At 42.3% G+C, this 60,948-nt stretch overlaps 1 protein-coding gene and 1 long non-coding RNA gene across 2 annotated transcripts; both read left to right on the top strand.

The window, feature by feature from the left end:
- Positions 1-1,220: 1,220 nt before the first annotated feature.
- Positions 1,221-32,260, top strand: RAP2A (RAP2A, member of RAS oncogene family). The gene is made up of 2 exons (XM_042043489.1): positions 1,221-1,565; positions 28,218-32,260. The coding sequence occupies exons 1-2, from the start codon at positions 1,252-1,254 to the stop codon at positions 28,453-28,455; spliced, it is 552 nt and encodes a 183-aa protein (XP_041899423.1). The 5' UTR covers positions 1,221-1,251; the 3' UTR covers positions 28,456-32,260.
- Positions 2,902-27,387, top strand: LOC121671566. The gene is made up of 4 exons (XR_006018543.1): positions 2,902-4,384; positions 5,105-6,667; positions 7,600-7,630; positions 8,583-27,387. It is a non-coding gene; the product is annotated as an uncharacterized LOC121671566 (long non-coding RNA).
- Positions 32,261-60,948: the final 28,688 nt, after the last annotated feature.

The following is a 60,948-nucleotide window of genomic DNA, read 5'->3' as shown; positions in this document are numbered from 1 at the left end:
GACAATACAGTGGGAAGAACAGCACAAGAAATGCAGCACCAGGAGTGGGCTCCTTTTCCGACAGCTTTCGGAAAGCATCTGAACAGCAGACGAAGGGCTCTGGCTGACCTTTAACCCTCTAATGGAAACAAAGTCTTTACTCCCTGTATCAAATAATTCCAACCAATTATGTTTGAGAAAAAAAAGAAAAAAGAAGTGTTAAGGAGTCTGTCTCATAGCACAAAGAGAAGCATACAGGTGTGAGCATCTTTCCGGAGTGATACCGATTCCTATGAGGAACTGTGAATTCCATCTCATCAATCATCTTCATTTTCCTTACTGTTTTGATGGACCACTTTTTCCAAACTGTACCACCACCTTTTCTGGCCCTCTCTCTGTCCGAAGGGGCCGAGAAGGCAGGCACCCACTGGCAACAAACACCTCCGGCCGCCCCCTTGCAGGCACAGCCCAGACCGCAGTGCGTCCACAAGCATCCAACGCGCGCCGAATCACTGCCATGGATGTGACGGATCGCACTGACTTGTACACCCAGGAGCGCGACTCACTCGGGGCCGCGGGCAGCTCCGGCCTGCGGAAAGCCAGCGGGTTCGCAGCGGCACGAACTTACCGCGCCGGAGCCGCCGCCCCGCAGCCCGGGAAGCGGAACCGCGGGAGCCCCGGGCCCCGCTCCCATTGGCTCGTCCCGCCCCCGCGCGTGACCGCCGGCTGGCCCTTCCCGCTTGGAGCGGCGCGCGCGGCGGCGGAGCCGGCCCGGGGAGCGGGGCTGGGGAACGCTGTGTCTCCCGGGCGACGGCGCCGGGAGAGCGACGGCACGGGAGGGGACACGGGCGACAGCAGCAGCAGCAGCGCCGCCACCGCCCGCCGGCATCACGTGCGGCCGCCGCGCCCGGGGGCAGGAAGGGGGGGTGCACCACGTGACGGGGCTGTGCCCGCCCTCCTCCTCCTCCTCCTCCTCCTCCTCCTCCCGCTCTTTCTTCCCCCGTCCCGCCCCGTTGGCTGTTGCCGTGGCGACACGGGAAGGAGGAGGCGGGGCCGCTGCCCCACCCCGGCCGCGCCGCAGCCCGTGAGCGCGGCCCCGCCGCCGGCAGCGCCGCCCAGGAGCCGCCGCGGCGGCCGGGAGTATCCGCCGGGCGGGGAGCGGAGCGGAGGCGGCTGCGGCGGCGGGCTCAGGGCGGGGCGGCCGATGGCGGGGGGGTGAGGAGGGGCCGTCGGCAGGTGCGGGTCGGGCGGGCGGTCCGCGCTGGCGGGAGGATGCGCGAGTACAAGGTGGTGGTGCTGGGCTCGGGCGGGGTGGGGAAGTCGGCGCTCACGGTGCAGTTCGTGACCGGCACCTTCATCGAGAAGTACGACCCCACCATCGAGGACTTCTACCGCAAGGAGATCGAGGTGGACGCCTCCCCTTCCGTCCTGGAGATCCTGGACACGGCGGGCACTGAGCAGTTCGCCTCCATGCGGGACCTCTACATCAAGAACGGGCAGGGCTTCATCCTCGTCTACAGTCTGGTCAACCAGCAGAGCTTCCAGGACATCCGACCCATGCGCGACCAGATCATCCGCGTCAAGAGGTGACTTGCCCGGCGGCCGCTCCTCCGGCGGCCGCGCCCGACGCCCACCTGCGGCCCGGCCCGCCCCGCCGGGGCCTGCGGGCCTCCCGCCCCCCCCCCTCCGTGCCCTCCTCCCCCGCCCCGGTGCCCGGATCTCCGGCCTGGGGGCTGCCCCCGCCCGCTCAGGTGCCTGCCCCGCGGCTCCCTTCCCTCGCCCGCCTCCCTCCCCCGGGCGGCAGGACATTCCCCCCCCCCTCCCCATCCCGCCGCCCCCTCCGGTGCCGCGCCCGCAGCCCCGGGCTCCCTGTGGGCGGGCGCCGGCCGGGGGTGGAGGAGCGGGGATAGAGGCCCGGGGCTCCGGTGGTTTCCGCCGCTCGCCCTCCCCCCAGTCGCGTGTGCGGGGACTTTGGGGTGCTCCCTTATGGAATACGGTGGAGAATCGGGCCAGAGGCTGGAACCGTGGGGGCAGAAAAGCAGTTCCCCCAGTGTTGCATCGGGTCAGCCAGCCCTCGAGTGCACTTTCTTGGTGGACGTGCTGTGGCCGATGTGCAGGGGAAGCACCTGGATGCTTTCGTGCGGCAGACGAGAGATCTGCCTGTTCAGATACCTGCATAGGTATTTCCATTAACTTCCCACTCTTAGAAGTGCAGGACGCCACACTCTTTCTCGGTGGAAGTGACGGCTGTGAGTGTTAGGCCTCATGTATGCTGGTGTTTCTCTTAAATTTCCCACGGTCTCGTTGCCAGCCACTCTATTAGGAACTAGCCCACGGTGGTGAAGCACCGGTGCCTACTGCCAGTTTGTTTTTATAATCGCTGCGTTGTTTAGATGTGCATCAATCAGTCAGATGTCGGCGGCTGAAATGCAGCCAGTCGCGCTAAAATAAGGGTAGATGCACCATTTGAAATCATAGCAACCGTTTGAACCAGAGCGTAGATGAGAAAATGCCGCTGGCCAGATCATCACAGACAGAGGTCTGTTACTGCCCGTGGAGAGAGGCTGTAATTATATGGCAGAACTGGTTGTAGCTTTGGCTTGGACATCTGAAAGGGAAGCCCTTGTAAATAACTTAGTTGGACCACATCTGTTGGATTTGCATCTTAATGTAGAGTAGAGCATAAAAGGTGATGATAATAATAATGGCTAATCATATGGTCGGGTATGGTCTGTTCACAGAAACTGCCATTCCAGACCAAGGCCTGGGGAAGATGTATTTTGAAATTGGGGAGGAGGGTGAGTAGGGGAAAGGGGAGGGAGGAGGCAAAGCGCTGCTATTTTTAAAGACTTGCAAGTTTTTCGTAGTGGGTGTTTCTTAATGTGTGTCCTGACTTTTTCAGGGGAGATTTCTAGAGACCAGTGTAATGGAGTTATTTTGAACTTATTATGAAAAACGCATTTTCGGTATCCTTCCATCCTTATCATTCACACATACCTTACAGAAAAACATTTTTTTCTTTAAGTAATTTGGGTAGACTTTATTCATTAATAAATGCTTTTGGTTTTCTCGTATTTAATCATCACTATAAATTAATTTAGCCTCTGAATTTATATCTGTGGCTTTTGCAGCTTGCTTTGTACCTTGCGCTGGAGCATCTGCATTCAAACGCCAGCTGACGAGCTGTAGATAGGTGAAGCAGAATAGAAAGCAAGTTGTACTTCCATAGTTACATTGACTCAGCATTGCTGAGAGTGGGTCTAAATGCTGCTCTTACTTTTCATCTGCCAGCTCTTTTACTGCAAGACTTCAGCTTTGGGCTTTTGGTCAGATAGTTTGTGCATACATTTATGCAAAGTAATCTAAATGCAGCTGAAATCCTGAAAATTTTAATAAGCCCAGATATTTTTAATTGAGTTGAAAGGAATATGGTGCATTAAAAGGATGTAGCTTCAGCAAGGGTACCAGATTTTTATTTGTTAACTTCCCTGATCTTATGTTTGTGGGTTGTGGTGGGGGTGTTATGTTTTGGAACTTAAGTTCACAGGCAGTGTAAGACCTAATGTGCTGTAGACTTAAGCTTGCATCCTTTTTACCAGTTGAACCTGAAAAATGCATATTTACAGATACAATATGCATCTGTACAAGGACTTCTCAATTATAATTTACAGTTGCAGAAAGGCAAGTCGATTAATCATAGTACTATTTACTCAGGGGTTTTGGATAACATGTACCTGAAAATGACAACACCATGTTTATATTGATACAAAACCATGTTATAAAAACCCCTGAACTTTAGTTGCACCTGAAAACCTATTGGCCGAGTCTCTAACTGGTAGTTATCTCTGCATTTTACATATTGTCCTTGCTATTTTATTTTATTTTTGGATTAATGAATCCCTGTGTTATACCATAATTAGAGAGTAGTTTTAATTACTCTCCCAAGAAGCAGAAAAGCCAGTTGAAATTCCCTCTTTGGGTTAAGAGATGCACACTTGAGTCTTCTGCTTCCCTGATCTAAGCACCACATACCAGGCCAGTGAAGCTGAGCGACTCTTTCGCACCACCTGATGAAGCTGAGTGACCTTAGAGGAATGAATGACATATTCATGAATGAAGGAGAGGAAACAAGTGGACCCTCACTTTACTCTGAAGCTTAGTGGTTAAGAAGAGATTGCGATCACTCTTGCCATTCTAGTTTCTGTTCTCATTAAATGGCTATTTAATATTAGTGCATAAATAGGCTTAGTCTTAAATCCAGCTCTGCCAGCTTGCAGAGAACTCCCCTAATGGCAAAACGATGAAGTTTAGCTTCCTTGACGAGTGTGTGTAGGCCTTGCATCCCTTTCAGTCGTGGTGCACAGCTTTGTCAAGAATGGGGGACGTCTCCACGGCTTTTAAACAGGTAATTAAAATTCTTTCCTGGGAAATGTTGTAAATGTAAACAGTACTCCTCTTTTCAAAGTTAAAAAAAAAAAAAATTGTTTAGATCTTTCTAAGAGAGAGTCCAGGTGCTTTACCTCCAGAAGGGAGCCTGCCAGTTCTGAGTGGATAGGTGCACCCCCAGCAGCTCTGCCTAGACAGAGGAGGAGGAGGAAAAGCTTTCAGAAATGCTCGCTGTACTCTGGGCTGGAGTTGTCTGCAGCACAGAGTGCTGCCAGAATTAGATGAAGGATCATGGTGGTACAAAATCACAGCTGCCATTCTTCTTTCTCCACATGCTTCATCTGAAATGCTTTGATCCAACCCCTGTTTGGGCACCTAGTACTAGTTTCTGGACCTTGCTTGTGCCAAGTATATCCATTAAGCCTTGTTTCTTGATTCTTGCATACGCTGAGGGTTTGTACTGTTGGGAAGATGGAGTGTACATAAGGTAGCTTTGAAGACTGCTTACTTGCTGTCTTCAAGAAGGATAAAGAGAATCAACTGCTGCTTTACTGCCTCCTGGTGAGGTCATACACAAAGGATGTTACCTGTGCATTGGTAGGTGCTGCAGCTCTGGGGCCTTCTTACTTGGATTTACAGGCTTGGCAGCAAATAACTTTCTTGTTTATGCTGCAGACAGAACTCACCATAGTTTCAGAATGAGCTGTTTTCTGGAGAAACCTTTTATTTGTGAGAGCAGGGCTAAATTGGATGAGTGGGCCCATGCCAGCGAAGGTCTGCACTGAAGGCAGAAGAGAAGCAGTCAAAAGAACAGATTGGAAGTGGTACCCCCCCAGCTGGATGTCGAGGTGTAGAAGTAATTAGTGAGTATGCAGATTAAGTAGTGTAAATTTTATTTTTGTGGAAAAAGGAGTTGGGTGACTTCTAACGTTTTTGTGTTTATTTGTTGTGTGATTAGACAGCTCTCTAAAGAGAATCTGCTGGTATTTGTCAAATACTGAATTTTAATTTTTAATATGACTGCCAGTGTTTTTCTATTATGAAGGTATGTTTAAAACTCACTGGATATCAGTTCTAGGTGCTTGCTTAGCCCTTCAGTAATTTAATTTCTCAATCTGTACTACAGGCATTTTTATAGGGTTTTTTTTCAGTTGGACCCCATGAAATAGGAAAGTATCATTATTTCTATTCAAGCAGAAAACTAGAGCCTAGAAATAAGAACAAACTCAGAGTTAATCCAGAGTTCTTCACTTGCAGTAATTTCTCTTGATGTCTGACCTATACTTTAAGTACAGGAGTGTTGTGTTCATGTTTTAGAGACTAAAAGAGCCTACTTAAAGTATTTTTCAAAAGTGCTATTTTATTCCAAGTAGTGAAAAAAACACTTTTTCATTAATATAATGCTTTTTCTCTGGAAGAAAAAGACCAGAAAATTTATTTTATTTAGATTGGCTGAAAATGCAGACTAAATTATATATTTCTATGAAATATCACGGAAATATGTCTTTGAGTTGAGAATGTTCTTTGTGGCTGTGGTTTATGATCAGGATGAAAATCTGCCTCCCAGTCTAGGGATTCTGTGTAGTAATTTAAAACATACAAGAGATGTAATTATTGAAATTTATTAATTGTGAAATCAGCATCTTCAGTCAATAATAATTGATGTATTTAGCGACTTAATGGTTATTAGGTCTGGAAAACTATATTTGAAATTACAAATTGCTCAAAAGTCTAGTTGAAAATATTGCTTTCCAAGTACTATGAAATCAAAGTATGGGTTTTATTTACTCTTTAAACAAGGTTGAATTTTTCAGTTGTCTGAAATTCCATGTATGTTGCATTCTTATTTTAAGAAAGTATTTTTTCTACTTTTGAAAGGTAATTAGAGAATTCTTCATGAACACTGGTGTAACACCTTCAATGAAAAACACGGCTTCAGCCTTTCAGGAAGAAACACTGAAGTGTTTAGTAGAAGTGAAATATGGAAAATCCTGTTTCTTCTGACGTGTACTGTATGCAAAGCTTGACAAATATCTAGGGATTTTCATAGGTGCTAGCTGTGTAGAGATGGCAGAAATAAGCACAGACTGAAATCCTTATGTCTTTTTTAGCAAGAGTTCTTTTTCTTGCAATAATCTTAATGTAGTGGATTGTTTTGAGTTCTCATTTTTAGGTAAAAAAAGGCAGAGTAAGGTAAAAAGCTGCTAGCCATTCTTGTGCACTCATCAGGTGGAATTTAGGACTTCATTGGAAGAACAGATTAACAGACTCTGAATCTCAACAAACATTTCTGCATGTTTAGGTACAATAGAAGAACTCTACTGGTCTCCCTTTTTCTTTTCTTTTTTTCTTGGTTAAGGGACACCTGTGGATAGCTGTTTATCAGGGGGCAACCTCATCAATTTATAAGAACAAAATGCAAATACTTTAACATCTGTAGAGATATAAAGGAGTGGTAGACACAAGTAGTCAGTCATACCTAATTCTCTGTATATAATATCAGAACCTTCAGCTGTCTGGCCATCTCTTGTGTTTTATTGGGGAACTGATACATAGACTGTCCTATGGAAAGTGTCTGTAATAGAGTAAAACTCAGATTTGTGCTCTCATGTTTTTAAAGTAACTTTAGAGACCAAAAGAAGCATTTTATAGAGTTGAATTTTGTGTGTGTGTGTGTGTGTGTGTGAATCTACCTTCGTTTTAATTTGAAATTAATGAACTAATTATAGGTCCCTACAAGTCATACACAGACAATCCTCTAAAAAATGTCTCTGTCAGTGTGCAATCTTAAGCTATAGAAGATTATTTTAAAGTTGTTTGGCTTAAACTCAGATATTTCAAGGTGCTCATGCATCTTCAGAACATATAACCTTTAATGTTTTCCTGTAGTAACTTTTGAATTTAATTACATACTTGCAGATTTCTCTTGACTCTTCCCCCCTACACTCTCCCACTCTCACATTCTTGATAATCTGATATACTCATATTACTTTGAATTTCTTTGAGTGGAAAATGTGAAAGCTGGAGACAATGCTTATAACCAGAATGTTCCAATGTGTTGGGGGTTTTTTTGGCTGTTTCCCTGCTCCCTACCACCCCCACAGCTCAGTCCAGATATACAATAGGTATTCCTTCCCAAGTCTTACTTGTTTTTTCTCTGTGAGGTAAACTGACATGATAGTTTTCATATGCAAACACTGAATATAAATATTTTTATCCCCTCCTGCTTTTTAGGTGTTCTTTGGAGTTTTATTGAAAAAGCCAGGTAGGCAAGCTCCTTTTGTATGCGTGTTTAGTTTAGATTGTGCTAGTCTAGAGTATGGTGCTTTTTTTTTTTTTTTTTTTAGATGCCTGTATCCCTTAGCATCATCTTCTGGGTTTGGGTCTTAATTGCTGCTGTAGCTTATGTTGTTGTAGAGATGTGTGGATAATTTTTGGATAGCTGCAAGTGTCAAATAGTAGAACAGTATGTGGCAAGACTTCTTAAATTTGTTTTTGGTTGTGCAATATTGCTTGATTGTGTCTGTGTTGTAAAAATGCTATTTAATGTGTTAAAGACCAAATATAACAGTGACTTTAATTGCTTTCATAACTTAGTTCAGTAATATAGCATTAATGCTTGGGGTTGAATGTTTTCTATCTTACTCTTCATTAGGCTGTTTCGACACAGAATTGTGAATATTTGGAAAATTTTATTTTAAAAAGTCATTGCTCGTTAGAATTTCTTTTGAAATTTTTGCCTTTGAATTTCTGTTTTGCTGAGAGGACAGTAATTCTTTAAATACTGTTTTTTATAGCCAGCACAGTTGGCAGTAACTTTAATATTTTCTTTCAAAATAATTCTTCAGTTGGATAGTGTGTGGATAGAAACAAGTCTTGTTCTTTGGTCAAACATGAAACATTCTGGGTAACATTATGTTTAGTTAAAGCTCTTATGTTATCAGGCATGCTTTTTAGACTGAAATTTCAAAAATAGGCATTCTTTGGCTACTGAAAGTTTTTAGATGAAAATGTGAAATGTCTGAGTGGATAGATCTCTCAAAAAAAATCATTAAATCCTTCCATTAAATTTCTTTTCTAGTTTTCTTCTTACTAATTGAATGTCAGATTTTTATTTCTTGTACCTAAGAAAAAACCTGGGGTTACTGGTTATTTAATTTCTGGAGCATTGCAAGTGTTGCTCAAACAATTTTTTTTCCTCCTTGTAAATTGTGTAGGTGGTATGTGATGATAACATTTTGAGAGAGAATAGGGAAGCAATTGGGACTGCAGTGCTAAATTATCCTGGCACGTAGTGACTTGTATAAAGATTTTAAGGTAACAAGAACTGTAGCAATCTGCTTCTATGGGCTCTCTTATTCATTAGCTTGCTTCTGCTCTTTTTTTTGGGTTTGGGTTTGTTTTGTTCTGTTCTGGTTTTGTTTTCCAGAGGTTTCCAATACAGGACTAGTATTCAGTTTTTGCTACACTAAGGCAAACACTATAGTCTAGGTACAGTTTACAGTGATGAGTGCAACTTGAACACTTTCTTTGTCAATGGGTTGGATGCATTTTGGCAGCTGTGTTGTCTTAAATCCTAGTCTAGACAAGAGAATTAAAGGTGTGTTATGAGCACGTTATCCTTTCTCAACATTAATGTCATGGGACTCGGTCAGTTAGTTGGGTGCTGTACTCTTCAAAAATGCAATGGTGACAATATTTTAATTCTTGTCTTGATTAGCCCTAGACTAGGTGAAAGATCAGGTGAAGGACAAAAAAAAGGAGTGTTTTTAGAGTTGATTAGCTTGTTTTCAAATATCCCTTTTGTCTTGTAGGTAGAGCTTTAAAAACATTAAAAATACTATCTTCTGCAAAAGTCAGGGTAATGAGGAAGACATTAAAGCGTTTTTGAAATATTAGGATGTAATAGTGTAGGGTAGTGGTCTGTGGTAAAATAAAGTACAGTTCTTACTTTATAGAAAGTAAGTTTGGAGACTTCCCATTATTGTTCTGGTTAACAGGTAGCCTTAACTAAAAGATTAATAGTGTTTGAGATTCCCACGTGAGTTTCAACTCAACTACAATTTAATTTTAACTGGAAATAAATTGGATAAGGCACTGAACTTAAGTGCTCTGAATGTTGTGAAGAAGAGCTTTGGTCCTGGATTTCTGATTAATCGCAAGAAAGGATGCTTTCAAGAAATAGCCAAATAGGTCACCCCTAGCCTATATTCATGTTTGCTGAATTCTTAGCAAGTTTTCGTAGCAGAATGTTTGAATTGTTTGCCCTCTTACTCCTAATACAGTACTAATACTCCTAATTTTACAGTAAAGGGTATAAGCCAGGACTGATCAACCTACTTTATCTGATTAGATCTGGTTGCAGTTTCCAGCACTGCTATAACATCTTTTTAACTGCTGTACGAAATCTTACTTGAAACATTTTATAAAATAATTGGAATAATAAAATAATTTGTCTTATGTAAAAGCTGTGAACTGTATAAGACCTATCTAGAAATGCATAAATTCTCTCCTCAAGAATTCCTTTTCTTTTGAAATGTCTTTACCATGTTTTTAATTTCATTTATAAGTTTCAGAAACTCCTTGGTTTTGTTAGAACTAAACAGTGAATACAAAATGTCTGGGGTTTATACCATTTTCCCCAGAATTTATAAATGAGTGGGGAAAAGAATCTGGTGGGGGTTTTTTTCACCCACCTCTGTATTTAATGATGCAGAATGCTGAACAAGTGTATATTTTTGAACTGTGACACCAGTCGTAATCTGTATACTGCTTCTTGTAAATACATGTTTTTAGGAATGTATGTTTTCAGTCTGTGGATTACTTTCTACTGCCAAAAGAGCTTGATGTATTAATAGGTTTTCCTAGTAGCAGTCTTAAATCTCCAGGTTCAGAATTTGCCCCTCTTCTGCTGAAATAATTCTACTGAAGACCAGTCACACAGTGGTGTTTTGTGGTTTAGTTGTGGGGGTTTTCTTAGCTTTAGGAGTTCAGGTTTTTTGGTTTTGTTTTTTGGTTTTGGATTTTTTTTCCATAATTTGGAGGGCAGAAGAGGATCATGTTGGACTATTTCTTCTGGAGGATTTTATCAGATGCCTTTCATACCCCTCTACCCCCACAAAGCAAAAAATCTAACTAGTGTGAGTGTTTTTCATTCTCCAGTTGAAGCCAGGCCTTCCATCTCACTGCTTAAGGAAGGCATCTGCTCTGTTAGTCTCAGATGCAGTTAGATTCTTGGTAGCTGACATGCAGGTTACTCCCTTCAGTGCCTGGAAGAGAGAAGAATGAGTCAACCTTCTGCTGGGTTAAGGCTGCTGCAGTCCACTGTCAAAGTCCAAGTGATAATGCGGAATGAATTCTCCCATTGCTTTCTTCCGTTTGGGTGTGGTGTTAGGTTTGGGGGGAGGGGAGTGGGGGGTTGTCAGTGTGGTACCACTTAAATCTGTTTGATCTGCTTGGATTCTTTAACAGATGAGCTCCTCAGGATGCATTGAGGCTTTGAAGGTAGAAAAGATTGGTTTTGTTACTGTACCAAATGTGCAGGATGCAGGCAGGCAATCCTGGCATCAATCTTCTGAACATGCAGTGCTCTGGAACAGATGCCTTTTTAAAATACGTTTTTCCCCAATGCCAACCTTCTCTTTTTTTGCGTTTTGTTTAGAAATAAATGAGAACTGGGCCTTACAGAAAAAAAAACCACTAAGCTATTTTAGGTCATTACTTTAGGAATCTGCTTTGCTCCAAGGTGTGTAGTACTGTTGCAACAAACCACTCAAACTATCAAGTCATGTATGCAGAATCTTTTCTCATGAGAAACAGGCTTGGACATGGGTCAAAACACATAGAATGGGAGAGAAATGGAAGTCAGTATGTTAACATGATGCAACAGCTGACCTTTCTTGAAAGACTATGATCACCCGGACCAGGGGAGTCTTCTGGTCATCATTAACTATATGGGGTATCAATTTTGCATTTTTGCAGTGGCTTCCTAATCTAAAGAGAATAAGCAGTCCTGAGAAATCACTGGATTTCAGTCCTGGTACTTTTCTTTATCTTGTACATCTGTTCTTTTTGTGTTGTTTCCTTGGGATTTGTGAATCTGCCTTAATGTGTTTGTGCTTATCTTCATAGTGGTACATCTTCAACAAAAAGATTGAAGAGTATTTTCTAAACCTCTCTTGCAGTTTAGTGGTTAGAACAGCCTTCTGGGAAAAGCAGATGTGAAACTCCTGTGACTAAAGGAGGTGTATGGTGCAGGTCTGTCACCCCATTGATCAGGGTTGTAACCGCTGTACTATGTTAAATGTGAGAAACGGCATTGACACCACTTACTTTTATTCCCAGGGCTTTCTGTGGAAGTGATGTCTCTTGCAGATTTGTTGAATACCTTACTATTGTTGTGTTAGTAGACTCAGTAAGCGATGTTGAGTGAATTAGGCTTCTCCAGGGACTTGGCTGCTTGCATGCCTCCTCCATAAATCTGCAGAGAGGTTAGGTGTATGACCCTGGTTTGGTTCCAGTATATGGCTTAGATGGGCTTGCACAGCTGTAGGCCTTCCGACAGATACCTTGTTTTCATAAAATCTTTGGGTGGGTGAAGCTTTTCAAGAAATTAAGTGGTAGGGAGAAATTTTCTGGAGCAGTCTCTTAGTCATGGGTCTCTAAATGCTTCTGGAGTCCCAGTATATTTGCCTCCCTCAGTTTTGCTTTCAGACTCAGAAATATTTGCCATCAGAATGAGTTCATCTCTCTACCTTCTCCTTTTTCACATCAGTTTCATTCTGTATGTTTTGAGCAGTGAGTTTCTAAATGCCTTTGTATGACTTTTTTAGTGTAGAATAAGGAGTAGGCCACAGACTTGATGATCAAATCATCCACAGCATAAGCTTAACAAGTCTTGTACTTCAGATGTCTTCCTTCTCTAAAAGGAGTTCTATGCATAGGTTATATTATATAGCTGATTGTAACATTTTATTTGGAGTAGAATCTGCTTAGGTGTCTATCCTTACATAAATAGTTGTCTGAGGGATGATAGACTCTTTCCTAGAAAGAAACTGGAGAAGAAGATGGTATCAGGATCACTTGTCAAGAGTCCATAGAGTTTAATGTTAAGTATCAAATGGGAAGATATGTGATTAGTTTGCCTTCATAGGCATCTCTTCTGTCTATCCCTTAGTTTGTTTGTCTGCAGCCTCACTTAACATTAGAAGCTGCAGATGCTCAGCAATCTATTTTCATGCCATCTGTTTCTCCAGTAGTTGGTATAGGATGGCCGTGTGAGAGAATCAATAGCTTTGTGCTCCTTGGTCCTCGATGTTCCAGAAAATTTAGGCATGATGGCAAATTCCAGAAGTTCATTCAATCCAAATATTCCCAAAATTCATTCAAACTGTGGAGAAGTCAGCTGCCTACTGATGTGGTGCATGTGTGGCTATGTTTAGATGGGCGTAGGGGTGAAGAGTTCTCTGCTGCCTTAGAAGATAACATAATGGATCAGCTCATAATTTTGCCTGGACTGTATGAATGGATATCTAATAGTCTTGCCTTTAGTCTGGCACCATACACAATGTACTTGTTCCATCTGGGATTTTATAACCTCTGCTTCTTACCAAAGTATCACTGTCTTATTATGTCGTTGCTGCAAATTTCTGATGAGCCTGTTTAGTATCTAGCAGTTCTTAGTCAAACTTCTTGTAACTCTTTTATTTCTAATGCTCTCTGTAGCCAGATTTCATAGCAACCAAAGTCAGATGCTTGCTACCCATCAGTTGAGTCTGTTAACAACTGTTGGCAAGAAATGTTGTTCCTATTATCACTCTGAGTACCAGTTTTTACATTGTGGGAGTGGTCCTGCTGCCACCAGGCCTTTTGTCCCAGATTCTGCACTTACCGTGTAATTGGAGGATTCCTGGACTCCTCATCTCTGCAAAGGTGATTTTTCAGGAACTATGATGAGCAAATGCAGTCCTTGGACAGCCTTCTGGTGGATTGGAGCTACTATTCTTTTCATCTTTTTGATTTACAGTGTTGGTTACACCTGTAATTGCCAGGAGCTCAACTACTGGGCTGCAGTGATGGTTTGTAGACAGGACATGTGAACTTTAACTGAAAGCAGGGCCCTTTCTCAAGGGAAGGAAGTGACGGGCAAGATGAACCCTTAGTCACAAGACTAAACTGTAGCAGACATATTCAAAGGGCCATTATCTCTAAAAATTATATCACAAGAAGCTGAAGATAAACATCATGATAGCTTGATGATGGAAAGGTGGTTTATCCGGACTGCTTTGTCTTAGGTACTTTAGTATCTCTTTGAAAAAATCCGTGCAATTCAGGTTTTACCGACCGAAGTTTACAGTGTAACTCTGTTATGAAGAGTAAAACAAAATACATAGAAAGCTACCATGAGTATTTGAACTTAAAAGGTCCGAATTGCTCTGGAATGAAGGAAGAGGGAAGGAAGGTGCTATGTATTGCAGGGTTTACTAATGTGTCCCTAGGCTTGATAGGGACACATTGAGGAAAAAGAAACAACCCCGTGTTTACAAAGTTTTCACCTCTGGAAAGAATTGCTGCATTGTAGACTTTACAGAGGAAAGAAGTATGATTTTTGGAAAAAGAAAAGGTTTTCTTTCCGTGGCTTCTCAAGAACTTGGTCATTCAATGTAATTGCTGCAATTTATTGCAGGATATTGCCTTCTCTATTTTTTTCTCACTAACTATATTTGGTAAAAAATACACAAAAAAAAGGAGAAAAGCATCCTTGTTTTTAAATGAGATGAGTATATTCAAGAAAGAAAACAAATAACCTAAAGGTGTGAAATCACATAACTTGGTGAATGTTGAGTTCTCCTCCAGATGGTTTTTAGTTAGAAAAAGTGACTGCCATTGTGGTAGTTTCATGTGTCAGAGATGGACAATGGTAAACTCAGCCTTGGATGAAAGCCTAGAAGGCACACCTTGAATGTCCATCATTACTCTAAAATTAAGCAATTGTATTGCCTTCCTAGCTGGGATAATTAGACTGGTAATTGAAGTCTACATTCTTCTCCAGGAGATGATCAAAATGCTTGCTTTGAAAGACTTTCTGTCTGTCAGCAAGAAATGCGGTTAGATTAAAAGGACTGGGAACAGTCTGGGCTTCACACCTCCACACACACCTTCAGATTAATTGGAATGGCCTTTCTGAATAGGACAACTTAATGTGGAAAAAATAATTAGTGAACTATTTTCAGGAAATTCTAGTTACCAATTAGTGATTCCATGAAGAAGGTGTAATGGACACGGGGGGGTGTGTACAGTACCTTTAAACATAATCTCTTTCTTAAAAGAAAACTGACTTTTTCACATATTTCGGTATTTTTCAAATATTTTATACTGTTACTTTTGAGGGTTAAGTATACAAATTATCATCCTTTCTGTACCTAAAATGTGACAAATAGACATGTAAACATTGGGGTAATACTTTCTTTCTTCGAGTAAAATAAAGTACATGTTTTTTAAAAATTAAGTTTGCACAGAAAGAGAGACAGTTAAAATGTATGTGTATATACACAAATTACGCACATATGTACACAAGGGTTTTTCAGTTTTTTAGCCATCTGGGGTCAGGACTCAGGATAAAAGGAAAAGAAATGGATTCTATCAGGATCTGCAGTCATCTTCTATTTAAAATAATTTAAAATAGGCTTTGTCTACATGTGAAAATTTTTTCACCAAATTACTTCTAAACAAGTTTGTTTAAACCAATGTAAAGCCACATTGTTTGTCTCATACCTAATTTGAGCAATATTAAAATTAGTATCCATGTGGGAATTTGCAGCATTTTAAAGAAGTTTCTTGGATTAGCCTGGCTTGTTTGTGTTTTCTTCCTCTGAAAAAAAAATTATGTCAGTAAGAAACATAGACTCTTTTTTTGTTCTGTTTGCCTCTCTCACACACTCATGCATGGGTTGCTTTCTCTGTCAGCAAGCAGGGCCTGTCGTCCCTGTGAGCTGGGCTGAGGAGCCATCTCACTGGGTGACACCAGCCATCAGCCGGCACACAGCCACTGGCAAAACGCCAGCGTGGAGCTGCTCCGGTGCCCCGGGGATGCTGACAGCCAGAGCCTTGGGCTCTGACCCTGGGCTGCTGACACAGCTTTGGCACAGCCAACGCAGCCAGGTGCCCAAACCCCCAGAGATGCAGCGGTCTGGTGGTGGTAGAGGAGTCCCAGGGGCCAACCTTGCTGATAGGGTTAACAGGTACAAGATAAAACAGTCTGCAGGGTTGACTGGCTGCCACAGAGTGTCTTTCGTGGACAATAAAATGGCTGTCAGGCAGGTTAGTAAAACTCTTCTGGGAAAAAGGAGCTTTTTATAGCCTAGACTAGACCCAAGGAAATTAACATTTATACAGTAGTTAAAATATAAATAGCTCGACATCTGAGATGATGAGTATATCTGAGCTCCTCGTTATAGCTGGCTTCATTTTGATAGTTAATCAAATATTAGATTTGAGATTGTACGTACACACATGTATGTATGTGAGGAAAAGTAAAATGTTTAGATTTCACTGTTTTACTAGATACCCTGTATTTCATGTCATCTTATAAACAAGTTCTTACTAAGAAATTTTGGGATATTAGAATGGATTATATTCGCAACACTGATTCAGAATGAAGTAGTCTGTTGTTTTTCTTTAATTGGTACCTGTCTTATGGTAGAAAGAGTGAAAAAATCTCCTAAGAAAATTATTTCTGAAGTTTATGCTCAAGATAGAAAGGAGGTTATCAGTAAATTGTTCTCTAATACCACATAGAGGTAGTATGCTGGGAGGCAGTATTTTGTATTTGAAGATGAACCAAAATTTATTTTAATAAGAACAAACAAGTAACAAACAATCAAAAAATCCTGACAATTCTGAAGCTTATTTTGGTCTGTTCACCTTTAGATATGGAAACAGTTTCACTTAGCAACATGATAGACACTTTTTGAATAAAATTTATGGAGTTAGAAATTGAGTTGTTGAAGATGGAGGTGACTTCTTAAACCTGTGGAGAATAAAACCATCTTAGTGTTCTGTTTATTCTAACATTGCAATTATTTATATCAGGCATATGCTAATTAGATAAATCGTTCTGTAAGATAAGGGCCACTGACTTTCTAAAGTCATGGCAGAATGCTTTTTCTTACCAAGTTGAAAACCAAATGTTCTGGTAGAAACTTGGCAGGAGTGAAGAGGCTTTCAGAGCATCTGCTCATGATACTAGTCAAGGCCTTGGATTTGTTCTTTGTTGGTAGAGGAGGGTCTGACTATGGTCAAAAGGATATTAAATCAGAATCCTACTTCTGCAGTAAAAGAGAAAATGATAGCATTTATCCTGTTTTGTCCTGAATTGGTTCACTGTATCAGCGTGATGGTCACTTGCTTAGAGTTTCTGTAAAATAGTCCATCTTCTGAAAAATATCCAGAGTTGTACCCTAATTATACCATTGCAAGGAATATCTGTCTCAACAGGGCATTTTTGCAAAGTTTTTTTATATGCACTGTAGGATGTTTTTATTAGCTTGAAGGACATTAAGCTGTGTTCTTCTTTAGTTTCTAGGGCAACGAAAGTCTATTCTTTGAACTAGACGCACAAAGTCTTTTCAGGCTATGCAGTATCATAAAAACTCTGGTATCTACCTGCCTTAGCTTCTACATGGAGACTGATGAGAGAGCAGAAATTCAGGCCAGGTTGTTTGCCAATTAGCCCTATTATTTTTGTTTTACTTTTTCTTAAGTTTTAGTGACGTGCAGCTAGGTTCATTGCAAAAGGTCAAATTCTTTAAAAAGCAAGTAAATAAAAGCCTCTGTGGAACTGCAGTTTGTATCAGTATGTAATGCTCGATTCTGCATACTAGATCATGGCAGTCAGATTATCAGAGGTGAATTCTGTGACCTAGGCTTGCATTTGTTTTCAGAGGCCATACGTGGGTAGTGCTGAAAGTCAGGAGCACAGATTTTTTTGGAGTAAAAGTATCTTACCTCAGCATGGAAGAACAACTGTTTCGTTCCCTGGGTTTCTGACTGGACAGGACAACACAGTCATTCCTGGACTCTAATCCTTTGGAAGCAAGTGATGCTACTAAGAAGGTTTTGAATTAATTGTTAGGCCTATTCTTGAAGACTGTAAAAGTGTAATTTTAATGAGCTAGAGAAAATCCTATTAGCATAGTTTAAACAAGTTTTGCAGTGGAATTTTTATCAGTGATTATAATTTGGTTAAAGTAATATAAGAGTGTGTTGGCTTTGAAGAGTGAACTAATACTTAGAGGACTATAGTCTTCTGGCCCTTTTAAAATGCATATGCATTTGACTATTTTTGCTATTTTTACTTTATGTATCCACTAAAAAGTTTTGCTTTTTATAGTTTAAATAAACAAGGATAAAGTGTTTGAAGTTGTCATTAACTTATGCTTGAGCTTTAGGTAATTCTGCAAAATCTGGTTAGTTCATTTTGCTTTCAGAATTCTAAGATATATGTCTATCTTGAGACCTGTAAGTATGATTATCACTTCCTCTACATAAATTAATAGCTATAAGTATTTATATAACTTTGTCATTTGTTTCTCAGCCCATTTTCCATGTAAGAAAGCCTTATGCAACTCAGTTGTCTGTGTGTCTCATCTTCCTCCATTACCTGTCAGTAAGTTTTGAATTCTGCAGCGAAGTTAAACTAAATTAAACATTATTAGGACAAATTCCCAAAGAGATTGTGCAAGGCCTGTCCTTGGAAGTGTTCAAGACTGAGCTGTGCATGGCCCTGAGCAAGCTGGTTCAGATTTCCTGGCTAACCTTGCTCTGAGCAGGGGGTTGGACTGGAGACTTCCCAAGGTCCCTTCCTGCCCAGATCAACATCTGGAACAAATGAGAAATCTAAATAATGATTAAGTTCTGTCAGAATTGTTGGTGGGAAAGACACACTGTCACTGCTGTAGTTATGGAGGAAACGGGCACATGCTTAATCCTAATTGTGGACTGGAGAACGGTGAGTGGAAAAGTTGTAGGCAGAAGGAAGAACTAGAGCTTTAGACAGCAGCATTGATACTCTATAAGAAACTAGACCTACCACTGTACTCATAAATTACTTTACAGACTCTGTGCTTTATGCAAAGTCTGGATGCTGTCTCAGCTTTTCCAAAAGGATTATTAAGAGTATTTTATTGCAAGGATTTTTCTTTAGGCCAGCTACAGGCGTAAACTTTGATCTATCTGAGTTGGTACAAATCTGTTTAGTCACTTTCTTCTTCCTCCCTCACCTTTGTCAGTGCTTGCTTGTACAGGAAGTTGTACAGTATATTTTAAAATATTACAGTGGCTTAGATAAACATTTGCATATCAAGATATGCTTCTGACAAATTTCTGGTGACAAAGCATGTATTGATGGGTAACTGGTAATGCATTTTAGGGTCACTGTTGAGTTCTTTTGAACACAGCAATGTAATAACTTTAAGCTATAAAACAATTATAATCCATAGATTGTATGATGTGCAAGAGGCTCGCATTGCTTTTAATAGGTATCTGCATTTTTTATTGCCTTTGCAAAGGGACCTGTTTCAGTCCCACATCATCAGAATAGGCAGGCTTTATGACCTTGTAGAGTTTTGTACAGAGGTGCAAGGAGGAGGAGAAATCCCTCAATGTCAGCATATGTTTTAAGATATTGTGGGCCTTTGCAGTTTCTGCTCAGGCCGGTGGTGTTGAAGCGAGGTAACAGCCTTGACTTTGTCCCGAAAGCTGGTGTTCTTGCTTCAAGACACACCTAATCCACTAGCTTTATTCTTTCTGCTGACAGATTTGATGTTGTCACGGAATCTGCCCTAACGTTCTAAATAATTGTAAAGAAATCCCAAAATGTTGTGGTGTTACATAACCTACTGCTGAGAATAGCTGGGATGCAGGGTGCTTTTTCGCTTGAAGAGCAGGCAAAACTGCTACTGCATCCTTCAAGATGTTCAGATTGCCTCCATCACTAAGGATGGAAGGCCTCAGAAGTGTTTATGTGCCATAGGTAATAGAGATTAAAGCTGACAACTCTTTTCTTCAGATGGAGAGCAGAGGTACAGAGTTCATGAGACTTGCTAGAAATTGCACCGGAGGTCTGTAACAGGGTGTGAAACTGAACCCACATCTCTTAAATCATGTGTCAGCATTCCTCTTGCTTGATGCTTCATGTCTTTGCTGTAAGATATCAGTGGATAAAGTTCAATTATAAGTGGCCATGTCTGAAAAAAATTGGTCATTTAGAAGCAATGGGGTTTTTTTGAGACTTCAGAATATAAAAAAAAGATAGGTGGTAGTCTCTTTAATTTTAGAATCTTCTATATGTTGCACATTTGGTAGGTACTGAAAGCCTTGACATATCCAGTCATGCTCATTGTATTGGAATAAACGTTAGTATATTAGCATGGATATGGCTTAAAAATACTCAAGGTAAGAAAACTAATGTGGTTATTAAGAATAATTTTCAATTATGGATGCAAAGCTTAAATATTGAAATGTGAGGCCTAATTTTCAAAATGTTGAGCCATTCCTACAGCTAGTAGCAGTAAATTAAAAAAAATTAGATGATCAGCTTTAATGTCTGGAAATTTTTTGAGCAAGAACTTTTTTGTATTTAAGGAACCATAACATGCCTCATAATCTGTTAGTATCTTGACAAGTAGACTTCTTTCAGTGTGAACTGAGTAGAGAGACAGGAGCTAGATGAAATTGGTGAGGCTGTGGGAATCTCAGATTTGTAGGACAAATCTGTAGAAACAAGAAAATTAGTCACAATGGAAAAAGTCAGGTAAAACATTTGCGTTGTATTTACTTGTGGTTATTGCTTCTTTTTTTTATTAAGCTATACCAAGGAACAGAAAATTCCCATTCGAAAATTCCAGTGTTTCTGAGTTGCTAAGTGTGGCAAGCATTTTAGGATTTCAACAAGATGATGTTGATGCTCGTTTGTGTAAAATGAGAATTTTGATTGGCATAGAGAGGGAACTCAAGGATTAAAATCTTGTTTGGATATGCTCCCAGCAAACCTGCTGCTAAGCAGGTAGATTTTATATATCCTTAGAGTCTTTCCAGTCTTGATAATAGACTTCAGTGTTAGCTATGAATTTTAATGATAGATACTAGGGAGAAGTGTCCTTTTTAAGGTGAAAAATAACCTCTTGTCTGTGAAGGCTTTTGAGCATCTGAAACGGCAGTAGATGAGAACTGAAGCTACTTGTGTCTTTGGCTCCTTGTTATCATCCCCAGCGGTCAGAGTGCTGTTTTCCTTCACCTGTGCCAGAGCCTTACTTCGAGGGGAACAGACAGTGTCATGGGATGTAGTTTAAACATTCATGGAGTTCTGCAAGCTTAATGAGAAAATGTCTCCCTAACATCTTAATGATCAGGGACCTTTTTTTTCAGGACTTACTTTAGTGACTAGCAAACCCTTAAGACATGTTGATAAGACATTTGAATTTTCAGATGTTCTTGACATTTCACCTTAAAAGCTGAAGGCAGAGCTGATGGAAGCTGTATCTGCAGTGACTTGCAGAAGCAGGCTGAAAACATGGAAGGAGTTTATTGTTATTCTGGTTCCCCTATGAAATCTTAGATGCGGAAAATCCTCTGTAGATGAGAATTTTTCGCTGAAGTGATCGGAAATGACCTGTAAAGATCTTTGGTGTCCTTCATACAGGGATGATGTGCATCATTCTGTTGCAGCAAGGGAATGTAGGTTTACCAGATGGCCTTTAAGTGTGTATTGGGTTGTACCATCCGTGGTTCTTGTCCCTTAGAAGGTCTCAGCTGTAAGCTGCTTAGGAATAATGTGTGTAATAAGTGCTTTGGTTGAAAAGTGCTTATTGTACCTGTTGGGAAGCAGATATTTATAGTGCTTCTGTATATTGTGGTTGGTTGTTCTTTCTTGGGCTTTTGGTTGGAAGGGAACTATTTCCTCTTATTTCTTACAAGCACAGCACCAATGGTGAGCCAAACTGGCACTGGTTGAGACTTTTTCTAGACCTTGAAACCAAACTGGAAAGTGAAGCCAGCTAGAACACCCACAGAACTGAACCGGCTTTAAAGTATTTTATTTAAGCTGAGGTGGGTATTTCCAGAAAGTTTCATGTACAAGAACAGAGTTTTTGAAGCCTTTTCAAAAGTGATATGGCACAGTATTTATTATTCTAATATTATCCTCCCAAGCTGTTTTACAATTATTATTTAATTTGCTGTCCTATGAGTAAGTAGAATTATCATGACTTTATATACCTCAATCTATCCACCTGAAGAGTGTGTTTTCCCAAAGGGTATGTAAGGAGTTCGTGTCAAAGCCTAGAATAAAGTGTTAGATCCCAGTCCTGCAATTAGGCCGTACACTGTTCTTTATAGCAGACTAATTCATGACTCAGCCACCTAATTGCAGTGGGACTTCCAATAAATTCTTTAACATCTACTCATTTATAAAAATGATTTTAAGACCATTTTTTTAGTTGGGAGTTGTTGCTTAAGAAATTAAATCATTACACAATATAGCTTACAAAACTGAATATTAAATGCAATTAATTAGTAAACTGGAATGACTTGTTTGCATCAGAATCGTGGGAGTTTTACAGCTGTTCTGTATGCTTTTGCCTGAGAAGTTGTAATAATTTCCATTAGAGGGAAAAGTGCTCAAACTTTGCAGAAAACTGGCTTTGTTTAGGTTTGAGTATCTCTCTGACACATTTACAGGTATTGACACATCTTCATTGGTATATATTTGCAGAAGTCCATGGAAACATAACTCTGCACAATGAGCCCCTAATGGTTACAGTTTTTAAAGCTACCAAAATACAAAGAATAAGGGTTTGGAAAAAGTGAAATATCTCCTCTGAGTGTCTTAAGGTAGTAATAGCTTCAGAGATAGATAGATAGATAGATAGATTTCCTGCTGCTTTGGTTCAAGAATTGGTAGCTTCAACAAAGGGTTAAGATGGTTTTCTCCTTGAAAATTCTGTGGTATTGCTTCCTTTCATCCTGATGTTTGAGAGGCTCAGAATCAGTCTGGGGAACACTCTGTGCCTTTTCTTATCCTCCATAGCTGATGTGAGTTTTAACTATCGAGGATTCTGCATTAAATATCCAAGTAATTATGTGAAAGGGATTAGAAAAAGTCTTGATAGTTACACTTGGAATATGTTCTTCCTCTAGATGAGGAAACTGCACGTTCAAGTTATGACAGATTTTACTGCAGGCAATCAAAGTTTGCAAGTTAGGTTATGAAAGGGTATTTAGTTACATTTAGTGTGAATTTGTAAATAACCTAATCGATTTAACTGTCATTTCTGGTGCTTTATTTCATATGACCCAGAATTCTTTTGCTGTGTATTTTGGCAGGATTCATACCAGAAATTTTTTGTAAGTCTAAAATGAAGAATAATTATTGTTTACTGACTTTTTGATGTAATTTCCATCATTAATATCTTTATCCCTTAAATTAATTTCCTTTTTGAAATCTATCAAAAGTGCGAGAAATGCATTAAAAAAAAAAAGAGAGAAAGATGTGTAGAAGGTGATGAAGGTAATTTAGTACTGGAGAGTCCTTTTGATTATTAGTAATACTTACCATGTATAGATATCTTTTGTATTTCAGTGGTCCCAGTATTTATCATATAAAGCTGTAATCATGCATCTTTCCAGAAACTTCAACAGACTTAAACTTGTTATAAGAAATAGTCTTTAAGAATACACAGTAATCTCTTGATTTGCTTTTATTACACAGAATTATTTGGTTTAAAATATTTGTGTCTGATATGAAGCTCAGGAAAAAATCCTGGAAAAGATACAACACTTCCAGAATGTGAAATTAGAAAACAGGAACCTGTTTGGACTTGTTAAGATCTTCTGTACTGACTAGTACAACTCACACACACGGAGTTTAGGGGTACTAGGCAATCTCTACCACTCTTTAAGGAAATCAAATCAGTTTATTAGCCTTGGTGTATGTTTGGTTTGTTCGTTTGTTTTTTTTTAATTCTTGCTCTTTTAGTCTTCATTTTTATTATCTTTTCACTGCACATTGTCTTTGTTTTTATCTTTATCCAATGACGGCTCTAACCAGAAATCTGAGAAGTACCTTTTAAAAGACATTCAGATGTGAAGTCAGGTACTGCCCATGTTTTTCTCCTTCTGGGTATGATTGGAGGTGGAAAAACTGTGAGGTAAAAGTCTCTGAAGATTATTTTCATACCATTCATCTTGAAGCTTTCTAAATGTTTTAAGCTGTTACTCAAAGTTTACACAGTAATCTAAACAGATGCGTGTGCCATAAGATAAAATTTAGAAACTATTTATTGCCATGTGACGTGTAAGGCTGTGTGGTCAGTGGTGTATAACTGGTCTACATAAAACATTTGAAGTCCGTGTATTTATTGATTACATGTGGCTGTGGTGTCCATCTTCAGGAAAACTGAGGGACTTACTGTGGGCTGTTGGTTCCAGGTGCTCATTAAAGATGGGTAACAGTGGGTTTTAGCACTGAATAGTTATCTAGGACTGGGAAATACATTCTGATTGTCTTTTATGGAGCAATGACTGTACCTTGTCAGAAGTGATATCCTGGATATGATGGCATTTAACTCTGCACCAGTGCCTTTCATAGGGCTGTAAATGACTGCAGTCATGTTATCTCTTCAAGAGTCGCTGCTGCTCAGTGTCTGTCATATTGGAGCTAAAGATAGTGAGATCATTAAAACAGGGTGAAGTGCCTTGTTCTTTAAACGTGTTCTGCAAACATGTGTAATTGGTCTTGCAAAAATTTGTTCCTGAAGAGGTCTTGAAAAGCCAAGCCTTCCCCTGCTATATTTGAGAGTTTTTCTTACAGGCTCTGCTATGATATTTGCCCTAGAATACATACTGTGCTGCACTGATACTGACAAAAGTGGCAGCAATTCTTATTTTCAGGTGGCCCTTGTGCTTTTCATTATAAATGATCAGTGCTGCTCAAAGCTTTTCAGCTATATTGAGAAAATTGGATTTTCCTGCTCCTGAAATGAGGAGCAGAACTGTGCCACTTTCCCATTGCTAAGGGGACAGGCACGGGCAGATGGACTGCAGCAAAAGGCAGAACTTCTGCCCAGCTCCCACTGTGGACTGAGCTGCTCTCCCCGTGATGGGAGGAGCAGCCTGGATTCAGGACTTCAGTATAGGTGATGGGGTTTTAGCCTCTCTTGCTCTGCTAAAAGTATTTGTGAGTAGGTTAGATCCTACCAGAATCTTTTGGTAGGATTTGTGAATTCCTATGTTTGATATTTGTGGTTGTATGGAAGGGTTCTGCGTTGCTGCTTGGACGTTGCAAGGTGGCTCTTTTTGTTTGTTTGTTCATTTTTTTCCTTTGTAAAGCACCTGTTTTTCTCTTGGGCCACTGAAATTCAACAGGGTGAAAAGCCCATGAGGAAGAAATGTTCTTCTTCCCTTCGTATTTCATTACAATCATGTAATTCCCCCACATCTGAGAAATCTCCCTTCCCTTGGTGGGCCTGTGCTGCTGCACACCACCTCAGTAATGGGTGTGCAACATCTGGCTGGTCAAAGCTCTGAATATCAAGTGGGGTCTCCAAATCCAAGCAGAAGTTGCCTCCAGTGAGATCAGCAGCTGTAGTAAGGAGAGTATTGAGCCAGGGGTCTCCCCCGTACTCATCATAAAAAAATTTGCCCAGGATACTAAGTGAGGCAGGAAATTCTGGCAGTGTTGGGGGGTAAAGGGTGCAGAGCTAGCTTGAACTTCAGAGCTTGTAGAGCTCGATTTAGTCAAGGGCTAGATTTTCCACACCAGAGCTCAAAAACTGGGAAGTGCAGTGCAGAGACCCTTAGGACTCTGAATGAAGACACACAGTTCATCATCCTCTTGGTACTTGGGGAATGTGATACACAGAAGTCTGGTCTAACTCCCCCTGCCCAGCTTGGGTCTGGCAAGACTGATAATGAGCTGGAGCTCATAAGCCCATACCAGAGCCAGTCTTCTGCTCGGTATCCATGGACTGTTTTTCCATTATTTGCTGTATTCTAGGTAGTAGACACTGAATTTTCTATGTAGAAAGACATAATTGTTTGTATATATTATAAACAAGCATAAGTATATATAAAAATCTAAAGTATACGTCACACAGAATATATATGTATTATATATATATAATGTATTTTCTCTGTAAACTTAACTACTCAAAATCTAGGTAGTACAGGTATGTAGTCTGCAAGACCAACTTTATTTTTTATAAGAAGCCATAATGAGAGCTTTGCAGAAACACTTTCTTACACATTTCAGTATTGTAAAGTTATTGGTTATTGGATGAATCTGAATTGTAAGGTAAGACTATTGACTGTAGGATCTCATTTTAGGTGGTGAAGGTAGCTAGTGAATTGGGTAAATGCAACAGGGAAAGCAATACAGAAGTTTGCTTCTATCTGTTCCACCTAATAGTTGCTAGATGGCCCTGTGCAAATAAATTAAATTAAGCTTTTCACATCTTTTCTGTCAGCTCATCAGTTTTTTCTGTTCTTCAGTATGAAACGTCAGTGTTTCCACTGCTCAGTTTCCAGGTGCTGAGTACTCATAGCATACAGACTCTCAGAAACTTAGCTGCCCAGCTTTTCTAAGGTTCCTAAATCTTTTAAGCACTTGAATGTTTCAGTGGAACTGACTATAGCTGCAACAAGTGTGTATGTGTTTCCTCATGTGCTTCTCAACAAATTGGAGTGATCTCACAAAACTGAAAGAGGTGGTCTTGTGTTTTAATTCTGGCTCATATATTTCTTCACTGGGCATTTCTCAAGCACCTGCTTTGAATTTCTCAATTTTACCAGAGGGCAAGCCAGTGGGGAGTGAGAGGAAGTTCAGGGCCCTCAGATATCAAGAAATGCAGTGAAGGTGTACATGATTCCATTTCCACTGAAGGGTTTTTTTAATGCTGTATAGCAAACAGAACAGGACACATGCTTCTGAACAATAAAGATAAGACAGTAATTCAATATTTCTTTTTATCTGTTGAATGCCATCCATCTTATGTAATTAAAGACTATGCTGTCTTGTGTTTAAACTCAGGAGGACAGATTTCAAGATGCTTGTGTGTATTTTGGTACTTAATTAATGACAGCTTGCTCTTGCAGGAGTTCCAAGGGTATCATTGTGCTAAACACTGCGTATCTACGGAGTAAGAAATGGATTGTATCTCTTCAGATGGTAAATGAAGGCAGGATAAATGGTAAAAGTGAGGGGAATTGTCTACAATTATCGATGACAGCCCTAGACTATGGGCTAGTTAGCAAAGTTAGTTAGCTTCCCTTAGTTAGCAAAGAGGCGTAACAAAGTTTAGAATTTCAGCTACATCTTACGTCATTGTTGGACAAATTTTTGATATTAGTCTGGTGATGTAAGAGTTGCTTATGTGGTTTGGGACATTATTGGCCTTTTATCCTTTCTGACTCTGGAGGAGCCTGCTGTCCCTGCTGCAGAGCCAGCAGGAGCACACAGGTTACCTTTTCCAGTGCAGAGTGGTGACAGACAGGGAAACAGGCTGTTTCCCTCAACCAGCTGAGGCAGGTGCACCAGCACTGCTCTGCTGCCTTGCTTGGCAGGAAGGGGAGACGGGTGGAAGGGATGAAGAAGGTGTAATAGGTGGCTTAAGGATGGTGTCATCTTCAGCTGCTGCAGGTGTCAGCTGCGTCTTTTGTCCACAGTCCAGCCTTACTCCAGTGATTTGACTCAAAGCAATGCTACTAAGATAATATGAAGGAGAAAATCAGGTTTAAGTTAAGAAGGTACCATCTTGCTTCTCTTAGGTCTGGTTTAAGTGCTAAAAGTCATAACTGGTTTTTCTCTCAGTCCTAGTTGCTTTCTTGAGAAAACCTGAGTAAGAGTATTTTGGAAGTAGGCCCAGTGTTTTCGTCTCTCTTTTCTTTTCTATGGCAAATATGTAAATTTAAAACCTGATGGAACTTAGTTTCATGTCTGAAGAAAGGTATGAATGTGAGGATGGGGGGGAAAAAAAAAAAAGGCAGACATTTCAATTTTGTAAAAAATTTTGGCAAGGATCCCTTCACAGGGAGGTGCAAAGTAATAAATTCCTTCATAGTTATATGATCTGTTGTGCTGTCCAAGTTGATTATGAAGCAGAACTGTGATAGTGTTGCCTGGAACTTAATTTTGATTTTTTATTTGTCTCTTCAACTTGTTTAAGTGGCATAATGATGTGAATGCTGCATGAGAGAGATACACATTTTGTATTACCTAGTACTTGTTTTTATATAGCAATACTTCTGTGTGTATGCAGTACTTGAAGTGGATTACATTTCCTAAAATAAGGAATTAATTTACTGGTCCTTTGGTTTTGTCTCATTTATTGCTATTCAGAGAGTTCTGTGTTTATTGACCAAAGGTAAATGTAGCCTGAAAGGGAGAGTGTTGCATCGTTATCCCAAGCAGGAGATACAAAATACCATCAGGGAGAAGGAGGATGTAAAATGTTGAAGGGAGGGTTTGATGTCCATCCTGTTCTCACACATGGAGATTGCAAACAGAGAAAATAGTAATATATGCCTCATTTTTGTAGTGTGGAAGTTTTCCTGGAGGGAAGGGAAATTCAGAGGAGGAAGATTTTTGTAGAACTTTTAAAGCTCTGAGGGGAACAAGATGTGCAACAAATAGCTAGAATGTGAAATATGCATTTTTTCAAATGCGAAATTTTAAGATTATCCAAATGTCTCTTTCCTGTTGGGTCTGTACTGTTTGCAAATAGATTTTTTTTTTCTTTAAGAATGTTGCCATTTTTTAAAATATAATTATTGTTGTTGTTTTTGTTTTTAAACTGTAGGTATGAGAAGGTGCCAGTAATTCTGGTTGGTAATAAAGTGGACCTGGAAAGTGAGAGAGAAGTATCATTGAGTGAAGGCAGAGCCTTAGCTGAAGAATGGGGCTGCCCCTTTATGGAGACCTCTGCTAAAAGTAAAACAATGGTGGATGAGCTCTTTGCGGAAATTGTTAGACAAATGAACTATGCAGCACAGCCAGACAAAGATGACCCATGCTGTTCTGCATGTAATATACAATAGCATTAAAAATGACCTAACCTGGACTTAATTTGCAGAAATTTTATAAGGTGGTAAAACTGTCTACTTCACTTCCTGGTTTGTGGGTCACTTGAAATACATCTGTAGTGAAGTAGCAACATTAACTCAGAGCTGAGCACTGAAAGTCAATCACTGACTCTGAATATAATTGGGTTAAATGACCACATCTCACCCGTTTTTTCCCTTTGAGCACCTGCAATTTTATGGCACAGTCAGTTGATCTACAGGGTCGTTCCAGTCGAACGTACATGTGTTGTCATGTCAGACAGCAACAACAGCAACTATTTCCGAAGAGGACAGAATCCTTTTGGGAACGGGAGACGAAAGCAGTGGAGAGGGTGTCTCTGAAGACCATTCACAACGAGCATAAGCATGAAAAGGAGAGCCAAGTCTTTTGGTGTCTGATTATCACGCTTCAGAATGGGCACTATCACATGTGGCTGAGTTTGTTCAGTCAATTATGTTGATTTCACCAGAACTTCTGACAGTGTTGGAGGAAAAGGCTACCAGAGACCCATATAGTTTGGATTCTTTTCAAAATCAATGCTATTATTTCTACACTATCCCACATCTTGAAATAGAAAACATTGAATCAGTGTGTGTGAAATGAGAGGCAAGATCTGGAAACAAGTGACGGGTGAAGAAACAGTCTGGCATTGGAATGTTTTAAATCTTTCATTTTGCTGCTCAGAAATGGAGGATCACTTCAGGTTTTGGTCTACAAAAAGCCAAACAAACCCTCTGTTTACAAAGCAGGAAGCATCTTTATTTTCACTTTACTGAACCAGGAGGAAGCAACTGTGATGAAAAAAAAATTGCTGAGCCTTACTAACAAGGAACACTTTAATAGATTAACTAGTACCATCTTGTAAGGAAAATTAAGCCATGTTTCATCCATATGTTCCCTTCTGCAGAAACCTCGTGGGACAGTATGAACATCCTGCATTTTTAAGTTTGCTAAAGACAACAGTTTTTCTTGCCTTTAAGGGTTACATTCTCTGGTGTGATCCCGAACTAACCTTTGAAAATCCAGTTTGCTATTTGATAGCTTTAATGTTGAAAACTTAAATTGAATAACCACGTGAAATCATTTGGTTCAGAGGTGAAATAGTTATGGTTGTAAATCCTTAGGTGAGTGTGGAAATGGCTCTTTAATTGCCTGACACACTATTCAAAGGTTGCCCCAATTATTGGAGTGCTTAATGGTGGGAGCAAATATTTTATTTTGAAAGGATGCTCGAGCTCTGACTTGCTAGTTTCATAGCAGTGAAGTATTTATCATTTGCATGACTAATGGCACAGAAATACCTATCTCAAAGTCTTACAATCAAAGTATAGAAAAGTTTTCAATCGCAATGTTTAGATTTTAAATGCTGGAGAGATTGTCTTGAGCTGGATCTTTTATAGGTAAAATTGGCCATAAAAATACAGTCACTGAGCCTGTGGTCTAAATAACACCATGCGTTTATTAGTTTTTCAATCTTGTGCAGTAACAGTGTAGTTCCTTGTGTTTAAATGAGTGAAAATAGGGGTGCTGGGCTGTGTGTGTGTGTGTGTTGAGTGTGTATGTGTGTGTGTATATGGCCCTTAGAAATGCTGTAATTGGAGTTAGGTTCGAGAGTTTTGCCTCCATCTGCAGAACTTCCTAAAAGCGCTCTCATCTGCCACAGAGGACACTGGAGTAGAAAACACTTTGCAGATTTCCATACATAAATATCCTTAACATTTTGAATTATAGTTCACTGGATGATAACTAAAGAAAATCATATTCACAGAAGAGAACTGGCCAACTCTGCCCTTAATCTTTCAAGACCTTGCCACAACCAGTGTGACAAAGGGCATTAGAAGTCATGGAACATTAAGCCTTACTAGAACGTAAATGTAGCCCATTTCCCATCTACCTTGCAGAGCTTTCGTTACTGTACTTTGTTCTCTTAGGGAGATAGGCACACCGTTTATTTCTGGCATCTGAATGCCCATTTTGGGTGCTCTGAATCGCCCCCCTAGAGGCACCTACCTCTTTCCATTGACTATATAGCAAACTTAGGCTTTTAACTTTAGTCCTCCAAGTCACACAACTCACATGCCTAAACTAGATGGTATGAATGTTCTCTTACCACCCCCTGCCTGCCCATTGTATCAGCTGCCATGCTTAAGCAAGATGTGAGATGTTGGATTAATGGTATTTCAGGGTTTCAGATATCTAGATTGGGAAATGGTTTATCAAGCAGCACAATCCATCCGTAAAACAGCTTGTCAGTGTGAGATCCACTGCACAAGCTCTCGAAAAAAACCACAAACAAAAAACAAAGCCCAGAAAACAAACCAAAGCCAAATTTCAAACTGAGTTGGAAGTACATGTTATGCGAGGTTATTTACAGAGATGTTAAAAATCTTACCTCACAGATTGTTCATCAACCAAGAAAATGGCTTGAAGTAGAGTATGAACAGCCTAACATGAAATTCATAATGTAAAGCAGATGGGCTTTAAATATAGGAAAAATTGCACAGTAAATTTTTAACAGAAAATATTGAAGAAAGTATCTCCCAGTTTGGTTTCTTCATTACACTCTTACATTTTCAAAAGCATAGGCCATATGAAAGCTACCATGCAACTTGGCTGGGGGGGCAAAGCGTAAGTGTTGTTTTTCATTGTATAGTTCTGAGGAAGTAGTTATGCACTATTTGTATTTCCACTAATATGAAGATAGTGGAGCTTGAATCAATGACAGTTGCACTCGACAGATTTTTCAAGTTACAGGGGTAGCCAAAAGGGAGGTAGGTGAGCCACACGGCGGCTGCATGGCCACCCTGCAGGAGTCACTGCTCTTGGGTCACTGTTTCATTTTTACCCTGATAGGATTACCAATTATAGTATTTGAAAGTTTCTTATAACATGCCTTAAAAAATTATTATTTGTTCCAAAGACCCACTTTTCCTTTGGCTGTTCTTGTAGAGCTTTGTACTTTTCTACAAAGACAGCATTTCTCCAGTTTTGTTGGTTTTTTTAAAAAAAAAGTTGCAACTTTTATTCTTTTAAGCTGTGATAGTGAGAGCAACTGTTTCCTCTTTCCCTTAAAAATACACACAAAAACCATTAAAGTATACAGAATCAGATCAAGAGTATTAAATATAACTTGCATTGAATTTTGTTTGGGTTTTTTCTGTTGTGTCTGTCCCCCTGCTCACTCCTTCAGAGCGTCAAAAAAATAAAATTGATGACATTTTCTGTTCTGATTCTAGCCTCTCCCTAACCCCAGTGCTACAGTTGCCATTACTTTTCTGTGGGAAAACTACTGGTATTTGCTTTCCTGTATAGAATGTTGCCTAAAGATGTCAGCCATTTGGTTGGGGGGTTTTGTGCATGTTTGTTTTTAATTTTTTATTTTTTTTACCAGTGTTGTGTCAAAGCACTGGTTAGGCTTTAATTGTGAAACTCCGCAACAAAAGCAAATGTTTGACAACTGCAGGAGGCTTTTATCTGCATTGTTGTGCATCTGTTAATTCTTGATCAGGGTTTGAAGAAAGACTGAAGTGGGTTCTGGAGTCAGACTTAACGCTGTTGATTTGGAGTTTCCTATGGGTGAATTAATGTATTTCACAGTTAATTGTTGAGCTCTAATACAACTGGCAACTTAAAATGGGGCAACAGTTTGTTTTGTAACAATGTCAGTTGTTTAAACCTTGATGTTTCAAATAAAACAAGAATTGTACATAGAACTCAATGCAAACTCAGCAGTTGTATTTGGAGTTAAATTATTTTAACAAATAAATTTATTTAATGAAATCTTCTTGCATTTTCTTTATTGTCCATTTTGATTTGATCAAAAAGTTCATCCAGAGCTGATCAGGGTGCCCAGTAATTTGAAGCAACACTCAACTATATTCAGTTCAACTAAGTATTTCCTGCCAAAATGCTCTTCTGGTCCAAATTAAATAGCAATAAGTAAAAATCAAATCTAATTGATTTTGTATGGATGAATGGATGTTGTGATTTAAGTTATGAGCTTGATAAAGAACATTAGCAATGCAGGGGCTTCTTTTGTTCACTTTTCTTAGTGGGATATATACTGACAACAATCAGCAATACTCAGTATTTGATAAGATACAGCTCTTCCTATGGCAAGAGTATAATGCTTATTGTAAATATATAATAAAATGTTCCATATATAAAAAAATAAAATTACCAAATAAAAACTTGGTCAATATATGATATAGTTAATATGCAGAACTATAGCACTGCAAAGGGTTAAAGAAGGATTGTTTGTTGTATCAGCTGTTCAATTGATGAGTGTTTTGAAGGCTTTCAGCGCCACACAAAAGGAGTTAGTGTTAGAAAGAACTTCAGATACAATTAGTGTTGCAGAGATTTATAAATGAACAGTTGAGCTAATGCTAACAGGATTATTCTAGTTAATTGGCACTGATCAGCAGTTACATTTTAGTCATGCCAGTATCGCTAAAATACCCTATTTTCACTAATGATGGGTGCTTGGTAGTCTCTTGTTTTCATGGCATGCATGCCTTAAGGAGCAAGAAGCCTGAGGCTGGCACATCTTAAAAGCTTTTAGTTCTGTGGATCATATAGAAGGCTGATACATGCTGCTAATTTCATTTTTTGATTTGCCCATTCATTCTGTAAATCAGTCCCAGGGAAACTTTTGCTAATGGGTTCTTCCAGTCCCATTAGCTTAGTAATATTCTTTTGTTTTGCCCAAGAAGATACCTATAGAGGGACAAAGGAATTCATTGGGCTGTTCTGAACAGTTAAAAAATGCCAATGTGTGACATGCTCTTTTCAAATAACTGAACAGCTAGAAAACTTAGAGTTTTTCACTCCTAGCAAATGCTTTCTCTGTCTCTCTGCACCCTTCCCTCCCCTCGTTTTTTTTCTTTCTAGCTACCACTGAAAGTTTTTTGCTCGGTAAAATATTTTGGTTAGATGTAATACCTTGTTATCAATCTTCCACAGGTATCAGTCTAACTGGATCACCAACCTTTGCTCATTACTTTTGTTGCTTGACCAAGGAATCACTGGACTACATCTTCTATCCCAAGTTACCTTCAGCAGTATCGTGTCCTTGCTGTTTACCTTGTGCTTTTTTCTCTATCAAACGACACCTATTTTTCTGAGTACAGGAGGAATGTTTCTGAAATTGCTGACACATGTGTTTATTGCTCCGTCTGGCCCATAGCAGTGTACTCAATCTGTAATCATGTCTCCCTTTGGCAGGCACCATCTTGGTCATTCTCATTTAAGAAAGAAATTTCCAGCTTCCAGTGACTCTGAATGCACTAGTGCCCTACTCATTTATCTTAAACATAATTCCTGTTTTGCCATAAAACCTGCAGAAAGAACTTTTCTTGTGTTTTTGGGCTAATTGCAGTCAACGGAATTTGCAGACATTTGGAACTGCAGGTTTCTTTCCTTCATAGGGAGGTCAGTTAATACATCTGAATTTTGACTTCAGTTGTTTAGGGCTTTGTCTGATGGTCAACACATGTTTTTATTCTCACGTTGGAAGTAAAAAGTTCTGAGTTAAGAGTCATAGGCTCATAGAATGATTCAGATAGAAAGGGATGTTTAAAGTTCATCTAGTTCCAACCCCTGTGCCATGGGCAGGGATGCCTTCCACTAGACCAGATTGCTCAAAGCCTGGCCTTGAACACTTCCAGGGCTGGGGCATTAAGAGTTTCCCTGGGCAACCCGTTCCAGTGCCTCACCACCCTCACAGTGAAAAAATTTCTTCCTTAGAATCTAAACCTGCCCTGTTTCAGTTTGAAGCGGTTCCCCCTTGTCCTGTCAGTACAGGCTCTTGTAAAAGGTCCCTCTCCAGCTCTCTTGCAAGCCCCTTTTTGGTGCTGGAAGACTGCCAGAAGGCTCCCTGGAGCCTTCTCCAGGCTGTGGTTTGCATTTACAGGCTGGATTGCAAGTGGGTGGAAGAAAAAGCCGTGTTGACGTGAGCCAGGCACTGCGCGATACTGGAACTGCTAACGGCACATCTTCATCCCACTCTGCTGGAACAGTTCTTCTGTGTACTTTCAAGTGCATGCTTTTTGGTCTGACTGGAATATGAAATAGTCTGTGGGGCACTGAGAATTTATTTCAAATTCTTCACAGTGCAGTGACCACATATGTAGACAACTGGATAACAGACCTGGCTGCTCTTAGGAGTGTTTGCAAGGCCAGACAGCCACATAGGAGTCTCACTGAAAAATGGAAGAGTGAGCTGGTTAGCTCGCAGAAGTGGAGGAGAATGGGGGTGGATCTAGGTTAAAGCGGTGAAAATATAAACCTGAAAGACTGCTGAAGAAAACTATGTAGGTAGACTGAGTGTTACGTTGAGTGGTAGAATTACGAGTATTAAGAGTATGCCTGCACAAAAGTGCTTATTAGGTAGATCAGAGAACTAGATTTGAAGTGTAGCCTTCTACAAGATATTTTCACTGAAATAAGTATAAAGCTGCTTCTTGAGATGTTGTATGAAAGATTCTGGGTTTTTTTCTTGCTTTAGAATCATTGTACAATTTAATAAGCAAAAGACATTAGCCTTAAACATCATCCCCAAATACTTGAGACGTGGCACCTTAGCTTTCTAGTTGTACAACAGGAAAACAAAACATGTTTTCATCCTACAGCCAAGAATATACTCTAGATCACAGCTCTTTTGGTTATTACATAGGCTTCTTTTTGCTATTCACCCTTTGTTCTTGCAGATGGAACAATCAAACTGAATAGAGGTTGCCTGGCACTTTCTAGTATGAGACAAGGTGATCTTTTTTTTTTGCTGCTTTCCAAACTAATTAGTAAAGCTCCATTTTTTCAGGATGATTTCTCTGTCCCAGATTTGGGGGTGGTTGGTTGTTGTCTATTTTTTAATGGTTCAGCTGTTTCTAAGGATAAAACAATGGGAAATGCACCATTCCCCATGTGCTAAATTCTTGAAAACATTCTGTCAAAACCTGGCACCATTCTGGTTTGAACCACTTGGAAATTGCCCAAAACCCCACAGTATTGGTACATGGGTCTAAATTTGGCCAAATTATAAGCCTCTGAAAAAATAGTTTGCCCACTATGAGGAGGGATAAAAGTCTGCATCCAGACTCTTCAGTTGGATTGGATATGCCTTCTGCTCTTTGTATTTCATGTATAGTAACTGCTGGGTGCAAGTTACAGTCCTTGTCTGTACACACTGGCTGAGAGCTGAGAAATAGAGTGGGAAAGAGTAGGATCAGACTTCAGCAGGGAGGGTTTCCAACTGTAGATCTTAGTGTTTCTTGTTTAAGGAATAGAAATCAGCTTTGCTGGCAGTGATGTCATCTAGGAGCAGATTCAGAGGCAGACTTCATTAACACCAGCAGTGGAGGACTGGTCTGAACACAGGAACCTCATAACCTGCCCAATGGCATGTGACCAACACAGGGACACAAGAAAAACTTTCCAAAAGTGCTAGTGTGATTTTGCCTAAAAGTCCTTACCTAAGTAACGCAATAGTAAGTTAACCTTTATAGTATTTGCTGTGTGAGATTTTAAATACAGTAACACAAATAATTGATTAACGCAAAGAAAGTGAGATTCTGCAAAGCAAAATACGTGATATGTAAGTGTCCTGTTGATAGAGAGTAAATGGATGAGGACACTCAATGCTATGTGAATTCAGGTGCTTCTCAAATTCTCCATGAAGCCTCAATACTTGTAACAGGTGCTGCTCTAACAGGGCAGGATTCCTTCTAGGCCTGTGTATTTCTCTAACTGGTTTTTAGGTAAAGTTTTTTTTCCTGTGTGGTTCTATTGAAAAATGTTTTGGGAGAAGACAACACTTAAAGTCAGATGCAGTATTGATATAACATTTATCTTTGTGTTTTAAGATGGAAGGAGAACACCAAAGACTTCTAGTTCAGCCTAGTATTTTGGGTAGAGATACACTGTGAAGATTTGAGAAGTATTCGTAAGAGTTGGCACCTCTTTATTAGGGGAACTCAATCAATCCTTCTTGATAAAGGTGCTATTTGTGGTTATTTCTAGAAATGTACTTATTCAAGCAGTCAGAGATCACGAAGAGTGGGTGGGCACTTAGAGCATGTTGTCTACTTGTTCCCCTTTTCAACCAGGGGATGCTGTGCGTGACATGCATGATAGTTTACTGAGATAATTCCTAATCCCTGCACTTAAAGTTAACCCATCAGGTTGATATCCTTAATCCAGCAGGACAACATCCACCTGCAAACAAGCTCTCTGTGATGACTGTGAGGAGAGGCTCTCATCTCTGCATCAGATCTAAAGTAAAATGCTCATTTTCCTTGCCATTTTTCATGGCTAGAGGAAATCTGAAGAGCCATAAACATTGCTTTCTCCCCATTAGGTGAGGTATCCCCAGTTTCAGAGCTCTTTGGTTTGTCCAGAAACATACACTGGTAAAAAACTTTGTCAGTATGGAGGAAGGATAGTGGCAGGGAAGATACACTGCTCATAAAGGTACATGGCTCTTCACTCCAGGCAAGTCACCTCTGCCATGGGGTGAACATCATGTTTTCATGTTCATCTTTTTTCTATGAGCAAAAAAATTTGTTTCATGTAAGACAAGAGAGATTCTTCTTCCTTTATTCCCTTTTTTTGTATGTTTGTTTGTGTTTTTTTAAATCTTGTATAGGTTTTGCACAAAGCAACCGCTCTGTGCTCCTGAATCAATAGTTCATGGCAGAAGCTGCGTCTCCCCTGCTCTCAGGAGACATTCTGACTCAGAAATGTTCACAGCCTATTCATCACTGAAGCTATAAACCTAGTTTGCTTGTTTATAAGTGGTAGAGTTTTCCGATAAATTATGAAAACCACACTTTCAAAAATCACAATGCTGCTCCTTATGAAACTTTTTCATTTGTTCCAGATTTTGGCATGTTTGTCAAAAGTTTAAAACACACCAATGAACAAAAAATGCCAAACAGTAAAAACCAAGCAAACAAGATAAAAAACAATATTAACCAAATTCAGGTTTCCTCATCTTGCTATCTCCAACAAAAAAAAAGTTTCAGCTACTATTTGTCACCTTTACGTGTCCAGAAACCTATAAATGCAAATTAAAAGGAGGGAAAAGGGAAGGCTTGGGTAGGGGAAGAATTCTTACAGCTCACTGAGCTTGGATGGCAATATCAAAATAATCCATAAAGTTCCCTGATCAGTTATAAAAGGGAGATGGTGGAAGCTGGTGGTCACTTGGGGCTCGGTGGCAACAATGATACAAAAAGTTCAAGAAAAAAGAGAGTTCCCTGTTCTCTACCCGTGCAAATCTCCCTTTAAGGAAGTGCTTGAATGAACAGTATCTGCCACAGCGTGTGGGCGCTGGGTGACGAGCAGCCTGCTCCTGCGATGGTGCTGTGAGCGCCGAGAAAGCTGGATTAGCATTGCAGCAGCTGCTACATTCACCTTCTTTAGCAAAGCTTCCCTGCAGACCACAGCTGGGACTTAGTCTGTTTAGAGACATGCAGCTTCTTTAACTGACCATGCAATTGCTGCTAAACCTGCATTTCCCCTGAAAAACCACCTTCAGGTGCTGTCCATCACAGAGGAGGGGTGGGGGGAGCATCTTTCTTTTCCGTGTGTTAGTCAGGAACTGCACAACCAGATCATGCTGAGCACTTGTTCTGCCTTGAGGAGCCACCACGGAGGATGTTTCCGGATAAGCTGGGCTAATCAGGCCACCATGATTTCAGAGATTGCTGCTCTGCCACCCTGTGGGAGGGGTATGGCCTATGCTTCCCCCTGACCAGCTGTGTGTCAGTATGGTCCCACCTATCCCTGCTACCGGATTTCTGGATCAAAAGTCTTAACCAGTTTTCTGCCACATCACCCAATATGGGCAGTAATTGACTGACCCAAAGATCATTTGGTAGCTCTTTCTTCTCTGTATGAGAAATAATCTCTGCGATCAGCCCTCTTAGACTAATTAAGCAGAGATCCCCTCTAATCCCCTTAGAGCAGGCTTCCCATTGCCTTGGCTTTGTGTGGACAGACTCCAGAAAAGCTCTGGCCACTGCCTGATTGCTGAAGCAAACACGGGCTGTCTGAGATAAGCATTCTGCCAAAGGTGTATTGGGGCGGGGGGGAGGGCGGGGGGGGGGGGGGTGGTAATTCAGCATCCATGCTGTCAGCACGTTTGGATGCATAAATTTCTCTGAGTGGCACCAAGAGCAAAGCAGCTCAATGCCCCAGGTGCAATGTCCTGCTTGTGTGGGTTTCCAGTGCTGTGAAATGCCTGCTGTGCTGCCCTGTGGATGTATTGCTATCCCAGTTTCTCCAGGATGTGCCTCCTGCACATCCCCCGACAACATCCTTAACAAAACCCGTGTGCTGCTGCCTGCGGTCGAGCTGCAGACACCACGCACAGGGTGGCTCGCCCTGGCCCTTGGCGTGCCTGCCCTGCCTCCGAGCCAGAGCTGAAATGCTTGGAGCTGGAAATGTTATGTCACAGTCCCAGGGGACCCCATGCAGAGGGACTCACCTAGTGAGATGCAGAACTCGGTTCTCTGCGCAGAGATTTTCAGGGTGTGCAGAGATGATTTGGCCACCCACAAGTCACTGAAGGTGCAGGAGGTGGTAGGACACCTTGTGTCAGGGCATGCAGGGTGTTTTCCCTTTCACTACCAACACACCTGAATATCTTCAAAGGATGGGGTATTTCTCACCTGTCCATTTACCTGTCTGCTTCTCAGTAAGCACAACTTACTGCTGTCACTAGCAAAACACTCACTAGTGGCTCTTCTAATACTGACCAAAGCAACAACCTGAGAGCACGGGGCAGGAGTTTTTCCTGTAGTTAACTAAATAGTCATGGAAACTGGAAAGTTTGAGGCTCCTAAAGAAAAGCTAAATTAAAATCAAATTAAACTTGGCAAGGCTTCTCATCTGGGGATTACAGTACAATAGCATTTGAAATGTTCTGCCAGAACTAGTCCAACACTGATGGTAAAGCAGTCTCTTGAAGGCCTATCTTAAAAGTCAGTAAAAACTAAAATACCCTGGTAATGACTGTTGAATGCTTTGGAGGAGGTAACCATTGAAATTCAGTTAAAGAAAAGTTTCCAGCTAGGACTTATTTTTCCAAATTCTGTTTTCTGCACAACTATTTAAAAATACTTTGGAAAAGATGAGCAGTCGCGTTTTTCTCAGCTGAGTGCTTCAAGGATGAGTTAAACTCAGGAACCTAGAGTCAGAGGGTCTCAAATGACCTGGCCTTCCCAGCTTTTTCCTATTGAAGCAAGCGCTTCACCTTTGCACATGTGTCATGTTAAAGTCTGGGAATAAGGAATCCTTTCCTCTGCTGATACTTAACAGACCCTTTACTGGTAATTTATCCAAATGTGCATGTAAGCTTTATCAGCAATCTTTTGTTTTAACGGTCTAACAATCTCTTGAGGTGAAATAACAGATTTTTTGCCTTCTCTTTGTTGAGGTTATAGTCTATATTTATATCATGCTCTCAGGCAATGAGCTTTAAACTCTTGTGTGAAATGTATGCATTATATCCTCATTTCATGCCTGTGGAAAGAAAGCTGTAGAGACATATATTCATCCAAAGGAGTGTTCCGTGGCACAACAGATCCCCGAACTCCCCTCACTGAGAGTTATTCTGTTAGTAAAAGTAACTGACAAAAATATTAAACCCTGAAACTAAATAAACTTGAAAGACCATTGGTTTTGAAACCACCCTGCTTCTAAGTGCATCAGCATATAGCGAATGTAAAGCAACAAGGGAGGAAATTAAGTTTGCACTATTTCTGTTTCTTAAAAAAACTTGGAGCTTCAATCTTTCTTGTCCCTGTGTTTAAAAATTCTGATGAAGTAAGAAGTGGCTCTGTAGATCTTGATGTACTTACAAAAGTAGTCTGGGTAAATATAAATTCTAGTCCTTTTAGTGCTGTATGTGGCCAAAGAGACAAAAAGCATTTCAAGCGCTCGAATGGGGAATCTCCTGGAAAGGGACAGCCTGAATAGAGCCGGCCTTTGTGATGTCGGGGAAACATGAGGTCAGGCTCAGTAAATTGGCAGGAATTGTTTAAAAGAGCTGTTACAAATGGAGAAGGGTACATTTTTGTGTATTAGCATGTTTCTGCTCACAATTTTAATGGTCAGAGGGAATAAAAGATGGTTTTGGGGGTGTATCTGTGCTTTCTGGCTTGGTGGACAGACAAGAGGGAAGCAAGGAGGGAACTACTCTCCTGCACATATCTTGGTTCTAGATGCTGAATTCTTTTCCTGATCTTTAAGTGGTGGGGGAGGAAAAAAATCCAGAGCAATGCTTTGTGAACCTGATCTCAGAGACTGCCTGTGTAAAAGCAAGCTCTGACCAGTCTGTTTGGCAGAGTGTGGTGAGTAACGAGCCCCTCTGGGGACTCTCCAGCCCCCACCAAGGGAGGCAGATCTTCCCACAGCCAGTATTTAAGCAACCAGTGTGGTGCCCTCCAGCTTATGAGTGCATGGGATACCCTGAATGAAAAAAAAATGATTCCACGGACAGACTCCTGTAGTCATGCAAAACCCAGGAGAAATGAGGAAAAAAGTTTGTACTAATAGTAACTGCTTTTACTGATAGAGAAATTTGCAGGGGGAGAGGGAGCAATATAAAAAGAGCTACAGGAGACAAGTCAGTATGTGAAATTCCCCCACATAAACAATGCCAATCCAATGAAATCCATTTAAAAAAACCAAACCAAAATTAAATGGTCATTCTTTCCTAAAGAGAAAAGCAAATGAACAGCAGAAATGCCTGTTCTCACTATCAAAATTGTCTGTGTCTGAGTGCTGCTCTGAAGGGTCCTTGTGAGGTGATTTGAACTGGCAGTCTCTGCTGGCACATACTTACTGGGAAATGCTTTCTTAGAGCTGCTAAAAACAATTTTTAAACCCTCCCCATATTTTTAGGCTGAGGCCAGCTGATATCTCCCAGTAAATTAGTTTGCCTGAAATGTCCTCCAAGGGAGGAAGACAAAAGGAAATTCAATCTTGTTTCAGACTCTCACACCTTAGAGCTGGGCAAGGAGGAGGAATGCAGACACCAAAGCATCTTTCCAGATGAAGCTGTCAGAGAGTTCAGCACTATCGAGTCAGGGTTGGTGTGAGGTGGCTGACACTCCTGAGGAAGAGTTTGGCCCTGGCCTGAGCAGACCATGATGGTGAGATAAAGGGAAGGAAACACCCGAGGGATTGCAAGGTCCCAGCTGGGGGTTTGGGCCAGCACCACAGCAGAGCCAGTGCCCCGTGGGGGATGCTGGCCACCTCTGCTGGCGACAGATCAGTCATGGACCAGAGCCCTGGGACCAGGGCCTGCTCCTTAGGACTGGGTGTTTGCTGAGCTGCAACAACTGGGCACTTGTCCCTGCTAATGGAAAAAGGCTGATAAGCAGCCCTCTGCCCCTCCGTCTGCACCAGCGCTCGGTCCCTTGTGGAACACACGCTGGAACACTTCCTTGGGATGAGAGCCTTGGCTGCCAAGGGTAGTTTTGTTTATAACCTGTCAAATGAAGTCTGCGGTCAGGGAGGCTCTTGGACCTGCATCACAAGCCACACATTCATTTTGCAAAGCGTGCCTGTGTGTCCTTGCTTTCTTCTTCTTCATCAGTGAAGAGAGATCTTTGCTTTTCAAGGGACAGAGTGGGTACAAGCTCCTCCGAGGCCACATGCAAAACCTACCCTTACCACCTGTCATGCAGGCAATAATTATTAGGAACTGGAAGCAGCAAAGCATGCCCCCACGCCTGACCTCCCTCAAACGCAGTCAGTGAGGGCAGCCTTATGTGGGTGACAGTGGCTGGGCTTTGTACTTCCGTGCACTCTTTTTCACCTCATATTTCTGGGCTAAAAGCAGTTTTTGTTGAAGCCCTAACAGACTCTGTCACCATCCCCTTTAGACAGGTGGTAAGTTTTAGTGACAACATGCTCTCCTTTCTCCACCCAGTAGCTTTTGAACGAGCTCTTCCAGCCCAGGAGATGTTCATTTAATGTTTGCTGTGAGCGTTGCCGGTGCTAATTGAGATTCTCAGCACTGAGACGGTGTTGATGGGATGCAAGGTCACGGGGTGTATCTATTCCCTGATGGAGTGTGCCTTTTGGAAGAAACTTCCTTTTGCCAGTTCTTGACATGAATTTGAAATTCACTTCCAGTGCCTGTTCTGCAGGCATTTGAAATTCACTGTTTTGTAAACCCTCCTGCAAAGGTTGGTTTCTGGGTAGCAAACGTGATATAAGCCTTTGCAGGCTGCCCTCCTCTCTGAGACCCTCTTTTATGGCCATGGGAAGGGTAGTATCAAGCAACTTCCTCCTGGAGCTACGCTGGACATTCTTGAACTCAGATCAAGTGATTGCCACATCTTCAAGGCTGGCTGTTGACTGTTTGCCCAGCTGCAAACACAGGAAATAGCACTGTTAGAGCCAAAAAAGGGTACACTCAAGTGCTTCCATGAAATGCCACTCTACTTACACCACAGAAACCTGCTAAGTTTATCTTCCCACAACTCCCTACTCTGCTCAGAGCTGGGTGCTGTGCCCTGTTGGGGTCCTCTTCAGTCCTAACAATTCTGGGACTTGGTCAGCAAAAACCACCTGGCAGAAAAGCTCGCTGGCTCTGTCAAACTTGTCATTCCTACTCGCTTAGTAAAGTTACTTAAGGCGCTGAAATGGCAAGATGTTTCTGAATATTAACTAAAACAGGCAGGAGACAAAGGAGGAAGGAAAAAGGATTCATTTTAATGCAACAAGAGGTGAGGAAATGAGTATGCTCTCCTTCCAAAGTGGCAGCAATGATTAATAGAACTGTTAATGACCTAGAACGGCAGTGTGGGGGTAGAACGGGCTGGTAGCAAAATATACAGCTACTTTCATAAATACCAGGGAAGACTGGGAGGCTATGATCCTGACTGGGAAAACTAGATGCATAGCACAGCATGGGTGGAAATCCTTTTCAAGGCACATGAAAGGAAAGGGATGATTTGAAAGTTTTCATAATATACAGACCGTATGTCCTAGACTAACTCAAGTTACCTTGATCCAAGCATCATTGCACTTCATTGTGTTCAATAACCTGGACTCAAAACAGACACCAAATCTGAAAAGTGACAAACTGTGGAGTTTCTTTATAAAATTATTGTACTCCCACTTGAAATATTGTAGAGCATTATTAGCATGCCATTTCACATCATAAATCAGCAACAGCGAAGAGAGCCAGAGACAAGAATGAAAAGGATTAGTGATACGCAAAACTTCTGCAGTCAGCAGTGGAAAAAAGAGAACTGTTCAAGACAGAGATGAGTCTAATATGATGAGACTAAGAGGTGAAGATGTGACAACTGGTGAGTAGCACAGCACATGCAGATCCAGCAGAGTCTGTGCACCTTCTCCTACAGCTTCAAAAGGGAAAACATCTGAAGACAGCACAAATACAAGGCAGTGGAGTTTATTGCATTTGATAAGCACAGTCAAGGAATTGACAGTGCTGAAACTGATACAACACTTAAATGCATAGTGATGGGAAGGAGTAAAAGCACAGCAGCAGCCATAATACTCCAGAGCTACCCAAACCCGTATCTTGAAATTTCAGTAGCCACTGCTGGACACAGGGGAAAAGACAAAGTGCATCAAATGCTCTGCCTTGGGAGGGATGATCCAGTGGAGTCAGTGAAATGTTCCTTATATGTTGGTGCCAGGAATAGCATCTTCTCTTTCTGGTGATGTCCTCACTCAGTGGCACTGACAGTGCAAGTATGGTAAAAATGTGATGAACAGAACCTGAAGGAGAGCAAAGGCCTTTCCAGGAGCACTATCCATGCTGGATCTGGATCCTTTAAGAAAAAGCAAGAAGCAGTAAGGCTGAAAACCCTAGCTTATTCTGGAAACACTGCTGATGCTTTGCATTTAATCCTGCCATTATTAATGATTGAAATACTCTGGCAGCTGGTGGGTATCTGGCAACCTGCACATCTGAGTCAGATCTCCATGTAGCACCAGCTCCAAGCTGGCTCCAGCACCGAAACCTTCTCCTTGTTGGAAACCTCCACGGAAGAGCCATCCAGAGGACAGACTGCAGGTCCACTGGCTAAGAGAGAAGTTTCTTGCAAGCAGGTTGGCGCAGTGCTGGCATGTGCGCTGTGCCTGTCCTCACACAGCCCTCACGGCCCAGCAGCACCCTCAGGAATGCTCAGGTGGGGGTCCACAGGCAGTGGCAGCTGAGACAGAGGTTAGAGGTTTCCTGGAGCCCTGACACAAATGCCTCAGTAGTGTGGAAGTCCTGTATGATAGTGCAATGTGAAGTGCCTGAGATCCTTATGCTGAGATCCAGCAGCTTCATCACTGAGTGTCTCTCCTGCCATGTTTCCCTGGTTTCAGAGTCAGAGAATGGGGCAGCAAAGCACACACCTGTGCAAAGAAAGGCACAGAAAAATAATGTCAGACCCTTAAATTACAGAGATCTTCAGAGTCTGAGGATCTGTGGGTCTGGCTTGCTCAGAAAAAGGCATATTTTACATATAAGAAACCACCAGCTTCATAACGTTAACTTCATAAGGATAGAAGAGAGGGGGAATGGGATCTTTTCCTGATGAAAATCGGGATTTTTTGGAGTGCATATCCTGCATCTTATCCTATTAAAGATGATAGGACATTGGTGGCCATCTTCTGTGTGCAGCAACAAGTCTTAGAGCAAGAAAAAGTATAATAATGTATTCTTAAAACTCATCTAAAAGAATTCAAGTATTTGCACATATGGACCTTCAAACCTCTCTGCCAGCCAATTCTGTAAACTGATCTCTGACAACAGCAACAAAATGCATCTAATTCTGAAGCACAGCTTCTTGGTTAAGAGATGGTATGTGAGGCTGGGGCTTATCCTAATGTTTGCCATATGCAAAAGGCAACGCTGACCTTGCATGCCAAAAGAGGCTCATTTGAGCCTCACATTACAGTGCTGTGCTTACAGGCAAATAAAGATAATTTCTCTGGATTGATACTATTTGCTTTACCAGCTGTCTCTCAAAGCGCTGGAGCAGATAATCTGAATGGCCTGGCAGCCATTCTATTGCAAAATCGTTGCTACCCAGTTGGCTGCGATTAACAGCAAGCAAAGACCAGCCTTGCTGGATGAAGGTGAGCCCACCGTCATCTCAAATGTCCCCCCCCCCATGATTGTCTGTGGCTGCACAAGGGGGAAGTGGAGTGCAAACTGGTGTAAGGAGCACATGTCTCTTCAGGGAAGGGGTTGGGTTGGCAGCAGCTGGCCTGTTCCCAGTGGTCCCACCAGTGCCAAATGGTGGGCAAATACAGGCAGGCACAGCCCTCTGCAGGCTGGGGGGCTCAGTAATCAGTAATTTAAGCACTACTACCCTAAAAAGTGCTGCAGGAGGACCCTGGCTAGGATGGCAGCTGATAGCAGCTGATGGCAGCTGATGCAGCTGTCTGCTCAGGGTAAGAACGCCCCAGAGAAGCCCTTCAGCCCAAATGGTGGATCAGAGGCTGACGCTTCCTCAGTTCTCCCTGCACGGCTGCCTGAGTCTTTCAGAGTGCTGTGCTGGCAGAGGATGAGCAGGCCAAGGAAGCACCCTGACCCAGCTCCAACACAGCACTGAGAGAACCTGTGGATGTGCTGCCTGTGAGCTGTGCTTCCCCTGCAGCACTCGGTGGCATTTGGAGCTGCAGGGAGGGGACTGGTCGTACCCAGCACCATATGGCCTCATACCAGGCAGAACTGAGAGGGCGGCCTGGTGGGGCCTTCACGAAGCAGCAGTGCTTTTTTGACTTGAGTTCCCGCCACGCTCCACTCAATGCTGTATGAGCTGCTGCATTAAAAATAGCACCGTGTGCAGAACCAGGCGGAACAGCAGGGTTGGCTACACACACTGCTTTTGCTGCTGTGAGAACAGGAGTGTCGTGTTCGATGCACTGGTAGAAAAGGTGGGTTTAGCACTACCTCTTCCCCTTGGACCTATTCTGTCTCCTTCCATTCCCATCCCCAAAATACTTTAAAAATATGATAAGAAGTAAATTTTCAAGAAGAGACAGTTAATACAGAATGAAGAAAAGCACACTATTGCTTCTGCTATTCAAGCACAACAGGGTGACCCAACTACTGTTCCAGAAGCTTGTGTAACTAAAGCAAAACGTAATTATTTCCTTCTACCTCTAGCTCCAGCTTCATCTCTTAGAGTTAACGTAGGCAAAATGAGCTGTTTGTCAGGAGAGGACTTTGTACCACTGGAAAAATGTACCTGGCAGTCTCCCCAAAATCTTCATAATTTTTAATACAGCTTTCATGTTTGTTTTCACTTTTCCCTTTGTTAAACGTTTTAGGCAACTCAAATGAAGCCCTTGCCATCAAACCAGCCTTTTAGCAGTAATGACATAAATTACATTGTTCTCCTGAGCTTGCAGCACCCAGCTATTAAATCTAACCATGGGAGTTTGGCAAATCTTTTCATGCATGAGGCAGATGTTTCCTTTCTCCCCTGCTTCCACCCTCCACCCCCTTTTTTTTGCCTTGCATGAGCACGGTGTGCACTCTGAGGGACACACTGTACCCAAACCCCTTTGCCTAATCTGCACAGAGCCACAGGTCTCCCTGAAATGTCCCCCTGAAGTACTCCATGCCCATGTGGGGATGCAGACTCGCTCGTGGTCCCAACCTGTCACAACCCTCCAGAATAACAATCTCAGGTGCCCAGAGTGGTTTCATGGTGCAGAGCTGGCAGAAGCACCATGACTTAGAAAGTCACCTCCATCACCCAGGGTCAAATCCTGGCTGCTGCTGTTGTGACACTCCAACTCAGTGCAGCACGACTCCACTATTTATCATACTGGTGCTTGGAATGTGCTGCCATGTGCTGTCTGTGCTCAGTTAAACAGTCCTGCGCATTTCTTTCTTTTCCTTGGGGTCTTCTGGAAGAATTTTGACTTTCTCAGACTGTGTTTTCTCAGTGTAGTTATCTCCCCAGGCTGGACTACCTTGGGAAAGCCATCACCTTGCAGAAGCTGTAGCTGTGCATATCCTGCTTCAAAGGGAATTTATTTTTATCTTCAAATTGCCCTGCCATCAATGGCCGTTTTCATGCTGTGCACAGTTATTCAATGACAATACTCTAATGCAGGCTAAAAGATTGTTAATCTGCAATCAGTGCTGTTTAACGTACACATGCAAATGGTAACATGCCAGTCATGCACTTCTCCTTGGGGTGGTTTTCTCTCAAGGGGATGCATGACATGTGGCCCTGGTTGGCACCCAGTGTGGCAGCATGAGCTGGCTGGTGCACAGGCCACTCCTGGTTATCCTTGTCCCCATGTGGTCTCAGGACAACCTGCCAGATGGATCAGTGTGCCTGGGGACACCAACCTGCTTCCCACTGCCATCCTTTCCCAGTTCTGCTGCCGCATCGCTGCCAGGTGGTCAAGAAATGGATGGGAAGCCCTGTGCTCCTAGACAGCATCACCCAGAAGGCATCAGCTGCAGACTCAGTGTAGGAATTGAGGAGCCCTGTGACTGGTTTGGGCCTCTCTGCAAGGGAAAAAATGAAACACAAACCCAAGCCTATTTTTGTTCAGTAAGCTCTGGCATGAGCACAGAGGTTTTTCACCTGATGATCTTTCTTTTTCTGTGCAACAGCAACCAAAATGAAAAGAACAGCACTTAAATGGGATTTGTTAGTAGACAAACAAGGTTAAACAGGTTAAGCTGTGGAAATAAAAGTCTCGGTGTTCCTATCTTGGAGCAAATAGATGCCTGAATGTTCCTGCGAGACGTATTTGCTGGTGCTGCAGTGCAGAAAGACAGGCACTGCAACCCTTCGCCTCAACAAGCAAAACATATCTGCGCTGGGAAGGGAGGGAAATGTTTTTCCTCCTGAGTTTCAGTAAGCTGGTTTTAAAACAAAGATTAGAGGTGTCAGTAATGGCAAAGAAAATGCACCCCCCTTGCAGTTCAGCTGGACAAAAGGAGCAGCAGCGCTCAGCCATTCTGCCCTGACTAACAGAGGGGGGACGGGACCACACACTGACGTGGGTGCCATCCCCAGTCCAACACAGGCTCTCTCCCCAGCCACTCGTGAATGGCATGAGTAACAGAAATGAAGCAGTGAATATTTCCCATCCCTGTGTCTGCCACCCAGCAGCTGTGCTGACCCACCCCAGCTGTGGCACAACATGGGGGCAGGAGAGCAGCAATTGCTGCTCTCCCTCCAGCTCTAGCACAAGAGGCATGAGGTGGGGATTGGAGCAGCTTCTCCAGCCCAAGAATGGATGGGGAAAGCATGTGATGGGGGGATAACCATTAGCTTTGGCTGGGTCTGTGACTGACCTTGCAGAAAGGCCTCCCACTCTTTACCATGGTTTTGGGTTTACAGTTATGGGGATTTAGAAAACCTTTGGAGAAGATTAAGGTTTTATCAGTCATCAAAGGCAGGATTCATCTTCATTTGGTGGACTCCTGAATTTATTCCTCTCACCTTCCAGTGTATACCTAAATCTGTGTGTCTGAGTCACTCTTGAGGCTCCATTAACCACAGTGGGGTGTAGGTATCTGGTTTGCCTTTAGTTTTAGATGTGCATATTTGGGTGACCCCTTTGAGATGAAATCCCACCCCAGGTGTTCATTGTTTCCCCTCGATGGGCAGCCACACAGGCAGCCCTGTAAGGGATTGCATGAGTGCTCCAACTCCCTTTCAGTGCAATGTTCCCAGGGATTGTAGCAGAATGAAGGGCTGCCACAGTGGCATGGAGAGCATTGACATGGCTCGTGATGGGGTCCTAGCCCCATCTAGCAGGGGGTACAGCCAGCTACCAGGGGGTATGAGGACTATCAAAAAGCTCAATCTATGTCTGCAAAAGCCTTTTGGCCTGAAGGCTTGTTTTCATATCATCGCACCAATGGGTTTGCTACTGCTCTCCTTGGATCCCTTCTTTCCTGCCAGGGTTATGTCTGGCCAACCCAAGAGGTGCAACCCTCCACGTGATCCCAACAAGAGCCAATAGCACTACTATCTCAACACTTCCAGCCACAGCCAGGGGCCAGGGCAGATGGGTCAAGATGCTGTGTCCTGTACATCTACACCTACCTTGATAACCTTGAAAGATAAAAGCCACGGGCACCTACAGAGGCAGGTAGACACAAAGGTTTGTTTACAAGATGAAGTAAGCAATCTCCCAGTTCAACAAATAACTGCTGAAGAAGTAAACTCCAGTAAAAGCTAAATGGAAGTGAATTAATGCAGTTAATCTACTTTTCAGCTTGATTAACTTGCACCAAACAATCAGCAAATTATTATAAGTTTTTGATAATAATGTTGAAAAGTACTCAGGGGTCCAGGACAAAGAAAACTCATGTGACATCCCTCATGGCATCACAGCATGAATATAACATTCATCACATTCTTGCTGCAGTAATAGACATTTCCAGGATCAGGGTTTCTCTTGGCAAAGGGAGTTCACCTGATTTCTAAGCTACCTGTCTGGTGGGATAAATGCTGACAAGCCTAGAAATAGAAGAATTTTTAAGAAAAACTTAAGAGGAGGAGGTTATGGGAGACTCAGTAAAAGCATTTGCTTGATTTTACTACAGAGAGAGAGAAAAGTAATTTAAAAGCAGAGATGTCAATGGACATGAGGAAAGGAAGGACAGAGGGAAAATCCTGCTGTTGAAAAAAGCTTTCATATAGCCTGAAGTGCAGAGGGTGAGTGACTGGGCCTGATACAGGTAACAATGTGCACAGGATCAGAAACACACAACTGCAGTGCTTGCACACTTCCTAGGGAGCTGGTCAGAGTGAACAAAGGGAAGAAAATGTGGATATTGTACAGACAATGGTGGAGCAAAAAGAAGGACCATGACAGGTGGGTAGAAGATAACAGGTGGATAGATAGACAAACAGATAAGCAGAAAGAACAGTGACCAATCTATGAGCTGTTAAGGAAACAGAGAAACCAATGTAAACAGAAACATGGGATGTTATCAGTTAATTTTGGAAGAGATGATTGGGGAACTAGGGATGGTGAAACAGACTCGGTGTGCTCTGCCACACACTCCTAGCAGCAGCTTTAGAAATGGGAGAATGCTTTGCAGTTTCAGCAGAAATAGGCGCTCTTGAGAACCACATCATTGAAAAGGCCTGAAGTTCGGACTTGCTATCTGGAAGACAGTTCTGCTAATAGTTACAAGCCCCAGGTATTCTTGGATGCAGCAGTTCACTTGTCATTGAGCCAAGCAAGGGTGACATTACCTCAACCTATTTTGTTATCCATAGAACTGGTTATCGAAAATCTCACTGCAGAAGATGACCTTGGACCAAGTGGGCATGAAAAGATTTGGTTTAAGTTAACAGAAAGATAATGAAAGTAAGTTATAACAAGATAGTATGGAAGAGGGGGCTTTGACTTTCTGTGTCATAGCTGTTGAATCCTTCCATGTCTTTCACTCCCGTTGTGTGCCACTCTCTCATCACATCAATGCAGGGGTTTGCATGGTCACATCACTTCCCTGGACCAGGGAGGCAGCACAGTGAAGAGTGCTCAGCAGAGAGAGAGAGGCTGCTGAGGCTGGCTTGGCTGTGGCAGGCAGAATTGGTTGAGGTATGGCACGTGAAGGCTGGAGAAGGCATCACCACCACTGCTGCTGTCCCTCTCCACTCCATCCTGCCCAGACTATCAGAGACCACCAGAAAATGGTAGCCCAGACTGGAAGGGAAAGGGGCAAGGAAAGGCTCCAAGCTTAACAGGGCACATAATATCTATCTCATAAATATTCTTGTGAGTGGAGACCAAGAAAGAAAAAAATGGAAGGGAAAAGAAAGAAAGCATACATTTGGGATCAGACTGTCTGTTGTAAATGTGAGAAGTAACCCCAGTTCGGTCTGGTTAGATTTGAAAGAACCAAAAAGAAGTAGCAGAGACCTCTGTAGCTATTGCATCCTCCCAGGAGTGTTTAGCAATGTGAAAATACTGTGTACAACTGGGGCAAGAAGTGTCCTACTCTTATAGTGAGGGAGGGATCAGACAACAACTGGGGATCGGACTGCTTAACCCATGTGGAAATCAGCAGCTTAACCTTTTGTGCTGGTTTGGACAAATTTGGAGGGAAAAATATCCTCTGATAGAAGGCAGGTTACAGCCATCCCTCCCCCACCAGATTCGGGGGGAAAAAAAAGGAATTTTCCTCGGAGGAAAGTGAAAGAGATAAAAACTATTTATGTAACAAACACACAGGAAAAGGATACTAATGCTAAATAATGAAACCTCTCGCTGTAGAGAAAAACCTGGGACAATTTCAGAGTCCGTTTGTAGGTGTGGTCTCTCTCCTCCTCCTTGGAGCTGGGTCAGTGTGGGCCCACCTCCAGGGCCTTGGTGGAAAATTCTCCCAATGTGTTCTGATGTTGAAACAGTCCAGAAGAGAAGAAGGGAAAACCCGAAGTTTCAGGAAAACAAAGTTCAACTCTCCATCCAAAAGGAGCCAAAAGCTGGCTGAAAAGCAAGAAGGGTGCTCCCTCTGCTCTTGCTACGACAGCAGCAGAATGCAGAGGAGTGTGTGTCTGTGTCCTTGAACAACTGTTCTGAAAAGTTTGCTCGGTTTTTTCCTCTCCCCCCTCTCAGGCTCAGTTTAAAGGCACAGAGAGGCACAAAATTAATTTCTGGGCATACAACAGCCACAGGGGATACACATCATAAAGTCACCCCAAGACACCTTTCAAATAAGAGGCTTGAACGAAGATGCCAACGAGAATATTTCCTCAAAGATGAACAAAATGTTGCATACTTGGGACAGGAGACATTGCAGTTGACTGCTGGCCAGGTAGGGTGGCCACAGTGACAGGAGCCCCAGCTCTGTGGGAATCCCTGACTGGGCTTGGCTGCTCCAGCACCATCCATATGGGTTTGTCACAAGCAGCTGGGAGCCCATTAGAGCATTTTGTTATGGACTTTGCACCTCCTTGCAAGCAAACCAACAAAACTTCCTCAGAACCACTCAATTCCTCCTGTTGATTTACCTTCCCAAATGAAATTATCTGTGAGATCTAACATTCAGCTTCCTGCTCAGGTTAAAAGGAGTAACAATTTATTTAGGTCTCAAAAATAAGAGACTAGCTTGGCACTGCAATTCAATAAAAATAATTATCTAGACTGCAGGGTCAGAGCCAGGATGACTAATGGAAATGTTCAGAGAAATGGAAATTACCCCGCTACAGATGGAAGCTGAACTCCGAGTTTAATATATTCCAGCTAAAAAGACCAGATAATCTCCATCCCTAGTGCTGAGGGAAGTGGCCCATGAAATTGGCAGTCTAATAGTAAGGATTTCTGATCTATCAAATCAGAGAGAGATACCATAACACAGGAATCCAGTTAGTGTGAGAAATGGGAAGGAGGGTGTGATCCAAGCTGTTTACACACTCATTAATCCAACCTCATCGGTTTACAACCCTATAAAACAAATTTTGAGTGAACAAATAATTGAAGACATGGCAGAAAGTGAAGCTAAAATGTAGCATAGGCCAACCAAAGGTCAGTGGGATGGCAAGCTTACTGGCTCAGGATGCACAGACCTGTGGGATAGCTGCAGCCTACTTGTTGCAAATCCGGGAGTGAACTTGTTGCCTGTTCTTGGACTCCTAAGCCTTGGTGTCAAGGCAGGAGAGTGGTGGTAGCACACACCTTGGTGCAGGGAGGCAGCCTGGCATTGCTGGACACTGGTAACTGAGAAGTATGAGACACTGAGTAACTGAGGCCACTTTGATCACCCTCACTGTGTTGCAGGTGTGTCGCCTTGTGAAAATGAGCAGCACTCTTACTCCTGTAACTCTGGAAAATCAGTATCCAAAAAACCAAAGGAATTTGATCAGAAAGCCCATTGGTGTCTTGACCTAGTGGGTGAATGCCTAGTCATTGCTTCAAACTCTGTAAAAACACCCATCTAAAAGAAATTTCTGTTTTCAAAGAGCAAAGGCACTTGGAACCTGGACTTGCATTTGTAGCAAGCAGGCAACTGTTGAGTCTCAAGCTCACGGAGGAAGGGCTGGGCCCTGCTCTATGGTCAGGAACCTTTCTTTTTTTTTGGTGCTCAGCAACTCAATTTCTAACAGCTTTGTTGATATACCCAGTCCTCATGTTTGCCAGCATGAAAATTCGATGGGTTTTGTATGCAAGCCTAGCATAAATTTTTGCAGCTCTTTCCTTCTTTTCAATCTAAAGAGGGATTTTTCCTTTTTGTTTGAGAGGCTGCTGGCAGACAGCCTATGAGACTTACAGCTTTAACATGGAAATTTTGCTTAACTTAGATTTGTAGTTGTGGTGGGTTGACCTTGGCTGGATGCCAGGGCCCCACCAAGTTGCTCTATCACTCCTTTTCCCAGCTGGACAGGGGAGAGAAAATAAGATGGAAAATGACTCACAGGTTGAGATAAGGCAGTTTGCTAAAGCAAAAGAGAAAGTTTGCAAGCACACAAACAAAGAAAAGAAACAGAGGCTTACTCTCTACTTCCCATCAGCGAGCAATGCCCATCCACTTCCCGGGAAGCACGGCTTCAGCACCTTTAGCGGCTGCTCCAAAAGGCAAACATTCCAAATAAAGAATGCCTACTTTCCTCCTCCTCTCCTTAGCTTTTATATCTGAGTTGACATCATATGGTGTGGAATATCCCTTTGGATAACTTGGGTCAGTTTTGTCCCCTCCAAGGATCCACCCCCAGTTGACTGATGGAGTTAGCACCACTGCTGATGGGCTCGGTCTTGGCCAGGGGCAACGTCTGTCCTGGAGCTGGCTGGCATTGGCTCTGCTGGACATGGCGGAAGCTTCTGGCAGCTTCTCACAGAGGACACCCCTGTAGCATCCCTGCTACCAAAACCTGGCCATGCAAACACAATACAGGAGTTTTATAAAATCTTTCCCTGGTTGGTCTCCCATGAGACCAATGTCACTGCAAGGCCATACAGACATCAATGTTGGGACATGGCAGACAGGAGGGACAGGATGGAGGCAGGAGGTGAAATATTGACAAACTGCACTGTTCCTCCAAGGGGTCCACTGCCTGGACCCTCAGATCCCAAATCCCACCAGCGCTGCACAGAGTGCCAGAATGTCAGGAGGCATTTTCAGGGCTTTTTCTTGCCATCGCCCAAATCAGTCCCAGTCTGAACAAAAGATTTACCAAGTCTTATAACTATTTACAAGAAAGCCTTGGCTGAAAATGGTATTTACAGACTGACATAGAGGTACAGACACTATAGGTACATCCCAGCACTGCTGTGGGGCTGATCCTCCCAATTGCCTCACATCAAATTGCACATTAGTGCTGGAACTTCGGCCCTTGTTCAACAAAGTGCAGATGAAAATGAGATGTGCAATCTTCTGCTGCTACATTAGTCAATTATCCCTGAGCTCCATGACTCAGTCCTAGCCCTGCCATAATGCCCCCATGGACAGCAGTACTGAGGCCAGTACGTATGTAGAGGATTAAGGGTTTAGTCCTGCATTAATTCTACTAATAAAGACAAGTTAGAATAAGATCAAGGAAAAAGAAGTAGGAAAAAGCTAGAAAATGTTGCTGTGTTGGTTTAACCAAACCCCCTTTTTTCTGCATTGACCCGTGAACTCAGAACTCAGAAGAAAACCAACATGATGCAGACATTTGCAGCTCCATAAACACAAGATCTGGACAGCAGTACTCAGAAGGAGGCGCTCAGAGGAATTGCTCTCCTGTATCTCCTCACTTCCTTCCCTTGCTCCAGACACGGCTTTTCTCAGACTTGCTGCCCCAATTCTTCAATGCTTTTGTGCTTTTGTTACTTTAATTTAACAGCAGAGCCCCTGTTACACCAAAGCTCAAGGAGCTCGAAGGAGTACACATGAGCTTTCCTGAACTGCTTGTAAAAGCTGATTGTCAAGGTGCCTGTGTTATAAGAACAGTTCTATTAACTTTTGACCTGTAAAAATTGACTCCCCACTCCATGCCTGGCCAGCTCCAGCATCCTAGAGAGCAGCAAGGCCAGCATTTACTTCCCTTGCAGCTACAAGAGCAGCCATGGCTTGAGCTGGGACTTGGATGCTCCAACAGCTGCCTGCTCTGCCTGGAGCTGCAGTAGGTAGCTCTGGCTGCCACAGGAATGACCAGGGTGTCCCATGGGAGAAAGGAGCAAACTCCTAGGGAGGACTCAAGGAACTGAAATCAAGTGCAGGTTGTTCTGGTTGGGTATTTTATGCCCAGAAGCATTTTGCTAAATCCAGAACATCCTGTTAGGACATATTGGAGGGAGTTGTTTTGTTGTTTGTTTGCTTGTTTTTAAATATGGGAAGAAAAGAAAACCCGAAACATTTGGAGCAGCTTGAGATCTTTCCACCTAACATATTTTCTTTTAGTATGCGGATGTGTAGAGAAACAGATATTTTCTGATATGTGATTCTAGATATATGTTCCAAAATCTTTTTCTGATGAAAAATATCCCAGCTCTGAATTAAAATTAGTCTTTTTCTGACCCAGAAGAGATTATTTTTTCCACTAGGAACATGGTCTATGGGGAAACTTCAATCTTGCTTCAATCTGGAACACAAACAATGTCAAAAATCTTGAATCTGTAACAATCTGGAAATTTGGAATCCCACCAGACAAGTTTGGAGACTTCTATCCCTTGCAAGCAGGCTGGGAAAGGAGGGCTGCTCTGCCCTACACAGATTCCCACAGCGTATGAGGTGGAAAACCAGGCCCAGTGTAGGTTTTGGGGGAGCTGTGCCCACCATCACCTCCTCATACCAGGACCCAGGACATCATATTTCCTTTGGGATAAGTATCACAAATTAGTCACAGCTAAGAGCTTTCCCTAACGTGCTGGGTGCTCTCACCAAGATTTCTGAATCGATTGAGGAGTGAATGTGGCTGAGGCAGGTGCTCAGTACCAGGTCTCCTGTGCAAGCTCATTAGAGCATCCTCCATTATGCATTTTTTACTTAGGCTTTTACACAGGGAAATCAGCAATTTTCTTAATTCAGCAGATATGTGCACATGAAAACAGACCTAACCCAACAGTTAAACTACTCACAGTAACAGCAGAGAGCAACTGTACATGTGAAGGTGAATTAGAATCCATTTGGCTATCAAAATCGAACTACATACATATTTATTTTAGCTTCATGAGTATTTTTTAATGTAAATACAGATTTATAGATTTATTGACTTTTTATACGTGTGTGCACACACACACACACACACACACACACACGTATTTATCCATACATAGGTACAATGCATGGTACCTGCAGTTTTAAGCATAGTCACACCCTTAGCAAGGGCTGTATCAGGAATGGTCAGGGTGAGTCACAGACATCTAAGCACGTGAATACGCTTGTGTTTTGCCTGACCTCATTAGATACCTATTCTGGATATGATTTTACAAAGGACAGTGCTAGGCTAAAGAAAGCATCTCCCTCACAGTGTTAAACAGAAGTGCAGGCCTTGAATGAAACCAGAATGAGAAGAACAGCACAGAAAACCAGATAAAACTCAGTGAGTGTCTCAGGCCACTGGAAAGTAGCCCAAAATTTGGCATTTCACACAGGTATGGTGTCTGCTTGGCAGACTCTGACTGCCTTAGAGTGATGACCAGCCCCCTCCAAAGAGTGTCCTCAGCACTCAACTGACCAAGGGGGCAATATCATCCCTTGAACATGCAGTCCAGATGGAAACCACCTATGAACCACCTTTACCTTCCCCTCCCTGGCTGCCACGCATCCCTCAGGCGATGATTTGGCAGCAGTGCCATGCAGTGAGCTGACTCGCAGGTGCCCAAAGGTGCCCAGGGGGGAACCGGGCTCTCAGCCTTGATGGTGATGTTGAAATATTTGTCTGTCATCTAAAAGTGCCCCTTCTCCTGTGAAGGGGCAGCAGCACATGCTGCCCATTCAGAGACGAGTGCACAGTCTTTGGGCACTTCTGTTCCATTCCTGGATGACGTCCGAGCAGCAGGAAAACAATTTAGACACTAGGCGAGTGGCACACAGGAGGAGGAGGAGGTCATTAAAATCCTATGATTTTTTTAAGCCCTTATGAATCTGGTGTGAGATTCACCCACATATTTGCTGCCTCTTTGACCTTAAAGCAGTATGTTTATAATGTACTTCGTGCTGGAAGCACTGAGAGTGCACCAGTGTATGGCATCTTTTTGCACACTGCCATGTTTCCTGAAGAAGCCTGCAGGATGGGTTTTTCAGATAAATTAAAATAAAGGCATTTCTTGGCTTTTAACCCCTTATTCTCTTCGCATTTGCTAAACAGCTCAGGGAGCTCTCTTGGCCGTAAGCATGCTGTGTTTTGAGGCGCCTTTGCTGCTTTAGGTCCGCCAGACAGATGACAGCAAAAAATGCCGAGCAGTTTGGAGTGAGGCAGCATAGGGCTATTTTAGGTTGCATGATCCCATTTCAGACCAGTGGCAATTCGTTTCACCCTCCACAGGGATTCCATTAGTAAGGTGGAAGTCTCCATCCATAAATTATCAAAAGTTTTCAGATATTGTAATTTCTTTTTTGTTCTCAAGCCTGCAAACACACACAATCACATTTAGCTGAATGCAGAGAAATCCCTCTGGCTTCAGTGAAACTAATGACAATGCCAGATAGTTGACAGTCATGATAGGCAGTGTATCAGAGCGGGTTTAGCCTCTCTTTGTGAGGAAAGGTAGAAAGAAACAATATAAATAAAGCCCAAACAATGACAATGCTGATAATCAACAGAGGGATTTTTGTTCTCAGAAACTCAGGTTTAGGTCTCTATGAAGAGAAATGACCTCATCTATTAAAAGCAGAGCTGGAAAACAGTTGGTTTCCAAGATGATGAACTAGGAGTAAATAATTTCAGGAGGGAAGGGTCTTCTGTAACTGACTGGAGACCCATATTCCAGAAGAAAATATGGACACAATGAGCAAAGAGAGGAGCAGAATGAAACAGGGAAGATGCTCTGGAAAAACCATTAAATACCACAAGGGGGATTTTAAAGCTCTTTAAAATTGTCAGCTGACCTCATGCAGCAGAAAGGAAAAAATGTGAGCTCTAAAGGAAAACAGAAACTCAAGTGGAGAGGCAGAGGAGTGTTTCTGTAAGGGCAGCAGGGACAGCTTTGCTGAGTTTGGGCAGAAAATGGATCTGCTTTTCTTCATTGTCTCTCCCAAAAGCAATTTCAAGATTTATCAGCCCTTCCAGAAATTTCTGTGCACATGGGCTGTTGGACATCCTCCTCAGGAGCCAGGCCCTGGGGGAAAAGGCAGCCAAAGCCCCACAGCCCCTTCGCCATGACCTGGGACCTGCAGACAGACCCACCATCTTCTCACTCTTCCCACAGCTCTGAGGAGAAAGAGAATGAGTGGAAGATCACGTTCCTCCAAGAGCTCGTGGCACTGGCAAGGGTCTGGCACGGGTCTGGCACAAGAAACACGGTCATGCTCCTCAAGCCCTCGCTCCAACTTCCCCACCATCCTCACTCAGCTCGTGAGTCCCTCCACTGCAAGTTCAGCAGTGTGGCTCGTGTGGAACACACCCCTCTGTTCCTTCAAACCTGAGCTGGTAAGACACGAGAGGAGGAGGCTGGACAGGGTAACTATGGAAAAACAAAGTTCAAAAAGACCATCAGTAGAGTTAATGAGATTGGTTTCTTTGCTGTGGTTGCTGTGAGTAGTGAGGACAGGGGATGGGATGAACCTTGTCTGTTCATCAAAGCCTGAGGGCCAGAGAAGGAAGAAACATCAAATGAGTCTTTGGAGAGCCTCTGCAGACTCACAGCTTCTTGGGTCACAAGAAGCACTTGGGTGAGTGCTGGTCCAGCCATGGGTCTTGTGCCTGAGACCTAGATCCATCCACCAACAAAGCACAGCGTTGTTCTCTTACCCAAATACAAGCTCCAAGCCTGAGGGCCATGTTTTGTGAAGAAAAGCAGGAGAATAATGTCCTGGCTTGTATGCATGTAGGTGCAAATTTGGGATGGGATCTCAGGCCAGCTCTATTCAGGTAGTGCTTTACTCTTCTCACTGGTAAGGGTGGTTTTTTTATTAAAATGCTGGCATTAGCAACAGGTAAAATAAGGAGTTCAGCTGGTGAGCCCGCTGGGTTGGTTAGCCACTGCACTAGCATTCAGAGCAGTGCTGAGCCCCAGGGCGTCTCCTGGACTGAAAGAGCTGCCAATTATCTGTTTTTGTTGGAGGGGGACTGGGCACCCATTGCAAGCATGTTGAAAGCATATGCCTCTGCTGCAGGCTGGGAAACACCCACTGAGCTTCCCAGCCTCCACACACAGGCCTTGGAGGGCAGAGCTTTCCTTGCCCCAGACCCACCAGGCTTTAACCATGGAACCATCAGAATTACCCTGCTGGCTGTCACTGCTGGAGCCAAGGAAACAGGTTCACAAGGAAGCATTGTCAAAACCACCAACCTTTCTGCTCTTAGAACAGCTACAGGAGGACAGCAACATTATAGGTGTATTGTATGTATGTATATATACGTATGTATATTGTTATCAGCAGGGTGCTGATGAAATCAAGGACAGGGAGTTTTGCTGCATGGACAGGAGCCAGGCAGTCCCTGAGGACAGGAGTTTCTCCTGTCCTTCCTTTATCTAGCTACTGTGTTTACAAAAACAGACAAGGATCAGTCTTGCAGGCTAAAATAGGAGCACGAGGACCAGCAAATGTAGGGACTTGCCAAATATGGAGAGTTTGGGAAAGAGCTGGTCATCTTCCACAAACTCACAGAGAGTACTCATTTCTTTGCTTCAGTCTCGTTTCTCTGAGTGAGCTTCAGAAGCATCCACATTACCATTTTGCCCTGTGTTCACTGGGGCTGGCCAACAGCTGTTTTGGTAGCAAGGAACAGAACAAGCTGCATGTTCTCCTCCACACCCTTGTACAGGCGTGCTGGGATCTGCGTGGCTGAAGCATTTCCTTCAAGGGGTCGGTGGGGAGGTTACCAAGTCATTTGTGCTGAGAGGCACAAGGGCAGGGCAGGACAAACCTGGCCAGACTTGCCCTCTTCCTTTTGCACTGCACTCACAGAGGACTGTAAGGGAAAGGAAGATGTTTTTGTAATCAAAATTGAAAGAAAGCACCTCGCTGAACCTACCAACACTATTTTTTATGATCTGTAGCATTGCTGTAGCCTTCTGCACCTCTCAATTAACACTTGCAAATCATGTGGAGATGCTTGTAGGTGAATTGTTTGTTTTTTTGGTTTCCATTAATTTAATTTTATTGTTAAATATGTGGCATACCACTTTATTTTTGACCAAAATATATAGCTGCAAAGGAGACAATTTTTCACCAGGAGGGATGAAGTGCCTTGTACCAGATGGAAATAGGACTTCACTCATTCCCTACCATCCTGCAGGGGACAGGTGACTGAGCAGGCGTAGGGTCGGGGCCCCACACCTCCCATCAGCCTCTTTGGGGAGGGAGGATTTTCTCCCTTGCTTGGATTCATGCTAAAGAAAGA

Source organism: Corvus kubaryi, unplaced genomic scaffold (assembly GCF_017639235.1).
Source record: "Corvus kubaryi isolate FWS band 111438036 unplaced genomic scaffold, C.kubaryi_AGA036_p1.0 133, whole genome shotgun sequence".
NCBI lineage: Eukaryota > Metazoa > Chordata > Aves > Passeriformes > Corvidae > Corvus > Corvus kubaryi.
Note: the sequence above shows the minus strand (reverse complement) of the source record. Positions and strands in the feature narration are given on the sequence as shown.

Excerpts from the sequence above, each read along its gene's own strand:
- RAP2A (XM_042043489.1), top strand. The coding sequence starts at position 1,252 with ATGCGCGAGTACAAGGTGGTGGTGCTGGGCTCGGGCGGGGTGGGGAAG. Across the intron at positions 1,566-28,217 it reads CAGATCATCCGCGTCAAGAG|GTATGAGAAGGTGCCAGTAA; the intron begins GTGACTTGCCCG and ends TTTAAACTGTAG.